Genomic DNA, 72,089 nt, shown 5'->3' on the forward strand with positions numbered 1-72,089 from the left:
GCCTCATGGCCGCCTTGTTTCTTTCTTGACGTCCACTCCAAGTCTCCTGGATTGCGTTTGTTCCAAAAATAACTCTCCCGAAGGTTTCATTCTGTTTGGACTCCGTTTGATATTCCTTTTCTGCGAAACACTGAAATAGGCAAAAAATAGCAATTTGGACTGGGCCTCCGGTTAATAGGTTAGTCCCAAAAATAATATAAAAGTGTATAGTAAAGCCCATTAAACATCCAAAACAAGTAATATAATAGCATGGAACAATCAAAAATTATAGATACGTTGGAGACGTATCAGGGAACACAGTAATTTAAAAACAATTCCTACGATCACGCAAGATCTATCTAGGTGATGCATACCGAGAAGGGAGAGTGTGTCCACGTACCCTAGTAGACCAAAAGCGGAAGCGTTTAAGTAACGCGGTTGATGTAGTCAAACTTTTTCACGATCCAACCGATCAAGTACCGAACGCACGGCACCTCCACGATCTGCACATGTTCAGCTCGGTGACATCACTCGAACTCTAGATCCAGCTGAGGCCAAGGGAGAGTTTCGTCAGCACGACAGCGTGGTGACGGTGATGATGAAGTTACCGGCGCAGGGCTTTGCCTAAGCATTACGACGATATGTCCGAGGTGGAAAACTGTGGAGGGGGCACCACACACGGCTAAAGATCAACTTGTGTGTCTATGGGGCGCCCCCTGTCCACGTATATAAAGGAGGGGAGGGAAGAGGTGGCCGGCCCAAGGGGGGCGCTCCAGGTGTGGGGAATCCTACTAGGACTCCCCAGTCCAAGTAGGATTCCCCTCCTCTTTCCTATTCCTAGTAGGAGAAGGAGGGAAGGAGGAAGAGGGGAGAAGGAAGGAGGGGGGCGCCGCCCCCTCCTAGTCCAATTCGGACCAGCCCTTGGGGGGGCGCGGCCACCCCTTGAGGCCCTTCTCTCCTTTCCCTTATGGCCCATTAAGGCCCATTACTTCCTCAGGCGAATTCCCGTCACTCTTCGGAACTCCGAAAAATACCCGAATCACTCGGAACCTTTCTGATGTCCGAATATAGCCTTGCAATATATCGATCGTTATGTCTCGACCATTTTGACGCGCATCGTCACCTCGTCCTTAGCCAGTCTTCGTTTATTCCGTAGCTCCGGTTTCGAGTTACAAATATTAGCAACCGAACCAGTATCAAATACCGAGGCGCTACTACGAGCACTAGTAAGGTACACATCAATAACATGTATATCAAATATAATTTTGTTGACGTTGCCAGCCTTCTTATTTGCCAAGTACTTGGGGCAGTTCCACTTCCCGTGTCCATTCACCTTGCAGTAGAAGCAAACAGTCTCAGGTTTGGGTCCAGCCTTGGGTTTCTTCATGGGAGCGACAAATATCTTGTTGTTCTTTTTGAAGTTCCCTTTCTTTCCCTTGCCTTTCTTTCCCTTTTTAACTGTCAACACTTGATGTTCCTTCTTGATTTCTACCTCTGCGGCCTTAAGCATCGCGAAGAGCTTGGGAATCATTTTCTCCATCCCTTGCATATTATAGTTCATCACGAAGCCCTTATAGCTTGGTGGCAGTGACTGGAGATCTTTGTAAATGACCGTGTCATCTGGAAGATTAACTCCCAACTGAGTTAAGCGGTTGTGAAAGCCAGACATTCTGAGTATATGCTCCCTAACAGAACTGCTTTCCTCCATCTTGCAGCTAAAGAACTTGTTGGAGGTGTCATACCTCTCAACCCGAGCATGAGCTTGAAATACCAATTTCAGCTCCTAGAACATCTCATATGCTCTGTGGTGCTCAAAACGTCTTTGGAGCCCCGGTTCTAAGCCGTAAAGCATGGCGCACTAAACTATAGGGTAGTTATCAGAAGGTGCCTGCCATACGTTCATAACATTTGCAGGCGAGCCTTGAGGGGGTGCATCACCAAGCGGTGCATTAAGGACATAAGCCTTATGTGCAGCAATGAGGATAATCCTTAAGTTACAGACCCAGTCCGCATAATTGCTTCCATCATCTTTCAGCTTAGCTTTCTCTAGGAACGCATTAAAATTCAGAGGAACTACAACGCAGGCCATTGATCTCAACATAAATTTTGCAAAGACTATTAAAAATAAGTTCATGATAGTTAGATCAGTTAATCAAATTACTAATGAACTCTCACTTGAATCAACATCCTCAAGTTGTTAAGTGATACATGATCCAAATGAACTAACCCATTTCCGATCATCACGTGAGATGGGGTAGTCATCAATGGTGAACATCTCCATGTTGATCATATCTACTATATGACTCATGTTCTAACTTTTGGTCTCCTATGTTCTGAGGCCATGTATGTACATGCTAGGCTCATCAAGTTTAACCCAAGTATTCTGCATGTGTAAAACTGGCTTACACCCGCTGTATGCGAATGTAGAGTCTATCACACCTGATCATCACGAGGTGCTTCGAAACGACGAACTTTTGCAACGGTGCATACTTAGGGAGAACACAATTTCTTGAAATGAAGTGAAGGGATCATATTATAATACCACCGTCGTTCTAAGCAAAATAAGATGCATAAAAAGATAAACATCACATGCAATCAATATGTGACATGATATGACCATTATCATCTCGTGCCTTTGATCTCAATCTCCAAAGCACCTGCATGATCTCCATCGTCACCGGCATAACACCATGATATCCATCATCATGATCTCCATCATCGTGTCATCACGTGGTCATGCCGCCAACTATTGCCTCTACAACTATTGCTAACGCATAGCGATAAAGTAAAGCAATTACATGACGAATAATAAATTAAAGACAACCCTATGGCTCCTGGCGGTTGCCGTACTCATCGACATGCAAGTTGTGAACCTATTACAAAACATGATCATCTCATACATCAACATATATCACATCACATTTTGGCCATACCACATCACAACATGCCTTGCAAAAACAAGTTAGATGTCCTCTACTTTGTTGTTGCAAATTTTACGTGGCTGCCATGGGCAACTAACAAGAACCGTTCTTACCTACGCAAAGCCACAACGGTGATAATCAAGTTGCCTTTTAACCTTCTACAAGGACTGCCTTCATCAAATTAGATTCAACTAAAGTAGGAGAGACAGAAACCCGCTGGCCACCTTATGCAAAACAAGTTGCATGTCCGTCGGTGGAACCGGTCTCTTGTGCGTGGACAAGTAAGGTTGGTCCGGGCCGCTTCATCCCATAATACCGACGAATCCGAATAAGATAAGAGTGGTAAGCAATTTGAGCATCAACGCCCACAACTCTTTGTGTTCTACTCGTGCATATACATCTACGCATAGACCTAGCTCATGATGCCACTGTTGGGGAACGAAGCATGAAAATCAAAAAAAATCCTACGAACACCCAAGATCTATCTAGGAGAAGCATAGCAATGAGAGGGGAGAGTGTGTCTGCGTACCCTCGTGGACCGGAAGTGTAAGCGTGTATAATGCGGTTGATGTAGTTGTACTATTCACGATCCAACCGATCTAGTGTCGAACGGACGACACCTCCGAGTTTAGCACATGTGCGGCTCGCTGACGTCTCCTCCTCCTTGATCCAGCAAGAGAATGCGGAGAAGTAGATGGGATCACAACCAACACGACAGGTTGGTGGTGATGGTGGTGCTGGAGTCGGAATACCGGCAGGACTTCGCTAAGCAAAAAACCGTGGACGAGAACTATGCCGGGAGGGAGAGACGGGGCACCAGCCAAGGCCAATGTATTGGGGTGCCTTGCTGCGCCCCGCCTCTATATTTATATGCGTGGGAGGGCTGTGAGTCCAGCCCTACTCCTAATAGGAGTTGGCGCCAAGGGGGAGAGGACTTGGACTCCAAGTCCAATCCTATTCCTACCAGGACTCCCCTTTTTTCCCTTCCCTAACCACATGGGCTTTTGAGGACTTGGTGCGCCTGGCCCAATAAGGCCAGGGAGCCTCCCCTCAGTCCATGCCAACCCTTGGGGCATGGTGGACCCACTTGTGGACTTCCAGACCCCTCCAAAATCCTCCAGAACCTTCTGGAAGCTTCTCGTGTTAATACTGAAAAAACTACACCTTTTTCCGGAACCCAAGACTTCTCATATATAAATCTTTACCTCTCGGGCATTTTGAGACTCCTCGTGATGTCCAAGATCTCATCCGGGACTCCGAAAAACATTCTGTTACCAATCATCAAATATCCCAATACTACTCTAGCGTCAACGAATGTTAAGCATGCGACCCTGCGGGTTCGGGAATCATGTAGTCATGACTGAGACCTCACTCCGGTAAATAACCAATAGCGGGACCTGGATGCCCATATTGGTTCCTACATATTCCACGAAGATCTTTTTATCGGTTGAACCATGATGTCAAGGATTCTGTTAATGTCGTATGCAATTCCTTTTGTCTAACGATATGTTACTTGCCCAAGATTCGATCGTCGGTATCTCCATACCTAGTTCAATCTCGTTTCTGGCAAGTATCTTTACTCGTTCCGTAATACAAGATCTCATGACTAACTCATTAGCCACATTGCTTGCAAGCTCTTTACGATGTTGTATTACTGAGAGGGCCCAGAGAAATCTCTCTGTCATACAGAGTGACAAATCCCAGTCTCGATCCGTGCCAACTCAACAAACACCTTCGGAGATACCTGTAGAGCACCTTTATGATCACCCAGTTACGAAGTGACGTTTGGATACACTCTAAGTATTCCTTCGGTGCCAGGGAGTTGCACGATCTCACGGTCTTAGGAATAGATGCTTGACATGAAGAAAGCTATAACAATAAACTGATACGATCAAATGCTAAGCTTACAGTTGGGTCTTGTCCATCACATCATTCTCCTAATGATGTGATCCCGTTATCAAATGACAACTCATGTCTATGGTTAGGAAACCTTAATCATCTTTGATCAACGAGCTAGTCTAGTAGAGGCTCACTAGGGACACAGTACTTGTTTATGTATCCGCACATGTATTTAAGTTTCCGGTCAATACAATTCTAGCATGAATAATAAACCTTTATCATGAATAAGGAAATATGATAATAACCAATTTATTATTGCCTCTAGGGCATATTTCCAATAGTTATTGCCTTTGAATAAATGTGATCACCGCCTGTGATTATTTTACTCTCTATGTTTCACTTAAATCGCTAGAGTAACACAAGTGGCGTTGAGCTGTTATAACTTTCTGTGCATAACTTATATCTTGTTGGAAAGTTTTGGGACTTGGTTTGGCACATGTTCTAATGTTATATCTTGGGCTTATTATCACTGGTTTACTTCCTAACTTTAAAGTCTTGCATGCTTAGGATAGTTATTTACTTGATAAGAACATTGAGTTAGAGTCTATTTCAATAGTTGTGGATATTTGACTTTGATTTTGGAACTTTTTTAGCACTATCAATTTGTATGCAAAGTAGCTACTGCTATTTGAAGATGAGATAGTGTATTCAATGTTCCACTAAACCTTTTCCTGTCTTTCAGCTAATAAAAATAGTTGAGGACTGTAGTGAGAAGCTAAAATTGCATAATTTTGTTTGCATGCAACCATTGTAGACTAGCATAACTGATATAGCCAAAGCAAAACGATGGTTTTTAACCATCAATATTCTCCCATGGTCAGGCTGGGAGTTTGGGTTACCCAAAAAAATGGGCCAGTAATTCGGGTTCTGAAAAATGACACTCCAAATATAGCCAAAAATATAAGAACCCGACAATTCAGGTACGGGTTCGGATTTACCCGATTTACCCGAATAGGAGCAGCACTTCACATCACAGGAGGATGACGCTAGGCGGATGGATCCGCGCGATGTTGCACTATTGCACGTCATCGAGGCTCAAGGGAGGTCATCCGGCGCGGCGCAACGCTGCACCACAGCAGGGAGGCGGGGGCGATGTGAGGGGTCGGACATGTAGTGGTTTGAGGCTCCCCCGAAGCAAGAGGTTGTTAGGCAAGGTGGGGCGACACCTGCAGAGGAGGTGAGCCGTGTTGTCCGAAGCTCGCAGAGGAGGTGACCGAGAGATAGAGCCGGTGCATGCGCGGCGTTGCGGCTGGTGTTGCATCCGGGACAGTGGTCGCGCGCGGACAGAAAGGGGAGATTGGAGCAGTGACATGTGAGGAAAGCGATGGCGGCCATGTGCGATGGCTTGCGGCTTGTGGCTCTCAGGCAGCCAGGTACCCTTCACCCCTACCAATGTCGTCCATGGAAGACACCATGCCCGGCAGGTGTTCGGTCAAATGACATTGAGTTTTTTTACCTTCTTGTTGTTTTCTAAAGTAAAAAGATGGTGGGGTACTTGGTGACGAAGAATGAGTTGCTATGCGATGCGTGGAAGACCGTATCTGCAGACTTTGTAGGCATGAGTTGAGGGGATCAGTCTTTTGGCAAAACATGCACGCTTCGTTTCATCAGCAAAAGAACTTTGTGACATACGCCTTGCATGTGATTCATCACCGCAATGCAAAGTCGCTAGCGCATCAGCGGTACATCGTATCCAGCGCGGTCATGAAGTTTTGCGGTGCGATTGCACGAGTGGAGACAATGTGGCCATTGGGCTAGTCAACAATGGAGATCGTAAGTTTTGCTTCTTGTTCTTCACATGTTGGTCAATTCATTGATTGACTGAATGTTTGAACTTGATACTCATCATGTTGTATAGTCCGAACGCGTTGTCGTGTTGTACCACATGACCGAGGGCATGCCAGTTACGCTCATACATGGTTTGACGAAACTTAAGGGACATAGTCGTGGGGCGACATATGCCTATTCTGACGGGAGTATTGTTGAATCTGGAATCGTTGAATTCGAAAAACTCGTTGAACGTCCTATTATTTCGGATGTAATATTTGATATTTGAACTATTTTTTAGTAGGTATATTTGCATGTTACTTACGATTGAATTGTACTATTTTCTATAATTATTTTGATTGTTGTGAATCTAAGGAAAAAAACTGAGACAAACATTTTGGAGACATGGTTCGACCGCCGGCTTATATATCCATGTCCGTGGACGGGTCTAAACCGGTCTGCACACAAATACCGTGTCCGTTTTGGGGTCAGATGGCCTTACATAATTTCCGTGTTGGTGACGCCATCACATGCTGTAGTGCTTACCCAAGAAAGCATGACAAGATGCATGTATCCACCTCACGTCCGTCCTACCGCCGGACCAGCATCTATCATCCAACCGCACATCAAGCATAGTCAGCATTTTGAACGTGCTTCAACAGTGGTAGTAGTGGCGCAGTGTCTAACGGACGGATAATGCATGGATCCAACATGTTCGCACGCTCGAATCCAATTATATGAGGAGCCGCGACCGATGGAAGAAGAATCAAAGATGGCGGCGGCGGGCGGATGACAGTAAATATGACACGGTCGACAGAGCGAGGCCGGCCCCATCTGCGCGCGTTTTGCAATCAATGTACGTGCATGTCTAAAGGCAGCAGATCAGTGCATGGCAGCAGCTAGCGAAAGCAAAATCTTCTACTATGTGGCTCACATCCGTGTATATGGGAACCCACCAGGAGGTGGGTTCTGTATGCACGGACCTCTCGTCAATCTGGGCGCGGCGACCAGGTGAGGCAAAATTTCGTGTTTTGACCCTTTTGTCAAACAAAATCGAGATCTGACCCCAGTTTGAAACTTTTTTGAGATCTGACCCTTTTGCTACCGCCAGACCTTCAGGCGGTAGGGTTGCACAGTCTACCGCCGCAGGTTCTGGCGGTAGGTGTGGCTGACGACCGTTAAGCCGTTAACGGCTGCTTACGGACCTACCGCCATAGACCACGGCGGTAGTCAGCACAAACCTACCGCCGAGATCCCTGGCGGTAGGTTATCATAGTGGCATAAAGTTAACTGCTTTGATTTTGTCTTCAATTTTTTTTCCATAGACATAAGAAACAATAAGCACAATTTCATAGACATAAGAAGTTTGATCACATCCAAATAGTTTGATCACATAACGTAGTTTGATCACATCCAATTAGTTTTGCCATTACGGACTAAGAAACAAGTACCAAATAACATAGTTTGATCACATAACATAGTTTGATCACATCCAAATAGTTTCACGAAGCCAACATAAGAAGTTTAACAAGTTCAACGGTCATCGACCACATAAATGGTTTCATCCATAGGTAGGTCTATACATCCTACCACCATCAGACCCGGCGGTAGGATGCCTCCCCCCCCCCCCACGCCCCCTTCTGTGACCAAAAAATCGAGCAGCGCAGCGGTAGGGTTGCACACCCTACCGCCGAGATCCTGGGCGGTAGGATCCGAGCGCCCTGGCGGTAGGGTGTGCAACCCTACCGCTGCGCTGCTCGATTTTTTGGTCACAGAAGGGGGGCGTGGGGGGCATCCTACCGCCGGGTCTAAGGGCGGTAGGGTGTGCAGACCTACCGCCTTTGTGTGTGGCGGTAGGGTGGCCCAATGTGCATTTTTTGCACCTTCTAACTTCTTTTGTCTTCAATTTTTGGCAGACAACATTTAAACAGCATATGTATGACATATGAAGCACACAATGTATGATATATGATGCACACACCACAAATCTATAAATAAGGTAGGTTCGATACATAGCAAATAAGTTATACATAGCAAATTAACGAAACAATTTCATGAGAAAATTCATATGGTTCACGAAGCAAATATGCAAGTTTTTAGTTCAACGACACGGCAGCAACTTCAGTCCTTCCTTCCCCTCTTCGACTTTCGGTCCTCGTTATCCTTGGATCGCTTCTCGGCCGCCGTCTTCTTGCGGGCCGTAGGACGTGCTTTCCGAAACGGGGATGGACTCTTCCAATCCTTCTTCGGCACATTCCTCTTCTCACGCTGGGTTGGCTGAGTTGCTGGAGGTCCATCGTCATCATCGTACTCCTCCTCCTCATCATCATCCTCTTCCTCTTCCTCGCCATGTTCTTCTTCTGCGCCCTCTTCTTCATCTTCCTCTGCATCATCATCATCGTCGCTCTCCTCCTTGTCATCTTGAACCGCCCTACACGACGAGGCTGCATGGCTTGATGAAGCAAGGCTACGCATCGGTGCAGGAGGAAAAACATCCTCGGTGTTTGTAGCGCACCCAAGCAGGCCCACAAGCCGGCATGCTTTGTTGACGTATTTCTGCAATGATAATGAAACAATATGAACTTCTTGAATGTCCAATGATAACAAAAATGAACTCCGTATTACCTTCACAGTTTCCCTCAACTTGTTCTCACTAGCTCGAGTCCCAGGGACATCACTAAGCGCATCAGAGGCATGAAATATGCTTTTGTTCAGCTTCGAAGACTGCAAAGTAATAAAATGAGTCAATAGCACGAAAAGCTGATTTCATCCAACCGTCGGTTCAAAAGAGGTAAAAACAACATACCACTCTGTTCATGAGGGGTCCGTACTCCCTAAACCCGCCTTGAAGCTGTCTGATGCTCTCGTTGTAGGCTTCATTCTCTAAGGCGTCATCGAACAGGTCTTCGGCATCTGCTGTCGTCCACTGGGGCCTCAGACGCAGACGATGCTTGATGCCATCATCGTACCACAGCATGTGATCCTCGTACGCGTCCCAGTCAATCACTTTCCTCTCTGTGTCTTTGCGTCCTTTCCACTCGTTCCATTCCTTCACGTATCTCGCATGTTCGGCTTCCCAATCCGTGATTCTTCTGCCTGGTCATCCTGCAATGCATAAGAAAGAATGTAAAACACCCTTCTTTTATGAATGTAAAGCATCAAAACAAGAACTTAGAATCGGTGAGGACGGCTTGTGGTACTCACAGGTGTAGGTCGTAGCCACCGGTATCGCGGACGATGCCGGCTGGTGGTGTGTGTTGCGCCTTACCAAATTATGCGGCAACGCGCTGTGGCAAGTGGTACTCCACGGCATAGACACAAATCATGGGCACGATGCACCGGAAGAGAAGCCGGTCCTGCTTGCACATGCTGTTCAGCTCGAACCCCCACTCTCGATCATCAGTATACGGCCGCCAAGTAACCTATAACCAAACAATGTTAGGATCAAGTGAAAGTGTTATCGAAACAATGGTAAGCTCAAGTGAAAATGTAGTTCTTATACCTGGAAAGGAGTGAGAGCATCAAGCTCGTTGCTGAAGACCTTGTACAAGGCCTTCGATTCGCCCGTGTAGACACGCACCACGTCCCAAGCGTATGCGACGGTCGGGTTCCGATCATCTTCGTCATCTTGGCCATAGTCCGTCCATGCACGCGAGCGCAGCTTCTCTGGACGGCCCACCGGGATTCGCTCCCACATCCAAATGGAGAGGCCCCATACACATCCACATATACCGGACGTGACTTCTGCTCTCTGGGTCGCGTCGTCAAGCTACAAACCATGTTCAGATGATAAGATGTCAAAATGTAAAGCAGCACACGTCTGATATTTGAAAGAAAGTGATATTCACTTACCGAACGGTATAGGTAGGAGAGTCCGGCGGCCCCCCAGCTGTACCCCGCATCCCAGTCCTTTAGGAAGTCGAGATACATCCATAGGGCAGAGTTCCCGGAGTAGTCCGGAAACACTACCTCCGTGAGAATGTACCACAGGTAGGCCCTGGCGTACTGCTCCACCACCCGGGGCTCGGCATCTTCCGGGCACTTGCTCCGGTGCTCGAGGAGCCATGACAGCGGTATGCCGGAAGTCCGGTTGCTCTTAGCGCGGGGGGGGGGGGCAGTCGCCGATGAGGCTGACAACCCTCTCGTGCCAGTTCGCCCTCTCCACTCTTCCTGTGAGAGCACGACCCTCGAGCGGTAGTGCCGTAGTCATCGCCCAATCCTCGAGGGTCACGGTCATCTCCCCACATGGAAGATGAAAGCTATGCGTCTCTGGCCGCCACCGGTCGATCAAAGCCGTGAGAGCTGAGTGAACGAGCGTCGGCGGCTTACGCTTGAACTGCAGGACGAAACCCAATAGTCGGGCTCTCCTGAAGAACGATGCGTACCGATCGTCGTACTCCATCTTAACCGTCGTCTTGTGAGCACTCATCCGCAGTGGCGGCAGCATCTGTGAAAATCAATAACCAAAGCATAATTAGCATGGACATAATAGTTAGCAACTTGTTTTCATCAATTCGAAAGATTTGGTTTAAAATGGTAATTACCACTCCATTCTCAATGAAACGGGCACGGTGACGCTTGTCGAACCTAGGGTCAAGCATTGTGTACTTCGTACCGATGTCGTCCGCAAGAGGTGGCCTCCTAAAAGAATTGCATAAGCATATCAAAAGATTTTTCAACATGAACTAGGGTTCAACATTAACTACGAAACATATCGATGCATAACAAAAATTAATCACATCCAACAGAACCTATGAGTTCAATCTTTGAATAATCATATATCAAGATTATTATGAACATGAACTAAATACAATACATATATCAAGAACTAAATAAAATACTTTTATGAAGATGCAATCACCATGGTTCAAATGCATCATAACACATATTTCTCCAACAACATCCAACATGCATAATCTCATTTTTTGTTTAAAAAACAAAAAAAATGAACTAGGGTTCATCTTGAGGATTCATACACTACATATAACAAATATATCAAATATTCATCTCCAATATTCATCATACACTACATCCAATACTTGCATCATAGCATAGGAACATGCATCATCCATCATATAAAAAAAACCATTCAAATCAATTATGAACTAGGGTTCATCTTAACACAACCATACCAACTATTCAATATAGTTCATATCTAACACGGTATAACATCTAGAATCAACCTAAATCAATCCTAGGGTTAAAAAAATTCAAATAGGAGAGATTTGAATCGAATAATGCGACGAATCGAAAGGTGTTTGATTAAAACTTATTGGAGGGATTGAAAGAGCTTAATTTTCTTTCTTCGGGGCCATCTCGATCCGCAAAATCCGTCAAGAAACGAAGAAGATCAGAGGGGGGGAGTGGAGGGGATGAGAGAGGGCGAGTTGGAGCAACTGCTCTGTTCTTCGTGGTGGGGGCGGCTGGGTGGGGGAGAAGGGGGTGGGGGCGGCCGGCCCGCGGTTTATATATGCCCACACCCTACCGCCAAAGGCTCCGGCGGTAGGTTCATACATCCTACCGCCGGGTGGAGCGGCGGTAGGGTGTGACGGAGGGGGCACGGAGGCCGTTATCGTTACTGACGTGGACAAGTTTGCTACCGCCGCAGGTCTCGGCGGTAGGCTGTATGATCCTACCGCCGTGCCTCGTGGCGGTAGGGGAAAGGGTCAGATCTCGAAATAGTTTCAAACTGGGGTCAGATCTCGATTTTGTTTGACAAAAGGGTCAAAACACGAAATTTTGCCACCAGGTGATGAGAAAGCTACATGCTCGCTACAGATGTTTGCACAGTTTTTCACTGTTTTTAGACTGACAAAATGAAGAAAGAATGATCAAGGCATCTGGTTCACTGGTTTAGTGATGTGATAGGCATCTCTGAAATCTTTCGAGAACTGCATGCATACATTCTAGAACGCGCCGTGTTGTCTTGTGCACTGTAGTTTGTTCAGGGCAACCACATGAAGTCATCCCCCGGCCAATCTTCCCTCTCGCCACCCTCGCGTTGCTTCCCCTGGCGGCGGCGGGGGAACCCTAGCCGCGCCGCCGCGGCCCCATCCCCACCTCGCCCCACCTCCTCGTCGCCGCCTGAGGCAGCCGTCGGGCAAGCCCTGGGCGCTAAGGATGGTGGCGGCGGGGTCTCTGCTGCCCTGCCCCTGCGTGGGGAGTCCCGGATCTGGAGCGGCGGCTCCTTTGGCGAGGCACGGCAGGCTCCAGCGAGCAGCCGTGCGGGTGGTCGATCTGGCGTCCTGGCCGCGCGGGCGGCGGGACCGATGGTTGTTGGCGGCTGGCGGCAGCTTCCGTGGCGGTCGGTGCGCGCGATCTGGCGCCTCCCCTCCTCCCTTGTTCGGCGTGCGGGCCAGCCTGGTCGGGCCGCGCTTTTTTTGGTCGCCGTTTCTGTATAGGAGGCGCTGCTGGTGGCGGGGATCTAGTTCGGGCGAAATCCCTGGCCGGCCATGGCCGACCGTGCCGACGGCGACGCCTAGGGCGCCGTTCCCCTCCTTGGAGGCGTCGGTATGGACTGATCTCCTCACTTCCCCTTCCCCTAGGTCTTCCGGGCGAAAGCCCTAACTTTGTTGGGCGGCGGTGGCGCTCATGGCGCCGTTCCCTTCTTGAAGGTGCCGCTTTGGGAACCTTGGGGTTGGGTGGCGCTTGTGGGTGGTGGGCGACGGCGGTGGTGCAGACCTATCCTAGCATGGATCTACGTCCGTTGCTTGGAGATGGACTCACGTAGGTGAAGGTCGTCATTTGGCGTCATGGTGGTGTCCATAGCGGAGGACCTTCCAAGGCTCGTGTAGGTGGATGTCGTCGTTTGGCGTCATGGTGGCGTCGACGGCGGAGGACCTGCCAAGGTTGACACCTCAATCTGCTCTAAAGATGGGCCAGTGGAAGATGGCGGCGATGGCAAATATGAGTGCGGACCGGTTTATGCCCCGGACCCGGTAGATGGCTCGGTCGGGGCCTGCTTTAGATGTTAGGCTTAGGTAAGAGGACTGAGTATGTTTCCCGGCTTGCACCCTTTCATCATCTGGATAGAAGTAGCGGCAGATGTTGCCAAAATGGCGGATTCAGGATATTGCTGTTCTACTTTGTAAGGTCCTCGAGAATAATCAATAAAATTGCCGCATGCATCTTTCTGATGCAGAGGCCGGGGGTCATCCTCATTTTCTAAAAAAAACACACGAAGTCATCAAATTGTCTGCAAATGTGACTAGTGTGCTCCATCACTTGTTGCCATCCAACGGGGCAAATTTACGTGAACTAGTTCGGGCGTTCAAGTTCCCACAAATGGAACACATTAAGCTACGCATGAAGGGCGGCCAACCAGCTATGCCACGTGGCGCAAGCTGGTTGGCCGCATTGAGAAATATTTTGAAATTTTTTTAGATGAAGGTGTGGATTATTTTATAAATGTATTTTTTTCTTTTTAGATGGAGGTGAGGACCTTTGTTATTTTTTAAATGGAGGGTTATGCAAAGTGGCACTCGCTAGTAGGCTGCGGTGGTATTTTTTTACTTCTTTTTTAGATGAAAGTGAGATCTTTTCTTTTGAGATGTTTTTGTAGCGGAGGCGAGGACCCTATGTATTCTTTTCAAATTAAAATGTACGCACAACTTCATCTCAAGCGGCGCCACAGGGTGGCGCCCCAACCACTAGTCATCCTCAAACTTGGGAAGGTTCGAGCAGCCACCGGACACGCCAATTCAGCCCATGGATTTCGAGTCACTCGAGTACTCGACGAGTCGCAGTTCCAGGGCCGACTCAGCCTCTCGACTCTACTCCTGGGATGAGTCGAGCGACTCACGACTAGTCGCGGTTTTTGGGTCAAACGACTCGAGGCAGCGTTGGATCTGGAGCACTCTCCCGTCGCCGTGCTGCTGCTGTGCTGCCTCGCTGCTGCTACGCCCTCACCGCCGCGTTGCTGCTGCTGCTGAAGCTGAAGCGGCAAGAGGAGCGGGCTGGGAGGAGGAGCGGTGGCAAGAGAGCTGCTGCGGGGGAGTTGAGAGATCCATCGCTGGGAGGAGGAGTGGTGGACTGGTGGCAAGAGAGTGGCAACAGAATGTGTGGCGACTGTGGTGAGGGAGGAGGGAGTGTGGATGGTGGATTAGGTCACGGGAGGAGTATATAGCTACTAGATGGGCTTTTGGGCCACATGGAAGTGCATAACCAGTGGCCCATCTCTCAGTTGGCCCTGGTTACTGCTGCTGGTGGTGTGCTCCTCCCCTCCTCCCCTGGTTGCTGCTGCTGTTGTGCACTTGTGCTCCTCCCCTGACTGCCTGCTGCTTAACTCACGTCCACTCGTCGCCATGTCGACTCGTCGACCGTGAGTCTAGACTAGTCACGACTAGTCTAGAGTTCCCCCCCCCCCCCCCCGAGCGACCCGTCGACTCATTGACTCGAAAACATTGATTCAGCCTCGGACTCCACCACAAACCTGTTTTTTCTGTGAGCAATGCTCAACCTACGCAAATAGTTATATGTAACGTAATGAGTCAGGTGGCTAAATATGATTGGGGATAAGGGGAGGATGAACCCACCCCTTGAAATTCTTTTGTGTGTGTGGGAGGGGGGGTCATAAGGGACGAACATTTGATGGATATGGTTGGACGGCGGCCTCCTGCTCCGCTGTCTGTAGACACTTTTCGACGTGTCTGTGAACATTTGAGGACATTCGTTTTGGTGAATCCCATTAGAGTTTCCCTTAGCAGTATTGCCATATTTTCTCTACCCCTTTCATCATTCGGCCTACATATTGTTGCCAATTTTCCGTGTTTCCATTTCTTAAAACTAGAAATAATAGGCTAAGATCTCCTTCCGTTCATATGAAATGAGTATCATAGAAAATGAAACTTATAGAAAGTGATATGGTATGCATCTCAAATTCTATGAATATAAATAGAAAAGGAGATATCAATCGGTTTACATATTAGAATTTTATTTTAGAGTGAGCTAATGTTTCTTTTCCCCTTAAAAGGATAGAATTTAATCTTGTATAGATTGCAAATTAAAGGGTTAAAAAAATCTATAAAATACTATCACATAGAATTCCTATAAAACTGATGTAAATCAAAAGAGATCGACTACGATGAGCTTAGATTGGCCGGCGTAATGTTAGATGACTTAAGGCCCCACATGTCAGTAACTCTAGGTCATCCAATCCGCGACGGACTATGTCACATTCCAAACCCGGTATATTGACCGTGGTTTGCGACGGTTGTGGCGTCCGGACTTCTGTGGCAACGATGATGGTGGGAACGGTGTCGGTGACGCGGCAAAGGTTGTGGTAGTCGAATTTTCTCTGGCGTGTCCACGGTACTGCCTCGTTTGTTTGTTGCTATGGGGTCGAAGTTGCGGCAACGGGCCCTATGGTGTACGATGACTAATTGCAGGTGGCCCGTACGGTAATCTTCCTTGGCACCTGCTATGCCTGGATTTGTCCTCAGAGTTCTCAGCCAGAGTCAGAGATGTGTTGTCTGGCCGCAGGTGGCTGGGCTTTTGTGCAGATCTTCATGCAGCCTCACGCGTCTGCTATAGTGTGGGTTGAGTCGACGATTGCCGATGGCGAAGTCGGTGTCGTTTTCTCAGAGTTTAGGGATGACAATGCCGCCTTCAGGGGAGAAGTGATGACGACGATGCCCTCATTGGAGTGGTGTGCGTGTGGTTTCTTATGTGTACCGCTCAGCGTTGTGATGGTTTTCGCCTGGTTCTTCATAAAAAGAATTACGAAGAAAACTTCCGATGTATTCAGTAGTTGTTAAGATAGTACAAAGAAAACCAGAAGTAAAGAACGCATTCAGATCCGTAGACCACCTAGCGATGACTACAAGCACTGGAGTGAGCAGAAGGCGCGCCACCGTCAATGCCCCACCCTCATTGGAGCCGGACAAACTTTGTTGTAGTAGACAGTCGGGAAGACGTTGTGCTAAGGCCTCATATGACTAGCGCGCCAGAACAACAACCGTCACGAAGAGACCCGTAGATCGAAAGGATCCAACCTATAGACAATGAAACAAAGACGAACAAAGACTGGACCGTCTCTTCATAATTAACTGGACAATTTGATTTTCGGTTGGTTATTAACTGAGCAATTCTTTTCTTTTTAATAAATGCAGGTCGAGATAAAAAAATCAGTATATTTTGACGATTCCGGCTAGGGATGGTACCTGCAGGATTTGGGTACGGGTGGAGCCACCCCATACCCTTACCCATCCCCTCTGAGCTTACCCATCACCCTTACCCATACCCATCAATGGTTATAATTTTTTCCCATACCCGTTACCCGACAGGGTATATGGGTACCCATGGGTAAAATTACCCATGTTTGCAAAGCATCAGTTTGAACTACTCATAGTCATAAAAACAACATATAATTATAATTTATAAACAACAATAGATTATAACAGCAACAACAACACACTTTTAAACAACATCATATTTAATAAACAACATCACTTTCTCGTAAACAACAACACATCAAAACATCATTACACAGTCGTATATTTTGAGTTCACAAATTCATGATAAAGTGTAGAGATAATTTTGAGTTCATATAGATTTTATATGGGTACATGGGTATGTGGGTATGGGTTACATGATCCCATACCCGTACCCACTCTACCCGATGGGTTTAACATTTCCCTATTCATATACCCATGGATAATTTTTTATCCCATACCCTTACCTTAATAGGGTTTTTACCCGCAGGTACGTGGATACCCATTGCCATCCCTAATTCCGGCAAGGGCAGGACGATGAAAATAACCATCCTAGTCACCGTCCGAACCAAAACAAAGGTGTGTCACTGGACCAAAGTCCAGGTTCATTCACTGTTCCCGGCCAATTCGAGGCTCCCAGGCCCCTACAATTTTAATCACCCCTGTCCTTTTCTTCACGTGATATTGGTAGCACACAGTCTAACCGGATGGTTCATCCTATTGATGACTGCCATAGCATAGATACGTTAAGCACCTTAATTTGGCAGCTATTCAAGAGTCGTCCCCGTCGGCAAACACATTGGCGCTTAGATGGTACTACATCAATTAATCAGCCGTCGTTATTTTGCAGAAACTGGGTGCTTGCCTAAACTTCCATGCCACAAATCTAGCACCTCACGAGAACTAGAACAAAGGCAGTCAGTAAGGTTATCTCCAACACGGACCCTCGAAACACCCATATTTGTCCTACACTCATACTTCCTCCGGTCTTTTTTACTTCGCGTATTAGATTTGTAAGTCAGTTTTTTTTTACAAACTTTGACAATATATAAAAAAATATGAACATCTACAATACTAAATATATATACTATGAAACTATATTTCATAAGGAATCTAACAAAATTGATTTGGCATAGTGAATGTTGATACTTTTTTATATAAATTTGGTCAAAGTATAGATACTTTGACTTCAGGCATAACTTATATGCAGACTAAAACTGACCGGAGGGAGTACATTATTGGATGAAGCCCATGGGCAACAGTGTGTGGGATGACTTGTGTCGATTCTGACTCGATCGTTGAATTCGAAAAACTTGTTGAACATCCATTTTTTTACTATCTACTATAGAGCAACCACCTACAATCCTTTATTCCATAATTTTTTTCCGAGACCTATTTAAACCCGCTTCTACTAGGAGTCGAACTCATGACCTAGGGTGCTACTAAGGTTTCTACAACCACTAAGGTTGAACATTCGATTATCTCGGATGTAATATTTACATTTAAATTACTGATCTAATAGTGATACTTGCATGTTATTTATGGTTAAATTTGTTGGGTTTTACGGTACGGTGCGTCGACTGCAAATTAAAATTTTTCTACCCGAAGAACATCTAGGAACATGCTACAGAGATGGATCATGGATCGTTACCACTAGACGCGCAGTACCGTGCAGTGGAAGTAGAGTTGGGGCAGCGCGTCTCCGGAGTCGTCTCCTCCTCGTCGATCTCCCACGTAGCCGATCGAATCTCGCGAACAGGATCGCCAGAGCTGCGCAAGTGCACCACCTCTAACGGTATCCGCGCGTGCAGGAGGAACATCGTGCGGCGGACTGCTAGATCCGATCACACAACCGATGACGAGTGGAGGTGTCTAGTTGCAACACATGCAAAAGCCCTAACGACGGCACCGAAGCGATCAACTCAATAAGTGTGCCGCACCTCCACTACATATAGGCATCCGCCGCGGGCTCAACACCTGGGCCTCGCACGGATCCTAAAAGCCCAAAAGCTATTCGGCCGGGGTCCGAGTCCGAGTAGGATCACATCTAACTGGTGGAGTCAGATCAGGCCTCACAGGTTCCTCCCCTTAAGCGCGCGACCCCTTAGGTTCAAGTTGGCTTGGTCGCAGGTCGGATCACCTCCACCTGCTTGGTTGGTAGTGGCCTCTAGCAAGGCGTGCCGACCACCAAGCAGACTATGAAGCCGGTTGGCGAACCTGTACATCACACTTTCATTCCCTTTGTCACACGATATATATTGTCAGGCTCAAGGCAAGTCTGTAATCCTTGTGCTAGCCCGACCTCTTTCTCGTTCCAATGATGCCGACCCAAACCGGATTATCTCATAATCCCTGTCGCATGGCCATGCTTATCCTGGTCGGATCACACGAGGGGCCCAGAGTATATCTCTCCTGATCGGTGGGGCAAATCCCATCTTGCTCGACCATGTCTCGCAGCAAGGGTCTGGACAAGCCCGAAAATCTACCTTTGTAACTACCCAGTCACGGAGTAGTGTTTGGTCGGCCCAAAGCAAATCTTTCACCATCCCAAGTACATGCGTCAGCTCATGTCTTAGGACATAGAACGTATGTTGCAATAGAGACTCACAGATAACATATCGCTGCGTCTCACAGTTGGGTCTGTCCGACTAAAAAGGACCTTATCTCGACTCGGATCCGACTATGTCGGATCCGACCAGACCTTTCCAAGTCAATATTATCCGGTTAACATCTAGTGCTTAACGGCTAGTGAGACCGAGCCATCTACCGTGTCATATGCTAGTCTAGTCAGCTGCGCGTCCACACAGCCCTTGCGACTAGGGACCTTTTAGGACAGTCATCATACAATGCATAGTCCCACAAACAAGTCATGTACTTGTTGATATACATCATTGATAATGTTCAAGGACTATCTTTATTCATAAACACATAGGAAATATCATCATACATAATTGCCTTTAGGGCACATCTCCAACAAAATTGTGCTATTTTCTATATTTATTTTGGGTGTTGCAGGCATAAAGTAAAAAAAAACTGAGGCGGACATTTAGGAGATAGGCTTGGATGGCGTGTCTGCGGACTAGTCAATTACGGTGTCCATTTTGAGGATCAACGTTGGAGATGCCTTAAGTTCTCTTTTGCTAACCCTCTCCAAAGCCCTAATTCTGAGCTGTGTATTTTGTTGACATATGTTACCGTTTAATCCCAACTATCAACATTTTCAAATATTGCAAGATCTAGAAAGTTGTTCAAAATTTCAGATTTCAGAAAGGCACTTTGATACCTTGTATTGCAAAGCATGTCGACTATTATTTGTTTACAACACACTAGTAGAAAATACAAAGTTCTCAATGATTCTAGCTTCAAGCCAACAATATCATTTTCACTGGTTAATTTGGCCACCTATTGATATTGTTGAAAAGTAACTTGGGCTAGAGTCATTATTTGGACAGACTCGCTAGGACGGTGGCGAAACATATGAAAAGCATCAAATGCATGTGATATATGTGTTATCGCCTTCTCATATTGGTACCAGACCAAGTAACAACGGAACAAGAAGAGATCAAGATCAGAACGAACATGGACAGTGATAAAAGGCAAATAATTACTGTTGTGACAATTAAGCTTTGTGATCTGTCTAGATCATCATAGTCTAGACATGCCTTGTACCAGTAATAGTGGTATTTAGGCCCAAAGTGCCCTTCTACTCCCGATCTCAAATGCACCCTTATAAGCAGTAAAATTAAAAATTAAAAAAGAATCAAAATATTCTGATTTTTTAAACAACAAACGTTGCTTACTTTCCTGCCTACGTGTATTTTGGCGATGAAATCACACCAGTGGAGGTCTGAGCAAAAATAACAAAATCACCTCTCCAAAATGCTTTAAAAAATATTCTTTTTGGATCATCAGTATTTTCTCCCCAACATTAAGAATGTTTTTTCTCCATGAAATCTTCCAGGTATGTACAACATTCAACAATGTTCGTCGCCAAGAAAATTCAGCATTTATTTATTTATTTACTATTTGTGTCGATTTTACTGTTCACAATGGTACATTTGAGCTCGGGAGCTGAAACGCCATGTCCTAGGCAAGGATGTGATTCGCAACGCTAACTAAGGACAACTTGTTAAGTTGTACTTCAACACCTAAACCCTGAAGTAACTGGCAAAGGAGCAATTCTCATAGTTCGAATGGCAAGAGAAATCATTCAACACTTGCATTTTGAGTGTGATGTGGCATGCTCTGTTTAGGGATTGTGCATATCACTTTGAACATTAAGACCCCCACTAATATTACTCATATTCTGGAACCTTTGGTTAGAAGACAATAATTGAGGCATGCACTTAGAAATTTCAGTTAAAATGTCTGTATTGCATGCGCCAGCTAGTTCTCCGAAAAGCTTAAACTGATGATGAAATATGGGCTATGCATTTATACTTCAATACTCCCTCTCATGTGTGGCTCTCCCGAGGCTAAGCATGAACTAGAAGTGGACTGTAATTATATTTAAATTGCATTAGTCAAGTCTTGAAGTCAAGACCTTTAGTCTCTGGTACCATGTAAAATTGGATGCATCAATCAATTCTTTCGAAAAGCTCAAACTGATGGGAAACAGTAAGCTTGCATTTATATTTCAAAAGTGTCATTACATGTAGGTAATTTAGTTATGCCCTAACGATGCTACTTTTCATAATAAAAAATTACATATCTCATTCGAAGACGTGCAACTTATTCAATCTCGGGCACCACTTTGAGAGGTCGGAGTTCCAAAAGAATATAGTGCTAGGGAGCAAACATCTAGAGGCAATAATTTAAAATTTGGTTGCTATTGGTACAGGACACATTGTAATGAATTGGACACCCTTGAGTTGGCCATACTTGACTTATTAATATCTTTGCTTAGGCCTTGCAATGTGCCAGTTCTGGTTGGCTGGATGCACTCATTAGGCAAAGGCCAGCCATAGTAAGATATTTGCTTCCAAACAACAGAAGACACACGCCCGTAATTTTATGTTAGATGGAACAACATAGTTTTATAAAACGAGGTTTCAAAGCTAGACAAGACAATTCAATTTAAGCATCCAATTAATGATTTGAGCACCGTTAACTCACTGCTTCACTAACAAGGAATTGGACTGTATTTTTCACCTAAAATATGAAGCAACTTTTTTTTTGCCTCATATCATTAATTTAGAAGAGTTTTGCTTGATTAATAATTACATAAAAATATGTTAAAACCAATATTACATCAAATAGGCACCAAAGCCAACCTCCACACTTGTTGTAGAATCCCTCCCACATATCAACGCACTCTGCAAATGTTATTGGAAAAAGTCCAAAACAAACCTTGAATTTGTAGGTGAAAGCTAAATTAAACCCTGAACTCTCAATCCCTGAAATCAGCACACCAAACTGTCTTATCCCGGTCTATTTCAAACCTTGAGAGAACTTAGCCGGTATTTGCTCAATTGGGCCGGCCCATTAGCGCAGTCGCTCGCGCGCGCACAATGCTCTGGTTTTTCTTTGTTTTTTTCTTTTTCATTTCTTTTCTTTATCTTTTTTACAAACCTTGAGAGGACTTAGTGTCTAATTTTTTCTTCGTACCCAATGTACATTTTTAACGCACACATAAAATATTATTTGATATTTTCAAATACATTATGTAATTTTTTAATTACATGTTTCAATTTTTTTAAATACATGGTAATATTTTTCCAAATACATGTTTACATTTTCTTAATGGCAATAAATATTTCATAAAACTACACGAACACTCTTTTGCATGGTTCAGATTTTTAAATTTGTATACACTTTTTTCAAACACATGCCACGTATATATTCTGTTAAGTGTAAGGCACATTTTTTTACAACACGCAAACATATTTTTTTACATTGTACACACCTTTTGTTTGAAAATGTCACAAACACATTTTTTGAAACTCGTGAACATTTTTCAAATGTTACATTTTTTCGAATATACGAAACATTTTTTGAATCACACAAATATTATACATTGTATAAACATTTGTTTGAATTGGTCCATACATTTTTTTAAAACTAGTGATATTTTTTAGATGTCACAAAATATTTTATTTTAATTTGTTCAGATTTCGAAATTTGTTCCTGTTTTTTTTCATGTCTGGTGGGCCGGCCCAGTCGAGTCCTTAGCCAATAATCCGAAACATTTTCTGAAAACATTATTTACAAAATTCCAAAAACATTATTTATAAAATGTGATACAATTTTTGAAATCCGAAACATTTTCATAGCATGTGAAAAACTGTTGAAATTCTGAACATTTTTTGAGAACTCTTTTTTGGAATCACAAACAGTTTTTAAAAACACAAATAGAATTTTGAAATTCCAGAAAAATAGAAAAACACAAAATGAATTGTATTTGTGCGAAAATTAGAAACAGGAATATTTTTTAACTTCTGAGAAGTTCATGATTTCTTGTTGTGTTATAGTGGGCCGGCCCAGATTCTTGTCTCTTAGTGTAAAGGTTATCCCGGACGGGATTATCTTATTTCTAGTGTGGCAAACAGGTCTAGGGTCCAAAATAGACCGGGATTACAAGTTCAGAGTGCCAATTTCTGGGATTCAAAGTTCAGGGTTTGATTTAGCTTTCACCTACAATTTTAAGGTTTATTTTGGACTTACGGCAATGTTATCACCCTCGAACTTCGTCAGAACTCCTATTATGCACCTGTTGCGGCGGAATGTCGCTAGATTATGCGTTGGGCCGAGTCCAATTGTGTTCTCTTGCCTCTTTTTTTGTCTTATTGTTTGTCTATAAAAAATAGTCGTCGTTAATGACCAAAAAAAATCAGCTAGTAGTTTTTTTGATAGATTTGAAAAGGTTCATGAATGCAAATTTTAGAAATATTCACAATTTTGAGTTTGCGTTTCTCTCTGAATTTTAAAAAATGTGTATAAATTTTAAAACTTCATGAATTTCTAAACAATATGTTCACATTTTAATAAATGATCTTGAAATTCAAATAATTCATAAAATTGTAAAACAAGTTGTGAATATTTTTTAGAAATAATTTTTGTAGAAAGTTTTCAATCAAAAATTCAAGATATTTATAAAAAAATCATTTTGTTGGAAAAACCTGTGTTAAAATAAAGTAAAATTTAAAAGGCAAAAGGAAAGAAACTCACGAATTAAATGTTTTTAATTGTAAAATATTGGTGTATCCCAAAAAGGTTCACAAATTTTAAAAAAGAGTTTCCTTTGAAAATTGGTTTATTTTTATTTTTTTTGTCAAAGTACCTAACAACAATGCATGCACCACACTTTATTTATATGATAGTTGCAACTAACCTCAGATTACAAAATAAAAAATGGCGACATATTTTACACACGTTTAGGCTCTTGTTTTGCAAGTAACAAGCCTACTCCTATTTTGTTTGAAATTATATCACCAAAGAGTTACAATGATCAAGTAATGGGGCAACTGCCGAGTTTGGGGCGAATTCGAATAGTTGGGGTGGACAATAATTTTTTTCAAAAAAAAATCATGAACTTTGAAATTTTTTCATCTTGTACGAGGAATTTTTTAAAATTAAATAAAAATGCTTCAATGACTGAACACGTTTTAGAAAATGTATGAAACTTTCAAAAAAAAGTGTGTGATATGAGCCCAGTTTCTGACGCTCTGTGCGTTTCCCCAGCGTTTTAACGCTTGGAGCGTTGGGGGCTCTCCTCCAATGGTCTGTCGCTGGGCCCTTAGGGTTTATTTGGGCTATCCTGGAAGCCCATATATTGGTGCCATCCCTCAAAAAAAGAAAAGCAGCGCTTGCTCGTGCCCAAACGGCTCGATAACTGGATGAGGTAAGAAACAGCCTCGCGAACATCCCGGTCCAAAAAATGGCCATGGCAATGGCCGCTTCCTTCGCCGCCCGCCACCACCACGGGCACCTCGCCGCCGGCCTCCCCTCCACCCCTCAATCGGGCGGAAGGACTAGCCGCAGCGCTGCCACCATCTCCATGAAGGCTCAGGTGGAAGCCCGACCCAGGCAACCTACTTCCCTTCCCCTTTTCTTCTCCTCCTCGCCCAACTGACGCAATCCTTATCATGCTGTTTCCATTATCTCGTAGAAAAAGCAGAGCAGTGAGCCTGGAAGTGGGAAGGGGGGCGGGGACGGGCGAGTAAGCGGTGGGCGGCGAGTGTGGCGTCGCCGGAAACTGGTATGCGCAACAGCCGAACAAGGCGGTCTCCTCATCTCTGCGTGGTTGTTTCTGTTGGAACTAGGACGGTGAATAATCGAAGGACGAGCTTGCTGCCGGATAAAATACGATTGGGCCTAGAACTTTTGCGTCGTAGGTTGGGCATAGTGGTGTTCAGGAGGCCCGAGAACCATCATTCGGCGTCCATTACCATGTGGTATTTGATAAAATCTAAACCACAGGATAAATGATTGGCTTGTGTTCGTCGAAGTTCAGTACAGGGGTACATATTTATAGCTCTGCTTTTAGCAGTCACTGAGCCAGACGCTCACTGAATCGCGCATCGTGGGCTAGTTACAGGCTAAGACAAGTCACAGAATAACTGAACGTGTGACAAGCTAATGTAACAGCACAACACTGAATCAAGGTGTACACTTAACAGGTTTAATCGCTTGCACACATTTACGATTTGGAGAGTTGTGTGATTGCTTATTCCGTTATGATAAGTTACGCGATGTATTATCGGTTTTGTGCAGGCCCTTTGGTCATGCTGGCTCATGACCTTGCATTGAATTGCAGGTTGTTTCAAACTGTCAAATAAGAAGTCAGCGGCTGTTATACTGCAGACTTCTTTCCCAACCAATTTACGCCGCTGACTTACACTATGCTTCTTCTAGACAGTTCGTTCATTGTTATAGGAAGTAGGAACGAGCTGCCTTCTTTTCCTTTTAGGTAAACTGTGTCACATGTTCAGCACTGCTTGGCCATTTCCGAGCAGTTATGCAGGTATGCAAGCAGCTGTATATCACACATTTGTTGTTTACATAGACAATAAAATTTCCATGGGATAAAATCAGATGAAATGGAATAGTGAGCATTGTTGACATGCTTTAGAAATTTCACATTCTTTTTCCTTATTTCCATGTTATTTGCTAGCGTCATAGTGGTATCATGCTTAAAAATCCCCTTTCGTTTTTGGCAGACCAAAGAGGATGACATGTTGCGTTACAAGTTGGATCGTATCCCTTTCTTAGAAGAGAAAGTGAGAAAAGTAAGGGAAAATGGGAAGCTTGTGTGCTTGGATATCAACCAGCTCATGTTATCTCAAGAGAACAGATTCGCATTCACAATGGAGGTGGCAGAAGAAGCTAACGCCTATCTTGAGAAGCACAGGCATGAGTATGGATTGAAAAAACCTATACTGCATGTGCTCAGTGACCGTATGAATGAAGCTGGATTTTCTCGGCCAGAGGGTTACCTTTATCCTTATCCTATCAAGCCTGGGCCTTATTTCATAAAAGAAGAAGGGAATTGAATAGAATCACATGCTCTATAGTAAGTACATCTCACAACTCACTCTCCAATTACTCTTTACTGCCTTCTCTATGCTTGAATTATTATCCTCGGTTGTATATGTGATGAGTGCGATGAGTGTGCTTGTACACAAGGATGCCCTAGTGTGGGAGATTCTGGTTCTAGTCAGAATTGAGAACAAAACAGAAGAGAACAGAACAGCTTGAGCTCACAAGAAATTATTATAACTGCACCAAATGGCATCATAGATAACCCTCTGCATCATGTATGCATTTGCAGCACTTAGTGCCCTTTAAAATGAACAAGTCTCGACTTCACGCGGCTAGACTATTTAGGGGATAAGAGTAATATCTATCCCGCTCTCTGATCTATTTGGATATATAAACCATACTGCAGGGAATTTGAAAATCATATAGGCTTGCTACCGCGATTGACTGGTCCCTCATATGACCCACTTTCATGTAGTAATACCTCCACATGGTCATATGCAGGGATATGTACGAAGGGTCTTAGCTCTCTAGCCATTCCTCCCGGGCCTTCTGCGTGGATCATGCCTAGAGTTTGCACCTCCATAGTCATAGTCCTGAATCTCTGTGAGAATCTTCCTGCTGTGCGCCTGCATTTAGAACACAAAGAACACGAATACATGGAATTAAGCATAGAATGAAAATAGAAGTGCTATTCTGTTTGTCTGGCATTTGTCGATTTGAAGCATAAACTGTAGATTCGTTTCTTCTAGTGAAGCATAAGTTATCTAGAAAAAGTGACCAATTGTTAGAGGAAAACATAAAGAGCTAGAAAGTATTAGCTAGCACTCACATATATGTATATGGAATGGAAATAACGAAATACAATAAGCATTGCCTTAGATGGCTATGTCAAAAACTTTGAGAACAACATAGGCAGACCTTTATGAACTTCGGAGGAACAGCATTATCAATTTCTACCACTATGGTTTGGCCTGCATGAAAAAACAACTTGTTGTATTTATATTTATGATGGGGTAAAATACTGGGGAAGAACAAATAGCAAACACCATACTTGCAGATGCATTGAAGAGAGCAATTAGAAGGATGATGGCGAGTATGAAAGTGGGCTTAGGCATGTTGTTCTCCGCTAGCTGCTAAAGGAGTTTTATTCCCTGGAGGATTGTTGGCGAGAAACTATTGTCTCTGCCCCTTTTATAGATGGATGATGGGTCAAGCTGTAGGAAAGAGAAAAAAGGTTTTAACTTTGGATATGGTCTACCAGTAATGATTGTTCAACAGTATTATGCTGAAACTTGATATCCCACAACACAAGGTCAACTGCATTTGGCTCAAGCTACTTTAAAACCTAAGCTGTGGGTTCTTCTTTTAAAATATATTTGTGTTAACTGCACCATATCCGTAATGAAATGTCACATATAGCTTCGAATGGTAGATAGCACTAACTAGACTTCAAATTGTTCGTAGTCTTCCTCTTGGTCAGCTATGCATGGAATGATGGCTTTACTCTGCAAAAAGCTTGTCATAATTAGATTATGTCCTAGCCATTTCATGAGCTGAGTATTCCACAAAATGCCAATGGCATAGTGATGACAAGGTTCTATCTCTGTATGTTATAATGGTGCCTGTTTGGTGAAATATAAAACCTTTAATGTTGAAGGAGTGAAAATCATTTAGCTAAAAATTGATACAGTGCACCACCCACTATCAACTGGGAACTGCTGAGCGAATGGGGAAGGCAACAGTAAGTGGGGTGAGTGCATACTGACAGCTGTCACAGTGTGCTAGAGGAGAGTGGAGTGAGAAAAATACAATGGAAATGCAGGGAACTGCAAGTGCAAGCGCAACAGTGCTCCCACTAACGGATCCATCGGTCAAAAGGAAAAAAAGAACTTGCCCACTGTCTTGTGGGGATCACATTTGAGACCTTCACTAGCTGGCAATGTTCATAAGATTGGCGTATGCGCATACATTTTTTGTTGATTTGCCTTGCTATGCATCGACCATGTCCTTCTGCTACATATGCCCATTTACCCGCTCCTTTTATGGTTGGTTCTGTGACCTAACCACTCACATATCCACTGTACGACTAGCTTTGCAAATTGACAGGATCACGGCCAACATGCAGGTGTGTTGTTGGCCGCTCATTATGTCATCCTAGGCAGCGAGCACCTCTGTGAAGTTGACCATGTGTTTGTTGGTTTGCATTGTTGTGACCTGTGAGGGCCAAATGCATGCAACATGAGAGCAATTGCAGAGTCACTGCTTTTTTATCCTACCATAGACCAGCCACTACTTCGTTACTGTCCCAAGTGCAGTAGGATTTTAGAAATTGACAACCCCACTGCTTTGCTACTATCATGTATGACAGCACATACTAAAGTCTTTCTTGAAACAACATAACTACACATGTAAAGAAGCTACGGCATGACCTGCCTGAAATGTCGACATCCCACCAGAGTGCACGTGTGGCCGTGCAAGGGTCACATTGTGATTGCACGGACACGGAGATGATTTAGTAGTCAGCACAAGGTCCGATTTGAACTAGAAGCCTTAGCCAAAATTCTTGTACCTTAGCACAGCCTTTTAGTCAGGAAACAAGAAACTCTGAAACATAGGAGGGAATACGGTGCTAGAGCAAATTTATTCACGTTATTTTTAACTCCAGGAAAAAGCATGGCGATATTTCATATGCTTACTGTTGCACAATCGTTTCATAAACATGAGGCAGCGAAATCTATTCTAAAATATGCCGAAGGTCCTAAATAGTGAGGAGCATTATCAGTGATTCGTTGGCACTTCCAGAAGCATCCTTTCTACATGATATTTTGGAGCTATGAAAGCAGCTTTATTTTTCTTGTCACTTTTGTTTCATAACATTTATTTTATAGAGATGTATTTCTGATCAACGAAGCAACCTTTTCCTGATTAGTTGTTCATTGGTTTGTCTTGTGTAATCTCTGTTAATCAAGAATCACAGGTTATATATGCAAGGATTGGTTTCAAAGCAAAGATTTATCCGTGGTTGTTATATAACACCTTTTGATGCAAACATTTTTATTCTATCATCCATTTCGGATACAACCTTGTAGTTTAGCGCAGGCTGCAAAAAGTCGGTCCATGGCTTCTACTGGTCGGTGCTACTTTCTCTGTGTCCGTAATTCTGATAGCGAAATACCAGGCGTTCCGTATGGCCCACTTAATGCTTTCTTTGTGTTTTTCTTATTTGAGGCAATCTTTTCGTTATCAAGAAATCACTGGGTGAAGTTTAGCAAGCAACATCATTAAGGCACAATGCATGCTTAAGTTCTAACCTTTCATCATTACATTTTGCAGGACCAAGGAACACAAGTTTGGGGGGTTCCTAACAGAATGGAGCGGTCTGGGCTGCAGGGCTCCTAGTTTTTCTTGTATACACTACGCAGTTGAGGAGGAATTTGAAAGCTCAGGAACAACTTACAAAATCAAAATGCTCAGATAAATCAAAATCAAGATACGTTTTGTCCCGGGAGCTCTGAAGATTTGCACCCAGACCTCCATGTTAGTATATAACGTGAAGCGAAGGTAGCCTGTTGTTTCTTGACGTCGTCTGTGTTGCTTTAGTGCTGTCACGGGATCGGAATGCTGAGGTTTGCTGAACAAGATCTCCTGGCCCATTTTATTGTTGTCTTGAAATATTGTACAGATATTGGGATATTTACGATAAATTTACATCGTCTTTCGATTAACATGGGCGTCAGCCTCGGGCTCCATTTCATTGAAACCGAACGAGACACAACCAAAGAGAAAAGCCCCCAGCCACCGGACAGAGATGCAATTTTCAGGAGTAAACAACGTAGCATGGGATTCTTCGGAAGGAATCTAGTACGCTTTTCCGGCATGTAAGAGGAATAGATACAAGATTGGTGGAATTGTTGATGTATTGCTTGAGCCTCGTAGGTGTATGTATAGGAGTACAAGACAAGCTAGAACAAATCCTAGTCTATCTTATGTTTCCTAAACAATCACAATACTCAACTTCTCCCGCAGTTACAACGGTAGCGACATAGACAGTGAGATTGGAGAAGAATCCAAAGGTTGTAAGCCGGTCGATGCATCGCGGATGTTGTGGCTGGAGTGGAAGCCAACACGGTTGCTCAAGCAAGGTGGTGGCCTTTTGTGTCGATGTCGATATGGCCGAGAGCGTAGGGTGGTGTAGCCGTGGACGAAGACGTGGGCGTTCGGTATTAACTGAAAATTCGGTTTCTACCGTTAAGTTATTTGTTAGTTTCAGTTTTCAAAAGTCTAAACAAAAATGGAAATAGGCGAGGAAGAACCCGGCAACGTGACGAAGACCGTGCGCAGATGGTGGCGTTCCCGCACCTAGGGAGGCGGCACGGTGCATCCCACGTAGAAGTCGACGCATGGGGAAGGCGGAGTGGACTGCGTGCCGCGGCTCTATGGCCCGAAGGGGCGACGCAATGACGGTGCGCGTGTCGGGGCAACAGCGGGGGAAGACCTTGGTGCGGCGGCGCGGACCGCATGCTGCGGCGCTATGGCCCAAAGGGGCGATGCAGCGGAGCGCGCTGGTCGGTGTAGTTGCGAGGAGAACCGCGGGGTGGCGGCACGGGCCGACGGGGCGACAACCTATTGCTCGATCAGTGGAGGGGACGCTATACTCGGGGACGATCTTCACGGGACCCGCGGAGGCGCACCAGCGAATGATCAGGTCATTCGTACGGCGTGGACGGTGTGGATCGCGGGCAGGCGGGTGATCAATCTGATCGCTCGCGAGGTCGGGAACGCTGCTCGCTGTGAGGATGAAGTCGCAGACAGTGAAGGCGGGGTTGTCGAGGAGTCCGAGTAGACCAAGGCGACGACGACCGACGGGGAACAACGTGCGGACCAGCGTGTCCAGCGCCGGCGCCTGAGCGGCCAACGCGCAGCCAGCGCCATGCGTGAGGTGGCCGTACGTGGCGGTCTCGGAAGGTGATGGACAAATCCCGATCGAAGTAGAGCGATGACGGCCGGTGCAGAGCGATGGGTGGGCAGATGTGCGAACGTCAGCCGGTAGGCCGTCGTGTCGGAGAAGAGGCCGGGTGAACGCGCTAGTGTCGGGCTCTGATATGATCTTGGCGTGGGTAATTGGGTACCCCGCCGTTAGTGATATCCTGGCGGCATGTCATTTAGTGAAGCGGAATGTCGCCACTCTCAAGGAGATCTGGCGTAGCCCCCAGCCTATGCGACGGAGAAGTCCGCCTTGACGGAGACGCTGCGGGAGGCGTCCCCTCGAAGGTGACCTCGAAGGCGAACGAAGTCTTCTCCGCCTCCTTGCGAGGGGACGCCACGGTTGGTCCTGCCGGGGAGGCCGGTGTGGCCACTGGGGCGACCTGAGCAGAAGCGCTCGAGGCAGCGGGTCCCTCCCTTGAAGCCGATTGGGCCTGCTCAATCCCGTTCACAGGAACAACTGCTCCCGGGAGAACTGGCTCGGTGCGGCGGAAGCGGTGGGACCCAGGAAGGATGCTGACCTCAAGGGACCGAACACACTAGCGTGCGACGCGATAGAGGCTCGCCACAGTCGTCACCGCCTGCGTCGCGAGCTCCGCGCGCACTCAAAGGCTGGGGACGTTCTCAAAGAAAGCCGCAACGACGACAGCCTCAGGAATGCCACGGGTCTGCATGTGGAGCCGGCGGAAGCAGGCGACATAGCTCCTGAGCTGTTCTCCAACCTTCTGCCGGAGGTGCAAGAGAGACGTTTGCGTGGGCCTCAAGGGCCCGTGGTTCCTCGGGCGCGGGACTCCCCCCACAGCGCCTCTACGACCGCGCGCGGCACCTGGGCGCGCGCCACCGGAGGAGGGATCCTGCCTCGCACCATCTTCAAAGAAACGCCTGACGATCCACACACTCAGAGAAACGAGGGAAGTGGACCTAGCCTGCTGGAAACATCTCAGTCTCCTACCTGGCACGTCAAATATCGGTTTTTGAGAACTTACATGTGAGTTGTGAGCAACAACTCTTTGAGAGTTCGGCCAGGGACTGAACACGTCCAACAAACCTAAGTCGTGAGCAAATATGGTGGATGAACCACAAATGAACACATAGAACTACCCAGGTTCGGACCACCTTCTTGGTATAATACCCTACTTTTGCTTTGTTTTGTATTGCAATGATATTGAACTACAATGTGTCTCTTACAAGGTGAAATAGGTAGGTCTCTACTGCTTCTGCTGTCCAAAAGATCGACTCCTTGTGAGGCTTTGGCCTCGCCTATTTATAGTGTCCAGGGAGGCCTTGCCGTAGGCATCGATTGGCCGAATATACATTTAGAGTAGACTTGTGTAGCCTGTACCGCAGAGGCATGGCCTCCTATGCCATGCTTGCACGAATGATGATGGCGTCCTTCCGGGGCAGGGAGTTACCCCTGGGCACTTACCTGCCCTCTTCAGCATTCGTCGGGCGGTGGCGAAGTACTACCACTGCAGCGGTCGTAGGTAGTAGGTGAATCTTACTGTAGTCGTCGTGGATTGCTTGAGCCGCAAGGGTCCTTGCGGAGACCTCACACACGAGGACTTGTCATTCTACCCCAGTAGACTTCCTTATGCTTGCAGTAGTGTTTTTCGAGTACAAGTCCATGTGTAGTCTTTGAGTCACGAACCATCCCTTCCAGCGGGTTGACGACTTGTCAAAGCACCTTCCCGGGAAGGCCCAGTGAGGAGCCTCCCGGTGGCGATCTGTGATTGACCCTTGTGGCGTCTCCTGATAACCCTTGTTATAGCCCAGCGGGTCCATCAAGGTCTCCTGGTACATCTTCCAGACGAAGAATATATCTTTGCCTTCGTGGTCAAGGCTCTTCTTACCGGGCTAGTAATACCCCAGTTTTACATATGCCGACATTTCCCCAGCTATCCCTACACACAGCTACAACCGATCCCCTCCCGTCTGAACGGACGCCAACATCAACATGTATTTTGCTATATCCCGCAGTGGAGCCTTCGTGGGTGGGGATTCCCTGGTGGTGCGGCCGTAGCCCCAACTGGCACCGGCTTGACTTCTTTGATCATATCAAGTTCTTCAATGAATCGTTTGACAAAACAGTGTATCGATTGGGGGCTTTGAAATATAACTTCATGGATAGCCTTCCTTCTCGCGGCCCAGACCGCCCATAGCATCACCGATAACTTCAAGAAGAGCTCATGTGATAATGATTCCATGTGTGTGAATAGCCACTACTTGGCATTTGGTTCTGTAGCTGAAACTAAGGTTTGCGCCATCTCCTCATCAACCAATGCCCAAGTGCACTTCGACAAGGTGCAGTCAATTAACGAATGCCTCCATGAGTCCGGTGACCAGCATATTCCACATGCATCGGAGCCGCTCATGTGCATGTGAGCCCTTACATCGTTGGTTGGAATTGAATGTTTCGATAGGCGCCATAAGAACATCTGGACCTTACCTGTTACTTGCATTCTCCAAAGGGTTTTCCATGCTTGCTCTTCCCGGGCGGTGCTAGAGGAGCTGGCGTTTCCTTCCAGCCACGCCTCCCTCCTTTGATGTGTTGCTACAAGCATGTTATATGCTGATTGCACTGTGAATGTTCCATTCTTTACAAAAAAACAGCTCTAGAAATCCGGTGTGTTTCTGGTGCATAAAGGTACCCCCATGATTACCTGGACGTCCATTGGCACGAATACCTCGTTAACAAGCGCTTGTTTTATATAGATGTCGTTACATCTATGAGCTCGGAAACCACAGGTGTGGTGGGTTAGGCGCCACACACCCATATGGTCTTAACATCTCCTGGGGTAGCTAGTTGTCATCCTAGATACTAGTAGACTGACCGTTGCATATTCTTTTAATCAAGCCTAATTTTAGTGTGTTTCTGCCTTCGATCACAACCCTCCAAACTTGACTTGGGTGGCCTCCCAAGGCTGCAGTCAGGATTGTTGCATTCGGATAGTAGATGCTCTTGAGAATTCGGGCACTTAGCGATTCTAGATTTTGAAGCAACCTTCATGCCTGCCATGCCGACATGGCCAAGTTAAATAGCTGGAAGTCTTTGAAGCCTAGGCTGCCCATGCTCTTTGGTTGCGTCATTAATTTCCAAGAGACCTAATATGGTTTGTGATGTCCCTTCTTACTTCCCCAGCAAATTTTCCTTATGAGCATATTGAGGGTTCACACAGACCCCTGGGTAGCTTGAAACAAGACATGGAGTAAACTGGAACTGCCTAAGCACGCGCTTTAACCAACACCTCTTTCCTCACCGGTGAAATGGTGTCTGCAATTCACCCCTGGATCTTACTCCATAGGCGGTCCTTTAGGTATTTAAAAGCACCATTTTTTGAACACCCAATATCTGATGGCATTCCCAAGTATTTCTCACTGAGAGTTTCATTAGGAACATTAAGTAAGCCATTGATCTCTTGCCTTATGCTCTCTGGAACTCCTTTGCTGAAATAAATGGAAGATTTTGCATAGTTGATTCGTTGCCCAGTGGCTTGACAATAAAGATCCAAGACTAGGTTCACCTCGGACGCACACATACCGTTTGAGAGAAGCCCATCTCATGACAATATTCACCCACCTTTCAGACAAGCCCAGCTTGATCATGATTGCCTGAAGATATCACCACTCTACTTTGTCATAGGCCTTCATCATGTCAAGTTTTAAAGCACACGATTGATGTTTCTTAGACTTGTTCCTCTTCATGAAGTGCAAGCATTCATACATAGTTATTATATTATCCGTCATCAATCTGTCTAGGATGAAAGTTGTGAAGGAAATATGCCCTAGAGGCAATAATAAAGTTGTTATTTTATACTCCCTCCGTTCCTAAATATAGGGTGTATAGTTTTTGGCACGGAAATTAAAGAACGCACATGGAGGGAGAATTTCACAAGTTTTGGGCAAGATTTCACCTGACTAATTGACATGAGAAAATAGAGGAGGTTGCTTGATATAAGGAAATACAATCAAATCCCTAAAAAAATTATCCAAACGAGTGGTGCAACACGATACACCTTATATTTTGGTTTTTTCTCAAAAAACTATACACCTTATATCAAGGAACGGAGGGAGTATTTCCTTATATCATGATAAATGTTTATTATTCATGCTAGAATTGTATTAACCGGAAACTTGATACATGTGTGGATACATAGACAAAACACTGTGTCCCTAGTAAGCCTCTACTAGACTAGCTCGTTAATCAAAGATGGTTAAGTTTCCTAACCATAGACATGTGTTGTCATTTGATGAATGGGATCACATCATTAGGATAATGATGTGATGGAAAAGACCCATCCGTTAGCTTAGCATAATGATCGTTCAGTTTTATTGCTATAGCTTTCTTCATGTCATATACATATTCCTTTGACTATGAGATTATGCAACTCCCGGGTACCAGAGGAATGCCTTGTGTGCTATCAAACGTCACAACGTAACTGGGTGATTATAAAGATGCTCTACATGTATCTCTGAAGGTGTTTATTGGGTTGGCATAGATCGAGATTAGGATTTATCACTCCGAGTATCGGAGAGGTATCTCTGGGCCCTCTCGGCAATGCACATCATAATAAGCCTTGCAAGCAATGTGACTAATGAGTTAGTTGTGGGATGATGCATTACGGAACGAGTAAAGAGACTTTCCGGTAACGAGATTGAACTAGGTATGAAGATACCGACGATCGAATCTCGAGCAAGTAACATACTGATGACAAAGGGAATAACGTATGTTGTCATTACGGTACGACCGATAAAGATCTTCGTATAATATGTGGGAACCAATATGAGCATCCAGGTTCCGCTGTTGGTTATTGACCGGAGAGGTGTCTCGTTCATGTCTACATAGTTCTTGAACCCGTAGGGTCCGCACGCTTAACGTTCAATGACGATTTTGTATTATATGAGTTATGTGATTTGGTGACCGAATGTTGCTCGGAGTCCCGGATGAGATCACGGAGATGACGAGGAGTCTCAAAATGGTCGAGAGGTAAAGATTCATATATTGGAAGGTTATATAGGGACACCGGAATGGTTCCGAGGTTCGGGGATTTTTCGGAGTACCGGGAGGTTATCGGAACCCCCCGGGAAAGTTAATGGACCTCATGGGCCATAGAGGAGAAGAGGAGGCAGGCAACGGGAGGTGGTGCGCCCCCCCCCCCCCTTGCCCAATCCGAATTGGACAACGGGTGGGGGGTGCGGCCCCCCCTTTCCTTCTCCCTCTCCCCTCTTTCCCCTTTCCCCCTCCGTTGGGAGGAAGGGGGGCGAATCCTACTAGGAGTGGAGTCCTAGTAGGACTCCCCCCTTGGCGCGCCTCCCCCTCTCCTTTATATACGGGGGCGGGGCGCACACCAAGAATTCTCTTAGCCGTGTGCGGTGCCCCCCTCCACAGTTTACTCCTCCAGTCATAGCGTCGTAGTGCTTAGGCAAAGCCCTGCGCGGATCACATCACTATCACCGTCACCACGTCGTCGTGCTGACGGAACTCTCCCTCGACCCTCTAGTGGATCAAGAGTTCGAGGGATGTCATCGAGCTGAACGTGTGCTGAACACGGAGGTGCCGTACGTTCGGTACTTGGATCGGTTGGATCGCGAAGACGTTCGACTACATCAACCGCGTTAACCTAACGCTTCCGCTTTCGGTCTACGAGGGTACGTGAACACACTCTCCCCTCTCGTTGCTATGCATCTCCTAGATAGATCTTGCATGATCGTAGGAAATGTTTTGAAATTGCATGCTACGTTCCCCAACAGTGGCATCCGAGCCAGGTCTATGTGTAGATGATATGCACGAGTAGAACACAAAGAGTTGTGGGCGGTGATAGTCATACTGCTTACCACCAACATCTTATTTTGATCCGGCGGTATTGTTGGATGAAGCGGCCCTGACCAACCTTACACGACCACGTTCATGAGATTGGTTCCACCGATGGACATGCAACTAGTTTTGCATAAAGGTGGCTGGCGGGTGTCTGTTTCTCCAACTTTAGTTGAATCGAATTTGACTACGGTCAGTCCTTGTTGAAGGTTAAAACAACATACTTGACGAAACACCGTTGTGGTTTTGATGCGTAGGTAAGAACGGTTCTTACTAGAAGCCCATAGCAGCCACGTAAAACTTGCAACAACAAAGTAGAGGACGTCTAACTTGTTTTTGCAGGGCATGTTTGTTGGGGAACGCAGTATTTCAAAAAATTCCTACGATCACGCAAGATCTATCTAGGAGATGCATAGCAACGAGATGGGAGAGTGTGTCCACGTACCCTCGTAGACCGAAAGCGGAAGCATTTAGTAACGCGGTTGATGTGGTCGAACGTCTTCATGATTCAACCGATCCAAGTACCGAATGTACGGCACCTCCGTGTTCAGCACACGTTCAGCACGATGACGTCCCTTGAGCTCTTGATCCAGTTGAGGACGAGGGAGAGTTCTGTCAGCACGACGGCGTGGCAACAGTGATGATGAAGTTACCGGCGCAGGGCTTCGCCTAAGCACTACGATGATATGACCGAGGTGTGTAACTGTGGAGGGGGCCACCGCACACGGCTAAGACAAATCTTGGTGTGTCTTTGGGGTGCCCCCTTCCCACGTATATAAAGGAGGGACAGAGAGAGGCCGACCCCCTAGGGGCGCGCCAAGAGTATGGAGTCCTACTAGGACTTCCAAGTCCTAGTAGGAATCCCTTTCCTTTTCGGAGTAGGAGAGAAGGAAAGAGGGAAAGAGAGAGGGAGTAGGAAAAGGCAAGGGGGGCGCCGCCCCCTTCCCCTAGTCCAATTCGGACCCATGGGGGGGCGCACCACCCCCCTTGGCCTGCCTCCTCTTTTCCCGTTTGGCCCAATAAGGCCCATTACTTCTCCCGGTGAATTCCCGTAACTCCCCGGTACTCCGAAAAACACTCGAATCACTCGGAACCTTTCGGATGTCCGAATATAGCCTTCCAATATATTAATCTTTACCTCTCAACTATTTCGAGACTCCTCGTCATATCCGTGATCTCATTCGGGACTCCGAACAAACTTCGGTCATCAAATCACATAACTCATAATACAAATCGTCATCGAAAGTTAAGCGTGCGGACCCTACGGGTTCGAGAACTATGTAGACCGAGACACATCTCCGGTTAATAACCAATAGCGGAACCTGGATTCTCATACTGGCTCCTACATATTCTACAAAGATCTTTATCGGTCAAACCGCATAACAACATACGTCATTCCCTTTGTCATCGGTATGTTACTTGCCCGAGATTTGATCGTCGGTATCATCATACCTAGTTCAATCTCATTACCGGCAAGTCTCTTTACTCGTTCCGTAATGCATCATCCCACAACTAACTCATTAGTCACATTGCTTGCAAGGCTTATAGTGATGTGCATTACCGAGAGGGCCCAGAGATACCTCTCTGATACACCGAGTGACAAATCCTAATCTTGATCTATGCCAACCCAACAAACACCTTCGGAGACACCTGTAGAGCATCTTTACACCCAGTTACCTTGTGACGTTTGATAGCACACAAGGTGTTCCTCCGGTATTCGGGAGTTGCATAATCTCATAGTCAGAGGAATATGTATAAGTCATGAAGGAAGCAATAGCAATAAAACTAAACGATCATAATGCTAAGCTAACGGATGGGTCTTGTCCATCACATGATTCTCAAATGATGTGATCCCGTTGATCAAATGACAGCACATGTCTATGGTTAGGAAACATAACCATCTTTGATTAACGAGCTACTCAAGTAGAGGCATACTAGGGACACTCTGTTTTGTCTATGTATTCACACATGTACTAAGTTTCCGGTTAATACAATTCTAGCATGACTAATAAACATTTATCATGATATAAGGAAATATAAATAACAACTTTATTATTGCCTCTAGGGCATATTTCCTTTGGTCTCCCACTTGCACTAGAGTCAATAATCTAGTTCACATCGCCATGTGATTCAAACACCAATAGTTCACATCACCATGTAATTAACACCCATAGTTCACATCGCCATGTGACCAACACCCAAAGGGTTTACTAGAGTCAATAATCTAGTTCACATCGCCATGTGATTAACACCCAAAGAGTACTAAGGTGTGATCATGTTTTGCTTGTGAGAGAAGTTTAGTCAACGGGTCTGTCACATTCAGAGCCGTATGTATTTTGCAAATTTTCTATGTCTACAATGCTCTACATGGAGCTACTCTAGCTAATTGCTCCCACTTTCAATATGTATCCAGATTGAGACTCAGAGTTATCTGGATCGGTGTAAAAGCTTGCATCGACGTAACTCTTTACGACGAACTCTTTATTACCTCCATAATCGAGAAATATTTCCTTAGTCCTCTTAGGTAACTAAGGATAACTTTGACCGCTGTCCAGTGATCCACTCCTAGATCACTATCGTACCCCCTTGCCAAACTCATGGCAAGGTACACAACAGGTTTGTTACACAGCATGGCATACTTTATAGAACCTATGGCTGAGGCACAGGGAATGACTTTCATTCTCTCTCTATCTTCTGCCGTGGTCGGGTTTTGAGTCTTACTCAACTTCATACCTTACAACTCAGGCAAGAACTCCTTCTTTGACTGATCCATTTGGAACTCTTTCAAAATCTTTTCAAGGTATGTACTCGTCGAAAGTCTTATCAAGCGTCTTGAGCTATCTTTATAGATCTTGATGCCCAATATGTAAGTAGCTTTACCAAGGTCTTTCTTTGAAAAACTCCTTTCAAATACTCCTTTATGCTTTCCAGAAAATTCTACATCATTTCCGATCAACAATATGTCATTCACATATACTTATCAGAAAGGTTGTAGTGCTCCCACTCACTTTCTTGTAAATATAGGCTTCACCGCAAGTCTGTATAAAACTATATGCTTTCATTAACTCATCAAAGCGTATATTCCAACTCTGAGATGCTTGCACCTGTCCATAGATGGATCGCTGGAGCTTGCACACTTAGTTAGCACCTTTAGGATTGAGAAAACCTTCTGGTTGCATCATATACAACTCTTCTTTAATAAATCCATTACGGAATGCAGTTTTGACATCCATTTGCCAATTTCATAAAATGCGGCAATTGCTAACATGATTCGGACAGACTTTAAGCATCGATACAAGTGAGAAAATCTCATCGTAGTCAACGCCTTGAACTTGTCGAAAAAACTTTTTGCTACAATTCGAGCTTTGTAGATAGTAACACTACTGTCAGCGTCCATCTTCCTCTTGAAGATCCATTTATTCTCAATGGCTCGCCGATCATCGGGCAAGTCAATCAAAGTCCATACTTTGTTCTCATACATGGATCCTATCTCAGATTTCATGGCCTCAAGCCATTTATCGGAATCTGGGCTCATCATCGCTTCCTCATAGTTTGTAGGTTCGTCATGGTCTAGTAACATGACTTCTAGAACAGGATTACCGTACCACTCTGGTGCGGACCGTACTCTGGTTGACCTACGAGGTTCGGTAGTAACTTGATCTGAAGTTTCATGATCATCATCAATAACTTCCTCACTAATTGGTGTAGGCATCACTGGAACTGATTTCTGTGATGAACCATTTTCCAATTCGAGAGAAGGTACAATTACCTCATCAAGTTCTACTTTCCTCCCACTCACTTCTTTCGAGAGAAACTCCTTCTCTAGAAAGGATCCATTCTTAGCAAGAAATGTCTTGCCTTCGGATCTGTGATAGAAGGTGTACCCAACAGTTTCTTTTGGGTATCCTATGAAGACGCACTTCTCCGATTTGGGTTCGAGCTTATCAGGTTGAGGCTTTTTCACATAAGCATCGCAGCCCCAAACTTTAAGAAACGACAACTGAGGTTTCTTGCTAAACCATAGTTCATACGGTGTCGTCTTAACAAATTTAGACGGTGCCCTATTTAACGTGAATGCAGCTATCTCTAATGCATAACCCCAAAACGATAGTGGTAAATCGGTAAGAGACATCATAAATCGCACCATATCTAATAAAGAACGGTTACGATTTTCGAACACAGCATTATGCTATGGTGTTCCAGGTGGCATGAGTTTGTGAAACTATTCCACATTATTTTAATTGAAGGCCAAACTCGTAACCCAAATATTCGCCTCAGCGATCAGATTGTAGAAACTTTATTTTCTTGTTACGATGATTCTCCACTTCACTCTAAAATTCTTTGAACTTTTCAAATGTTTCAGACTTGTGTTTCATCAAGTAGATATACCCATATCTACTCAAATCATCCGTGAAGGTTAGAAAATAACGATACCCGCCGCGAGCCTCAACACTCATCGGACTGCATACATCAGTATGTATTATTTCCAATAAGTCAGTGGCTCGCTCCATTGTTCCGGAGAACGTAGTCTTAGTCATCTTGCCCATAAGGCATGGTTCGCAAGCATCAAGTGATTCATAATCAAGTGAATCCAAAAGCCCATCAGCATGGAGTTTCTTCATGCGCTTTACACCAATATGACCTAAACGGCAGTGCCACAAATATGTTGCACTATCATTATTAATTTTGCATCTTTTTGGCATCAATATTATGAATATGTGTATAACCACGATCGAGATTCAACAAACCATTCATATTGGGTGTATGACCATTGCAGATTTTATTCATGTAAAGAGAACAACAATTATTCTCTGACTTAAATGAATAACCGTATTGCAACAAACATGATCCAATCATATTCATGCTCAACGCAAACACCAAATAACATTTATTTAGGTTCAACACTAATCACGAATGAAGAGGGAGTATGCGATGGTGATCTTATCAACCTTGGAATTGCTTCCAACATACATTGTTACCTCGCCCTCAACTAGTCTCTGTTCATTTTGTAACTCCTGTTTCGAGTTACTAATCTTAGCGACTGAACCGGTATCAAATACTCAGGGGTTACTATGAACACTAGTAAAGTACACATTAATAACATGTATATCAAATATACCTTTGTTTACTTTGCCATCCTTCTTATCCGCCAAATATTCGGGGCAGTTCCGCTTCAAGTGACCATTTCCTTTGCAGTAGAAGCACTCGGTTTCAGGCTTGGGTCTAGCTTTGGGCTTCTTCATGGGAGTGGCAACTTGCTTGCCATTCTTCTTGAAGTTCCCTTTCTTTCCCTTGCCGTTTTACTTGAAACTAGTGGTATTGTTAACCATCAACACTTGATGCTCTTTCTTGATTTCTACCTTCGCGATTTTAGCTTCGCGAAGAGCTCGGGAATCGTTTTTGTCATCCCTTGCCTATTATAGTTCATCACAAAGTTCCAGTAACTTGGAGATAGAGACTAGAGAACTCTGTCAATCACTATCTTATCTGGAAGATTAACTCCCACCTGATTCAAGCGATTGTAGTAGTCTGACATTCTGAGCACATGCTCACTGGTTGAGCTATTCTCCTCCATCCTGTAGGCAAAGTACTTGTCAGAGGTCTCATACCACTCGACTCGGGCATGAGTCTGAAATACCAATTTCAGCTTTTGGAACATCTTAGATGCTCTGTGGCGTTCAAAATGTTTTTGAAGTCCCCGTTCTAAGCCGTAAAGCATGGCGCACTAAACTATCAAATAGTCATCATACCGAGCTTGCCAAACGTTCATAACGTCTGAATCTGCTCCTGCAATAGGTCCGTCACCTAGCGGTGCATCAAGGACATAATTCTTCTGTGCAATAATGAGGATAATCCTCAGATCACGGACCTAGTCCGCATCATTGCTACTATCATCTTTCAACTTATTTTTCTCTAGGAACATATCAAAAATAAACGGGGAGCTGCATCACAAGCTATTGATCTACAACATAGATATGCAAATACTATCAGGACTAAGTTCATGATAAGTTAAAGTTCAATTAATCATATTACTTAAGAACTCCCACTTAGATAGACATCCCTCTAGTAATCTAAATGATCACGTGATCCATATCAACTAAACCATGTCCGATCATCACGTGAGATGGAGTAGTTTTCAATGGTGAACATCTCTATGTTGATCATATCTACTATATGATTCACGTTCGACCCTTCGGTCTTAGTGTTCCGAGGCCATATCTGCATATGCTAGGCTCGTCAAGTTTAACCTGAGTATTCTGCACGTGCAAAACTGGCTTGCACCCGTTGTATGTGAACGTAGAGCTTATCACACCCGATCATCACGTGGTGTCTGATGGTAGCTGGAACTACGTCGGTATTTCCCTGGAGAGGGAGGGATGATGTAGCACAGCGACAGTAGGTATTTCCATCAGTTATGAAACCAAGGTTATCGAACCAGTAGGAGAACCAAGCAACACAACGTAAACAACCCCTACACACAAATAACAACACCTCGCGACCCGACATGTTAAAGGGGTTGTCAATCCCTTTCGGGTAACGGCAACAGAAATTGCGTGTTGATGGGAGAAAGTTGTAATAGATTGAAATAATAGATCGCAAATAAAATAAAACGTAGCAAAGTATTTTTGTAATTTTGGTTTAATAGATCTGAATAAAAATGCAAAGGAAAAGTAGATCGCAAGCAAATATATGAGAAAGAAGACCCAAGGGCCCTAGGTTTCACTAGTGGCTTCTCTCGAGGAAAATAGCAAACGGTGGGTAAAGAAATTACTGTTGGGCAATTGATAGAACTTCAAATAATTATGACGATATCCAGGCAATGATCATTACATAGGCATCACGTCCAAGATTAGTAGACCGACTCCTACCTGCATCTACTACTATCACTCCACACATCGACCGCTATCCAGCATGCATCTAGTGTATTAAGTTCATGGAAAAACAGAGTAATGCAATAAGAACGATGACATGATGTAGACAAGATCCATTTATCTATATGGCGGTAGATATAGATCTCGTCTTTTTATCCTTAGTAGCAACGATACATACGTGTCAGTTCCCTTTCTGTCACTGGGATCAAGCACCGTAAGATCGAACCCACTACCGGGCACCTCTTCCCATTGCAAGATAAATAGATCAAGTTGGCCAAACAAAACCAAATATCGGAGAAGAAATACGAGGCTATAAGAGATCAAAGAAACTCAAATAACTTTCATGGATATAAAAATATGACTGATCATAAACTCGAAGTTCATCATATCCCAACAAACACACCGCAAAAGAGTTACATCATATGGATCTCCAAGAGACCATTGTATTGAGAATTCATCGAGAGAGAGAAAGCCATCTAGCTACTAACTACACACCCGAAGGTCTACAAAGAACTACTCACACATCATCGGAGAGGCACTAATGGAAGTGGTGAACCCCTCCGTGATGGTGTCTAGATTGGATCTGGTGGTTCTGGACTCTGCGGCGGCTGGATGAATATTTTGTCCACGCTTCTAGGGTTTCTAGAATATTGTGGTATTTATAGAGCAAAGAGGTGGTTCGGGGGGTACCCGAGGTGGGCACAACCCACCAGGGCGCGCCCGGGTGGGTTGTCCCCTCCTCGGGACTCCCTGAGGGAGTCCTGGACTAAGGGGTCCTTGGGCGTCCGGCCTGATAGCCATGGGCCGGACTGATGGGCCGTGAAGATACAAAGACCAAAGACTCTACCCGTGTCCGGATGGGACTCTCCTTGGCGTGGAAGGCAAGCTTGGCGACCAAATATGAAGATTCCTTTCTCTATAACCGACTTTATCTAACCCTAGTTCCCTCCGGTGTCTATATAAACCGGAGGGCTAGGTCTGTAGAGGCGAACAATCATAATCGTAGTCATACAGGCTAGACTCCTAGGGTTTTAGCCATTACGATCTCGTGGTAGATCAACTCTTGTAATACTCGTATTCATCAATATCAATCAAGTAGGAAGTAGGGTATTACCTCCATAGAGAGGGCCCGAACCTGGGTAAACATTGTGTCCCCCGTCTCCTGTTACCATCGACCTTAGACGCACAGTTCGGGACCCCCTACCCGAGATCCGCCTGTTTTGACATCGACATTGGTGCTTTCATTGAGAGTTCCGCTGTGACATCGAAAGATAGGATCAATGGCTCGCCTTGTTCTCAAGGACAATGTCACCTCCGGACGAGCACTGGCCCCAGGCCAAACCCTCCGGCTGGGCGGCTTTACCATGACCGTCCGTTCGGCCGTTAAGCCGACGATGACTTCTCGGGTCATCGAAAATCCCCTCCATGTTGACTCCAAATACTCCAAGCAGATGGATCCGGCGGAGTTGTCGTCTTTAAACGAGCTCCTAGATCGCATCGCCGCCCTCACTATGATCAGATTGTGCTTAAACCCGACCAGAGAGAAATTAAAACTCCACCGATCACCCATCAGATAGCGGTATTAGAGGAGCAAGACGACAACTCTTCCCTCTATACTGAGGATGAACTATGTTCGGATCTCCGAGCTTGAAGAGCCGGACACCTGCCTGCAGAAAGACACGTCCTGTCCTCCGAACATAGAATCGGACGACAAGCCTAAAAAATCAGTTGACATCCCAGAGCCCGAACTATTAAGTTCAGAAGTTCTTTAGACTCCGGATCTCAAATTGGGTCAGGATTCTGATTTAAAACCACCCACCCACCCAGATATTAGCGCTCTCATGGGCATACAACAGCAGTCTCAGGAAACGGTCCATCACTTCTGGGCCAGATTCCTCCTTGTCAAAGACAAGATTAAAGATTGTCGCGACGGAGACGCGATCTCAGCATTCCGCAACTATTGCACGGATGAAGGAATCCTCAACGCCATCAACCGCCGTCGCATATCACACTTCGCAGACTTGGCAACCATAGTACACAAGTACTGCGCAATGGAAAGCGCCTGGAAAACTCAGGCAGCCCGCTGGGAACCGCCGGTCAGGAGGCGCGATGCGCGGGAAAAATCACGCTTGACGTGGTATTCGGCACACCGGAGAACTATCGGTCCGAAGAAATAACCTTACAAGTGGCCGCTTTCAACAGTGGATATCACGCCCTATTGGGGCGAGATGCATTTACACGCTTCCAAGCTATACCTCACTACGGGTATATGAAGCTCAAGATGCCCAGGCCCAACGGCATAATCACTCTCGCAAGTGATCCGGACATAGCACTCCGCGCCGAAAATAAAACCGCATCCCTGGCCCTTGAGGCATTATTTGAAGCCCTCACGGCCGAAGAATTAACCGCATTGCGCTCCACGGTGGATAGGGACGATGTAATCCTGGACAAACGACCCAAATGGACCTCCTTCAAACTAGCAGAAGAAATAGTCAAATTCCAAGTCCACCCAATGGACCCTAAGAAGACAGCATCTATCGAAGCACAACTAGACCCAACGGTTGATGCCGCGCTACGAGAGTTTCTGCGCGAGAACTGGGATATATTCGCCTGGCACCCTTCCGATATGCCAGGAATCCCACGCAGGTTGGCTAAACACAACCTCAATATATTGAAGGGATATAAACCGGTCAAGCAAACATTGCGGCGCTTTTCCTAACCCAAACGTCAAGCTATGGGAGAAAAGCTAGCCAAGCTAATCGAGGCCGGATTCATAAGAGAAATAAAGCACCCGGACTGGCTAGCAAACCCGGTGATGGTACCAAAGAAGGATAAATCTTGGCGCCTGTGCGTCGATTTCAAAGACCTCAATAAAGCCTGCCCTAAGGATCCCTTCCCCCTCCCCCGCATCGACCAGATCATTGATGCTACCGTAGGACACGACTCACTGTGTTTCCTGATACGTCTCCAACGTATCTATAATTTATGAAGTATTCATGCTATTATATTATCTGTTTTGGATGTTTATGGGCTTTACTAAACACTTTTATATTATTTTTGGGACTAACCTATTAACCGGAGGCCCAGCCCAAATTGTTGTTTTCTTGCCTATCTCAGTGTTTCGAAGAAAAGGAATATCAAATGGAGTCCAAACGGAATGAAACCTTCGGGAGAGTTATTTTTGGAACGGAAGCAATCCAGGAGACTTGGAGTAGACGCTAGGGAAGCTTCGAGGAAGCCACGAGGCAGGGAGGCGTGCCCTACCCCCTGGGCGCGCCCCCCACCCTCGTGGGCTCCTCGTGGCTCCCTTGACCGACTTCTTTCGCCTATATATATCCATATACCCTAAAAACATCGGGGAACAGAATAGATCGGGTGTTCCGCCGCCGCAAGCCTCTGTAGCCACCAAAAACCAATCGGGACCCTGTTCCGGCACCCTGCCGGAGGGGGGATCCCTCACCGGTGGCCATCTTCATCCCGGCGCTCTCCATGACGAGGAGGGGGCAGCACCCTCGGGGCTGAGGGTATGTACCAGTAGCTATGTGTTTGATCTCTCTCTCTCTCGTGTTCTTGATTTGGCACGATCTTGATGTATCGCGAGCTTTGCTATTATAGTTGGATCTTATGATGTTTCTCCCCCTCTACTATCTTGTAATGGATTGAGTTTTCCCTTTGAAGTTATCTTATCGGATTGAGTCTTTAAGGATTTGAGAACACTTTATGTATGTCTTGCATGTGCCTATCTGTGGTAAAAATGGGATATTCACGTGATCTACTTGATGTATGTTTTGGTGATCAACTTGCGGGTTCAGTGACCTTGTGAACTTAGCATAGGGGTTGGCACACGTTTTCGTCTTGACTCTCCGGTAGAAACTTTGGGGCACTCTTTGAAGTACTTTGTGTTGGTTGAATAGATGAATCTGAGATTGTGTGATGTATATCGTATAATCATACCCATGGATACTTGAGGTGACATTGGAGTATCTAGGTGACATTAGGGTTTTCGTAGATTTGTGTCTTAAGGTGTTATTCTAGTACGAACTCTATGATAGATCAAACGGAAAGAATAGCTTCGTGTTATTTTACTACGGACTCTTGAATAGATTGATCAGAAATAATAACTTAGAGGTGGTTTCGTACCCTACCATAATCTCTTCGTTTGTTCTCTGCTATTAGCAACTTTGGAGTGACTCTTTGTTGCATGTTGAGGGATAGTTATATGATCCAATTATGTTATTATTGTTGAGAGAACTTGCACTAGTGAAAGTATGAACCCTAGGCCTTGTTTCAACGCATTGCAATACCGTTTACGCTCACTTTTATCGCTTGTTACCTTGCTGTTTTTATATTTTCAGATTACAAAAACCTATATCTACCATCCATATTGCACTTGTATCACCATCTCTTCGCCGAACTAGTGCACCTATACAATTTACCATTGTATTGGGTGTGTTGGGGACACAAGAGACTCTTTGCTATTTGGTTGCAGGGTTGTTTGAGAGAGACCATCTTCAACCTACGCCTCCTACGGATTGATAAACCTTAGGTCATCCACTTGAGGGAAATTTGCTACTGTCCTACAAACCTCTGCACTTGGAGGCCCAACAACGTATACAAGAAGAAGGTTGAGTAGTAGACATCAAGCTCTTTTCTGGCGCCGTTGTCGGGGAGGTGAGTGCTTGAAGGTATATCTTTAGATCTTGCAATCGAATCTTTTAGTTTCTTGTTTTATCACTAGTTTAGTCTATAAAAGTAAACTACAAAAAAATGGAATTGAGGATGCCTCATATGCTTCATCTTTTTAATGTCTTTCGTGAAAATAAGGATTCCGATAATTGTGCTCAACTACTAGAAGAAGAATGAATTAGAATGTTTGGTACTAAATATTTGAATGATGATCATGATTGCAATGTTGTTAGTATGAATTCTTTGAATACCCATGATGCTAATTATATGCAAAGCCACAAGCTTGGGGATGCTATGTTTTATGAAGATGATATTTTTAGTCCCCCAAGTTTTGATGAGAAAAATATATTATGATGATAGCATGCCTCCTATTTATGTTGATTATTGTGATGACACATATGCTACAAAGAATAAAGATAACCATGAAACTTGTCATCATGATTTTAATTTTCAATTGGATTATGCTTCACATGATAGTTATTTTGTTGAGTTTGCTCCCACTACTATTGATGAGAATAAATTTTCTTATGTGGAGAGTAGTAAAATTTCTATGCAAGTAGATCATGAAAAGAATGCTTTATGTGCTGGTTATATGGTTGAATTAATTCATGATGCTACTGAAAATTATTATGAGAGAGGATCATATGCTTCTACATATTGCAATAATATCAAGTTTCCTCTCTATGTCCTTAAAGTTTTAAAGTTATGCTTGTTTTGCCTTCCTATGCTAGTTGATTATTGTTCCCATAAATTGTTTGCTCACAAAATCCCAATGCATAGGAAGTGGGTTAGACTTAAATGTGCTAGTCATATTCTTCATGATGCTCTCTTTATGTTTCAATTCTTATCTTTTATGTGAGCATCATTGAAATCATCATGCCTAGCTAGAGGCGTTAAACGTTAGCGCTTGTTGGGAGGCAACCCAACTTTATTTTTGTTCCTTGCTTTTTGTTCCTGTTTAGTAATAAATAATTCATATAGCCCCTTGTTAGATTTGGTTTTATGTTTTAATTAGTGTTTGTGCCAAGTAAAACCTATAGGATCTTCTTGGATGATAGTTATTTGATCTTGCTGAAAAAGTCAGAAACTTTCTGCTCACGAAAACAATTGTTACAAATCACCAGAAAGTGATAAAATACTGATTCCAATTGCAGTAGATCAATAAACAAATTATCTAGGTCTTCCTATTTTGGTAGATTTTTATGATTTCCAGAAGTTTACGTTTGATACATATTACTACAGACTGCTCTGTTTTTGACAGATTCTGTTTTCATTGTGTTGTTTGCTTATTTTGATGAATCTATGAGTAGTATTGGAGGGTATGAATCATAGAGAAGTTAGAATACAGTAAATATTACACAAATATAAATAAATAATGAGTTCATTACAGTACCTTTAAGTGGTGGTTTGTTTTCTTTCACTAACGGAGCTCATGAGATTTTCTGTTGAGTTTTGTGTCGTGAAGTTTTCAAGTTTTGGGTAAAGATTCGATGGACTATGGAAAAAGGAGTGGCAAGAGCCTAAGCTTGGGGATGCCCAAGGCACCCCAAGGTAATATTCAAGGACAACCAAGAGCCTAAGCTTGGGGATGCCCCGATGGCATCCCCTCTTTCGTCTTCGTTCATCGATAACTTTACTTGGAGCTATATTTTTATTCACCACATGATATGTGTTTTGCTTGGAGCGTCATTTTATTTTGTTAGTATTTACTTGCTGTTATTTATAATAATTTTTTGCATCTCTATTTTCAATAAAAATGTCAAGGATAGCCTTTACCATGCTTATTTTGCAAGTATACATGTTGCTGTTTCAAAACAGAAAGTTTACCGCTGTTGCAAAAATTCCCTAGAAAAGGCAAAATATGATAAAATGTTGAAACTTTTTTATTACTGAGCTCTGATAAAATGTCTACAGTGTGGTAGAATTTCATAATGTTTGGAGTTGGGGAAGTATGATGAATCTTGCATTCTTTACAGACTGTACTGTTTTCGTAAATTGTTGTTATGTTTGCATTGTTTGCATATGTTTGCTTGTTTAATGATTCTATTTGAGGATAGGAGTATTAAATATGCAGAGGCATTTAGTATGCAATATTGAATAATAATTTTAGTGATTTGTTACAGTAGAAAATGATAAGGTTTTTGCATTGGTTTATACTAACTTATCTCACGAGTTCTTGTTGAGTTTGGTGTGGATGAAGCTTTCAAGATTTAGGAAACCGTGATATGAGAGGAATTAAGGAGACACAAAATCTCAAGCTTGGGGATGCCCAAGGCACCCCAATATAATATTCCAAGAAGTCTCAAGCATCTAAGCTTGGGGATGCCCCGGTAGGCATCCCACCTTTCTTCTTCAACAATTATCGGTTAGTATCGGTTGAGCCTAAGTTTTTGCTTCTTCACATGATGAGTGCTACCCTTGAAATGTCGTTTTACTTTGTTTTGCTTGCTGTTTGAATAATATCCCAAGATCTGAAATTCTTAAATGAGAGAGTCTTCACATAGCTACATAATTATTTAACTACTCATTGATCTTCACTTATATCTTTTTGGAGTAGTTTGTCATTTACTCGTGTGCTTCACTTATATCCTATGAGTAAATAGTTGAATGAGCGAATATCATAAATCTGAAATTATATATGTTTCATATGCTTATCCCATGGGGAGTAATGATTTCACATATAAGAAGTAGAGGTGGTAAATTTATTGAAGGTTAGCAAACATTGTATTGGTCACTTGAACAATTCATGAAAGAATATTGAGGGAAGAGAGATTTCACATATAAATATACTATCTTGGACATATTTTATGATTGTGAGCACTCATTAAAATATGACATGCTAAAAGTTTGATGTTGGACAAGGAAGACAACGTAATGGGTTATGTTTTCTTATATCCGAAATAAAGTATATTGTCATGGATGATTCAACATGCTGAGCTTGCCTTTCCCCCTCATGCTAGCCAAATTCTTTGCACCAAGTAGAGATACTACTTGTGCTTCCAAACATCCCTTAAACTAGTATTGCCATGAGAGTCCACCATATCTACCTATGGATTGAGTAAGATCCTTCAAGTAAGTTGTCATCGGTGCATGCAATAAAAATTGCTCTCTAAATATGTATGATCTATTAGTGTGGAGAAAATAAGCTTTATACGATCTTGTGATGTGGAAGCAATAAAAGAGACGGACTGCATAATAAAGGTCCCTATCACAAGTGGCAATATAAAGTGACGTTCTTTCGCATTAAGATTTTGTGCATCCAACTATAAAAGCGCATGACAACCTCTGCTTCCCTCTGCGAAGGGCCTATCTTTTATTCTTGTCTTATACCTTATGCAAGAGTCATGGTGATCTTCACCGTTCCTTTTTACATTTTATCCTTTGGCAAGCACATTGTGTTGGAAAGATCCTGATATATATATATATCCATTTGGATGTAAGGCATCATGAACTATTATTGTTGACATTACCCTTGAGGTAAAAGGTTGGGAGGCGAATCTATAAGCCCCTATCTTTCTATGTGTCTGATTAAAACTTTGAACCCATAAATATCGCGTGAGTGTTAGCAATTGTGAAAGACTAAATGATAGTTGAGTATGTGAAGTTTGCTGAATCAAAGCTCTGACATAGACTCTTCCTGAAAATAAGATGAATTGTAAATGTCTGATGACTAATAACACGGTTTGTTAGTTTTCAAGAAAGATTATGATCTATACTTTAACATGTGAATAGTTTGTTACTTTCTCATGAAAAGTTTTATGAGATGAGCTACTGTTATGACATATAAGGATGCTAGAAAAGGTGATTGAAATTATCATTGATCAAACTTGTGCACCTGCTAGCATTCACACTTCATAAATTATCTCTTTTATCATTTACCTACTCGAGGACGAGCAGGAGTTAAGCTTGGGGATGCTGATACGTCTCCAATGTATCTATAATTTATGAAGTATTCATGCTATTATATTATCTGTTTTGGATGTTTATGGCCTTTACTAAACACTTTTATATTATTTTTGGGACTAACCTATTAACCGGAGGCCCAGACCAAATTGCTGTTTTCTTGCCTATTTCAGTGTTTCGAAGAAAAGGAATATCAAATGAAGTCCAAACGGAATTCGGGAGAGTTATTTTTGGAACGGAAGCAATCCAGGAGACTTGGAGTAGACGCCAGGGAAGCTTCAAGGAAGCCATGAGGCAGGGAGGCCCGCCTTACCCCCTGGGCGCGCCCCCACCCTCGTGGGCTCCTCGTGGCTCCCTTGACCGACATCTTTCGCCTATATATATCCATATACCCTAAAAACATCGGGGAACATAATAGATCGGGAGTTCCGCCGCCGCAAGCCTCTGTAGCCACCAAAAACCAATCGGGACCCTGTTCCGGCACCCTGCCGGAGGGGGGATCCCTCACCGGTGGCCATCTTCATCCCGGCGCTCTCCATGACGAGGAGGGAGTAGTTCACCCTCGGGGCTGAGGGTATGTACCAGTAGCTATGTGTTTGATCTCTCTCTCTCTCGTGTTCTTGATTTGGCACGATCTTGATGTATCGCGAGCTTTGCTATTATAGTTGGATCTTATGATGTTTCTCCCCCTCTACTCTCTTGTAATGGATTGAGTTTTCCCTTTGAAGTTATCTTATCGGATTGAGTCTTTAAGGATTTGAGAACACTTTATGTATGTCTTGCATGTGCTTATATGTGGTAACAATGGGATATTCACGTGATCTACTTGATGTATGTTTTGGTGATCAACTTGCGGGTTCAGTGACCTTGTGAACTTATGCATAGGGGTTGGCACACGTTTTCGTCTTGACTCTCCGGTAGAAACTTTGGGGCACTCTTTGAAGTACTTTGTGTTGGTTGAATAGATGAATCTGAGATTGTGTGATGTATATCGTATAATCATACCCACGGATACTTGAGGTGACATTGGAGTATCTAGGTGACATTAGGGTTTTGGTTGATTTGTGTCTTAAGGTGTTATTCTAGTACGAACTCTATGATAGATCGAACGGAAAGAATAGCTTCGTGTTATTTTACTACGGACTCTTGAATAGATTGATCAGAAATAATAACTTTGAGGTGGGTTCGTACCCTTCCATAATCTCTTCGTTTGTTCTCTGCTATTAGCGACTTTGGAGTGACTCTTTGTTGCATGTTAAGGGATAGTTATATGATCCAATTATGTTATTATTGTTGAGAGAACTTGCACTAGTGAAAGTATGAACCCTAGGCCTTGTTTCAACGCATTGCAATACCGTTTACGCTCACTTTTATCGCTTGTTACCTTGCTGTTTTTATATTTTCAGATTACAAAAACCTATATCTACCATCCATATTGCACTTGTATCACCATCTCTTCGCCGAACTAGTGCACCTATACACTTTACCATTGTATTGGGTGTGTTGGGGACACAAGAGACTCTTTGTTATTTGGTTGCACGGTTGTTTGAGAGAGACCATGTTCAACCTACGCCTCCCATGGATTGATAAACCTTAGGTCATCCACTTGAGGGAAATTTGCTACTGTCCTACAAACCTCTGCACTTGGAGGCCCAACAACGTCTACAAGAAGAAGGTTGTGTAGTAGACATCATTTCCTCGACGCGTATTCCGGATACCATCAAATCAAAATGAAGGAGTCCGATCAAACCGCAACAACATTCATTACCCCATATGGGCCATTCTACTTCAACACCATGCCCTTCGGGCTCAAAAACGCCGGGGCAACCTACCAACGCATGATTCAAACATGCCTGGAGAAACAGATCGGCAAGACAGTTGAAGCATACGTGGACGACGTCATCATCAAAACTAGGCACGTCGAGTCACGAATAGACGATTTATGTCTCACATTCGATAACCTCCGTGCATATGACATCAAGCTCAATCCGGAAAAGTGTGTTTTCGGCGTCCCCGCTGGAAAACTGCTGGGCTTCATCGTTTCCAATAGAGGAATTGAAGCAAATCCAGCCAAAATCCGAGCTTTGTCACAATTGGCTATGCCAACGGACCTTAAACAGGTCCAAAAACTCGCCGGATGCGTGGCTGCTTTAAGCCGCTTTATCTCCAGATTGGGAGAAAAGGCATTGCCACTCTATCCCCTTCTCCGGTGCACCGATCACTTCGAGTGGACGGATGCAGCAACGGCCGGACTGGAAAAAATAAAAGCCCTTCTTGCAAGTAACCCAATCCTAGTCGCGCCGAACGTCTGCGAACCCATGTTATTATACATATCGGCAACACACCAGGTGGTGAGCGCCGTGCTCGTCGTTGAGCGAGAGCAGGACGGACACAAATTCCCGCTTCAGAAGCCAGTATAATACGTATCCACTGTCTTCACACCATGCAAATCCCGGTACCCTCATTATCAAAAGATAGCATACGCGGTCTGCATGGCATCCCGGAAGCTACGACACTACTTCCAGGAGTGTTCGATCACGGTGGCTTCCGAAGTACCACTCAATGACATAATAAACAACCGCGATACTACGGGCCGGATTGCCAAATGGGCCATTGAGCTCATTCCATTTGACATAACATACAAACCGCATCGAGCCATTAAATCCCAAGTACTGGCTGACTTCGTCGCCGAATGGACAAAGGCCGAACTCCCTAAAGAGTACGGCACATATTCCCACTGGTTTATGTATTTCGATGGTTCCAAAATGCTGGCAGGGTTAGGAGCGGGCGTTGTTTTAACGTCCCCCACTGGAGACATAGTACCCCAAATATTATACACAGACTCCAATAACACAGCCGAATACGAGGCCTTATTGCATGGTCTTTGGATGGCTGTCTCCATGGGCATACAACGCCTGGAAGTGCGCGGGGACTCAAACCTCGCAATATCTCAAATAAATGGAGATTTTGATGCCAAAGATCCAAAGATGGCAGCTTACTGTAATGCCGTTCTCAAAATGTCAGCTCGATTCGAGGGGCTCGAGTTCCATCATGTGGCTCGAGAAAGCAATCAAGCGACGGATGTCCTTGCTCGCATTGGCGCCAAGCGGGACCCTGTCCCACCTAATATCTTTCTGGAAAGGCTTTTTAAGCCTTCCGTGGTGTGGCAAGGGGAGAGCGGCAACACCAGTCCGGATCCAACCACATCCCCAGATTCCGAACACACTAACACCATCGGGGGCTCAGCCACCGAAATAACACCGTCGGCCCATCTCATCATGGCAGTCATTGCCCCATGGACCGAACCCTTCTTGGCCTACCTTAATAGGCGAGAACTCCTTGAGGATCAGAATGAGGCTTGCCGCATTGTCCGGCATTCGAAAGCCTATAAGGTTCACGACGGAGAACTCTACAAGAAAAGCGCTACCAGAGTACTTCAAAGATGTATCTCTGAGGAAGAAGGGCAGCAGCTCTTGGCTGGAATTCATGCCGGTCTCGGTGGTCACCACGTCGCGGCCTGGGCCCTCGTAAGCAAGGCCTTCCGTACAGGTTTCTATTGGCTAACAGCCTGAGAAGATGCACAGGACCTTGTCCAACATTGTGTCGGATGTCAGCTTTTCGCCAACCAAAGCCATATGCCACCCACTGACCTACAAACGATCCCCATCACTTGGCCTTTCGTGGTCTGGGGGCTCGATATGGTCGGACCCCTAAAAGGAGGAAGCCATAAGAAAAGGTATCTGCTGGTCATGGTGGATAAATTCACTAAGTGGATAGAGGCCAAACCAATTAAAACGGCTGAGGCCGGGCCAGTGATAGAATTCATATCCGGTGTTGTGCACCGTTATGGTGTTCCACACAGCATCATCACCGATAACGGCTCCAATTTCACAGCCTATGAGGTGAAAACCTGGTGTGCTAATCTGGGCATTAAGCTCGATTACGCCTATGTCTATCACCCGCAAACAAACGGTCAGGTCGAACGGGCCAATGGTCTTATTATGAGCGGCATTAAACCTAGACTAGTGCGGTCTTTGAGAGAATCAGACAAGCACTAGGTTGAGGAGCTCGACTCCGTACTCTGGGGGCTGCGGACCACGCCCAACCGCACTACTGGATATACACCTTTCTTCATGGTGTACGGTGCGGAGGCTGTGTTGCCCTGCGATATTATTCATGACTCACCTCGAGTGCGCATGTACGAAGAAAGAGAGGCCGAGCTTGATCGGAAGGACAGCCTAGATGCCCTGGAGGAGGAGCGCGATGTTGCAAAAGCCCGTTCCGCATTTTACCAACAACAGGCCCGCAGATATCAAAGCAGAGAAGTACGGGCCAAGACTTATAATGTTGGCGAGCTCGTTCTACGCTTGCCGGAGAAGAAAAAGGACAAACTCAAGCCCAAATGGGAGGGTCCCTTCATCATTGACGAAGTTCTCACTGGAGGAGCGTACCGCCTACGTGATGCATCAGACAATCGCCTAGAGCCAAACCCCTGGAACGTGGCCCGACTCCGAAGATTCTATGCCTAGCGCCGAACTATTTGTTTGTCTCCTTCTCCCTGTTGTTTCCATTATTTTTTCCTCTCTTTTCGTTTTTTTAGCCTTAAAAGCTTTTGCGTGGCTAAACCGTGCACCTATGATGTACACATCCTCGAACATGTACGTCCACTATACCTGGGGGCTTCCCGGACAGAAGCTTATTATTATTTCCCGAGCATCAAGCTCATCACATATGCATTTTTTCCATATGTACCTTTTCTTCGCCATTATATGCATCTATATGACTTAAGTTTTGGCCAAGCTGGGTTGCCTGGCTCCTGTGCTTATGCCCTATGTTCCCGTTAGTTCGGCTAGGGCATAAAGGGAGCACCTCTGCGATTGTTACTGCTGGGTCATCCGGATGTGTACCTCAGACTGGATGAAGCCGAAAGCTAGCATTCTTAAGGGAATATTCGGTCGGTGGATTAAAGATGTTTTTGCATTCACCCCATTGTGAACCCCCAGATGTCACGTATACTGCGATTTTTTCAATCACAGTTCGGACATGCATTTTAACGCATGCACACTCAGGGAAAGGAACCCTTAACGGAACTATTCTCTCTGAAAGATGTTTCTTACAATCATAATGTAATATAACATAACTAGCCAGATACAACTTGTCTATTCAAGCAACTATTACCCCTACGCCTGGTTTCCACGCATACCCCGGTCGATTTTACCGCTCGGGTATTTGGAAACACTCCGCACCTTCGGGTCCAGAGGTCGAAGCGAAAAGGTCTGCCATGACAATTGTTTTACAATTCACCTAGAGTTACATATGTCAAGGAAAGTACATAGTCACTTGGACTCAAAAATTTCCTCCTCTATACCGTCCAACAGGCTATCTAACTTACAATCCTGCTGGAATACTTGGCGGCTACTTCTACTTGGTCATATACCAAATTAATGGGAACTTCTTTTCCATCTGACCCTAGAGGTCCGACCCGGGCCATACGATTCGGATCAAGCTTGGTATACCGTGTTTTCACCATGGCCCAGGCCTCTCGTGCACCTTCCCGGCAGGCCGATATTTTCCATAATCGGAAATGCCGCCGCGCTCCCTTGAATAGCTGTAAAAGCTCCTCCATACTTCCTGGAGGGGAGGCGGATGGCCATAAGGCCTTGGCAACACTTCGCATCGCCTGCCGAGCTTGCTCATGCATTTGCGATAGCTCTTGCAGCAAATCACCCAACGATCCGGACGTCTCCTCTTTAGGACGGCCCGTCAGCATACCTACAAACATAACTCTATCAGTTCCTTTCATCTCCGAATTACTCGAAGTTCTTCGCCCAGCTAGGTGTTGGAATCCTGGAGCTTGTTTTTCTCCTCCCTGACTCGGGTCAGCACACGTTCGCGCACGGCGAGTAGTCTTTTGGATTGTTTCTCTCCTGCTTGAGCGGCTTTCAGTTGCTCCTCCAGTTGATCTGATGATCCTGTCATGAGATAAGCAACAGTATTAGCATAGCTGGCATATAATTATCATTCCTCGATGGAGGGGAATATTACCAAGTGACGCCTTCTTGAATTTCTCCAGTTCGGTGGTAACGACAGTTAGCTGTGTCCGACACCTTTCTAGCTCTTGAGACAACAGGTTCTTCTTCTCCGTAAGCAGCTGGTTATACAATGATCCTTAAATCAGCTGTGTCAACTGCTTCAAGTCTCGGGGGCTACTGGTATATAATTATCATATTGGGACAATGTAAACTTACCTGCACATCTTTCAAATGTTGATTCGTGCCTCTGTTAAGCCCATCTCGAGCAGCTCAGATGTATGCATCAGCCGAGTTGAAGGCATTGAACGCCTCTTCTGTAAAGCTGGGGTCTCGTAAAACGGCCCTCTGGCGCCAATGATTCATGGCGCTCTCCATTTCCGAGTTCGTGACGGATACATCATCTGAATCCTCTGCCGAAGGACAATCCGGCCTCGCTCCCGTATCAGCCCCTGCCTTTGCGGCAAGATCTAGATCCCGACTGTTGGGAGTATGACCGGCCGGACCCCCGGACATAGTCCGGCGAACTCTTTTCCTGATACAGGACAAACAAAAAGTCACAGTTGGATGCGACTGCCAAGGGGCATATTTGCAAATCCATACCTCTTCGATGAAGGCTCGGCCGTGTCTCCGTTTGCCTTCCTCTTCGAAGGCTTGCCTGGCGTGGGGGCCGCTCTCTTTGGAGTTGCCTGTGGGGTAGCATGGCGCGCCAAATGCCTCCCCTTTTGAGCACGAGACAGTGCAGTGGGTGAGGCAAATGAGGGAACTCTTTCGGAGGAGATGTCTCCTGATTACTTACGTGCGAAGCAGGGAGAAGACCGGGATAGTCGGCGGTGATGGCCACTTCCATGCCGTCATAGCTCGCCTGGTAAAACACCGCGTCCTCGAGCACCACGAATATATCCGGATCCTCTTCGAATCTGTGGTCAAGGTCCCGGTTTTGGCCCTCTGGCTGCGGGGCGGGGCTGTGAAGCTCCTCAGAGATCTTTCGCCATTGCTGTTATAAATGGACAGATTAATATTCATTGAAAGTAGCTCAGGGAGTGGAGTGAGTAGAGCAGAGGGGTTGGGACTTACCCAGCTAGGAGGATTGTACATGGAAAATCCATCTCTGCGCTTGATACGAAGAAATTCTTCTTCCTCCCCTTTGAACAGTTCGGCCAATATTTTGGCCAGAGCGGCGGGGGTGTCCGGACCCTTCCGGACGCAGCGGGAGGCGTCATCCTCCCCATTGTAGCGCCACATGGGAAGCCCTCTGTATTGGAGTGGCTGAACCCCCCGTACTATGGAAGTCACCATTACCTCGACTATTGATAATCCGGACTAGGCGAGCGTCCTTATCTTGCTCATGAGTTGGCGAACTTCCGCACTATCTTCCTCCTCGAGGCTCCGAGGGTGCCAGCTGTGGCGTTTCTTCAAATAAACGCTTGTGAACTCGGGAAGACCCCTCAGAATGGGTCAGGAAGTGCGACGTCCTCGATATAGAACCATTCAGAAGGCCATTCTTCGGATGGTTTCTTTGGTGTGCCGGACAGGTATCCGGTCTCGGCGATGCGCCATATTTCGGCTCCGCCCACTTCAAATATTGACCCCTCGTGGTTGCGCGGGACGAGACAGAATAGCTTTCTCCACAATTCAAAATGGGCCTCACAACCCAGGAATAGTTCGCAAAGAGTGACGTAACCCGCAATATGTAGGATGGAGGCAGGAGTGAAGTTGCGCAGTTGGAGGCCATAATACTCCAGAAGCCCTCGGAGGAACGGATGAATTGGAAATCCGACGCCTCTTAGCAAGTTGGGAACAAAGCACACTCGTCCCCCCCAGATGGGTTGGGGAAATTCTCCGCCTGGGCCCCACCATTGAAGGAGGTCAATCCTGCCCGAACAGGGACCAGATCCGCGGGGGGAAGAAATCCCTGTGTTTGCAGCTTCACTAGCTGACCGTGGGATACGGAACATTTCTCCCAATTACCTTTTTCTGGGACGCAGGGATGGGAGGAAGAGCTGGGAGCGCTAGCCATGTTGGAGTGGTGTTTCCTAGCAAGCTCTGAGGATTTTTCCGTGTCGTGCTGAATGGATCTGAGATCCAATCTCTTTAAATAGACACTCCTCCTTACATGGCTGGGGTCTTATGTGTAAAAACACCCTGACCTCTCGCATTCGCTCGACACGTGGAAGCTGAAGTTTTAGATACGCAGAAGCCGAGGGGTACGACATTAAATGGAAAGCCGAATACATCACTTTGAAGTCATCAGAGGAGGAACCCGCCTTGCAATGCCGAAGACAATCTGCGCGCCGGACACCTCGTCATTGAAGTCTGGTTTGGGGGCTACTGAGGGAGTCCTAGACTAAGGGGTCCTCGGGCGTCCGGCCTGATAGCCATGGGCCGGACTGATGGCCGTGAAGATACAAAGACCGAAGACTCTACCCGTGTCCGGATGGGACTCTCCTTGGCGTGGAAGGCAAGCTTGGCGACCAAATATGAAGATTCCTTTCTCCGTAACCGACTGTAACCCTAGTTCCCTCCGATGTCTATATAAACCAGAGGGCTAGGTCTGTAGAGGCGAACAATCATAATCGTAGTCATACAGGCTAGACTCCTAGGGTTTTAGCCATTACGATCTCGTGGTAGATCAACTCTTGTAATACTCGCAGTCATCAAGATCAGTCAAGCAGGAAGTAGGGTATTACCTCCATAGAGAGGGCCCGAACCTGGGTAAACATTGTGTCCCCCGTCTCCTGTTACCATCGACCTTAGACGCACAGTTCGGGACCCCCTACCCGAGATCCGCCGGTTTTGACACCGACACTCCCCCAGGTGCAACCAGGGCCCATTTGCTTCCTTTTGGCCCATAAAAAATCATCGTGGAGTTTCATGGCATTTGGACTCCGTTTGATATTGATTTCCTGCGATGTAAAAAACATGGAAAAACAGCAACTGGCACTTGGCACTATGTCAATAGGTTAGTACCAAAACATGATATAAAATGATTATAAAACATCCAGATTGATAATAAAACATCATGGAACAATAAAAAATTATAGATACGTTGGAGACATATCAGCATCCCCAAGCTTAACTCCAACTCGTCCTCGAGTAGGTAAGTGATAAAAAACAAATTTTTTGATGTGGAGTGATGTTCATGAAGTCATATCATATTCTTTTCTTTATAGCATGGACATTTGGACTTTTATGTGATTCAAACCAATAGTCTAGTTTTGACATAATAATTTAGATACTCAAGCATATCAACAAGCAACCATGTCTTTCAAAATATCAATGCTAAAACAAGTTATCCCTAGCTCATCATGCTCAAACATTGATCCATTCATGAAACACACTCGAATATTAACTACACCCACTACTTGAGCACGATCATATTGCCTCCTAGTTGGTGCTTTTATAGAGAAGATGGAGACTCAAATTTCAAAATAAAAATTGCATAAAGTAAAAGAAAGGCTCTTCGCAGAGGGAAGTAGGGATTTGTAGAGGTGCCCGCGCTCAAAGCAAAAAAAATTAGAGATAAAAACATTTTGGGAGGTGTATCCATCCCACCAACGAAAACGACTCATAGCTACGAACACTTTCCATGCTAGATATGCCATAGGCGGTTCCCAGACAGAAAATAAAGGTTATTCCTTTTTCCACCATTCTTTCACTTTCCATGGCTAACCGTATCCACGGGTGCCCTCCATACCAATACTTTCCAAGGAATTTATTATTTGACAACATAAAGTAAATATTTTTTTGCATTTCGGGATTGGGCATCCCTAAAACCTTTGCCTTACTCTCGTGCAATAACAAGTGAATAAACACTCATCTTGAGAATAACACATCTAGCATGGAAAATATTAGCCACCTGTTACCATTCCGCGAGCAAAACAAACACACAAAAGAGAAGTTTATTTTGAAAATTAGAGATGGCACATGCAAATTTGCTTAGAACGGCAATATAATACCACATATAGGTAGATATAGTGGACTCATGTGGCAAAACTGGTTTAAAGGATTTTGGATGCACAAGTAGAGGTCATACTTGGTGCAAAATGAAGGCTAGCAAAAATATTGAGAAGCAACCAACCAGGAAACGAATAATCTCATAAGCAAGCATTAAGCATAATTAACACCGAATAATGAACCACAAGTAGGATATAATTTTCATTGCATGATTATTGACTTTCGTGCATGCATAGGGAATCACAAACCTTAACACCAATATTCTTACTAGAGCACAATTACACATCAACATAACTCACATATCACATCATCATATGTCAAAACTATTACTAAGAATCAAGTTTATTTTGTCCAATGATCTTCATGACATTTTTTCCTTTTCTTTATCCTTCTTGGATATCTATCACTTTGGAACTAATTTTCATGTGTTGCTTTTCAAAAGCTCAAACAAATATAAGTGAAGATCATGAGCATAATAGATTTTCTTTCTCTCAAAATAATTTAAGTGAAGCAAGAGATAATTTCTTCAAAAATAACAAAGCACACCATGCTCAAAAAGATATAAGTGAAGCACTAGAGCAAGTCCTAGCTCATAAAAGATTTAAGTGAAGCACAGAGAGCAATTCTAACAAGTCATGATATAATTTTAGCTCTCTCAAATAGGTGTGTCCAACAAGGATTGATGACTTAAAACAAAAAATAAAACAAGAAAATACACATATCATACAAGACGCTCCAAGCAAAACACATATCATGTGACGAATAAAAATATAGCCTCGAGTAAAATACCGATAGTTGTTGGAAGAAAGCGAGGATGCCACTCGGGGACATCCCCAAGCTTAGTTGGTTGCTCATTCTTGGATAATAACGTGGGATGCCGGGGCATCCCCAAGCTTAGGCTCTTACATCCTTCCTTCATCCATCGTAAGATAACCCAAAACTTGAAAACTTCAATCACACAAAACTCAACAAAACCTTTGTGAGATCCGTTAGTATAAGAAAGCAAACTACTACTATAAGTGTTGTATCAAACCAATTCATATTATTTTTTTGTATTATATCTACTGTATTCCAACTTTTCTATGGCAAAAATTCATCAAAGAAAACCATAGAGCCATAAAAAATAAGCACACAACACAAAGAAAACAGAATCTGTCAAAACAGAATAGTCTGTAGCAATCTGACTTCTGCGAATACTTTTGGAACTCCAAAAATTCTACCAAATTAGGAAAACCTGGGTAATTTGTATATTAATCTTTTGCAAAAATAATCAGAGAAAAATCTCTTTTCTGTGATTTATGAAAATTATTTTCGTGAGCGCAAAGTTTCTGTCTTTTTCAGCAAGATCAAACAACTATCACCCAAGAAGGTCCTAAAGGCTTTACTTGGCACAAACACTAATTAAAACATAAAAACACAATCATAACAGTAGCATAATTGTGCTAACACCCAAGAACAGAAAGCAAAAGGCAAAAATAAAATTTATTCATTGGGTTGCCTCCCAACAAGCGCTATAGTTTTACGCCCTTAGCTAGGCATAAAGTTTCAATGATGCTCACACGAAAGATAAGAATTGAAACACAAATAGAGAATCGTGAAACATATGACAAACACATTTAAGTCTAACATACTTCCTATGCATAGGAATTTTATAAGAAAACAAATTATCAAGACAAGAAACATTTAACATATGCAAAGAAGAGGAATAAAACATTGACGATCTCAACATAACGAGAGGTAATTTAGTAACATAAAAATTTCCACCACAATATTTTCCTCTCTCATAATAATTACATGTGGGATCATAATCAAGTTCAACAATATAGCTATCATATAAAATTTTCTCTTCATGATCCACATGCATAAAAGTTTTATAATCTTCCAAGATAGTGGGAATAACATCAATTAAAGTCATGACCTCTCTAAGCCCACTTTTATCAAGAATTTCATAAGACTGAACACTCTCCAAATATGTGGGATTCTTATTTCCTAAAGTTGACACTCTTCCATACCCACTTTCAATATTATTGCAAACATATTCAACATGAGGCTTAAATAAATTTTCAAGATCATAAGAAGAATCATCCCAATCATGATCATTGCAACAAGTAGTGGACATAGCAAAATTAGCATCCCCAAGCTTGGGGTTTTGCATATTATTAGCATAATTGAAATTAATAGAATTTATAGTAAAATCATTGCAATCATGATTTTCATTCAAGGAGCTACCATGAATAACTTCATAAATTTCTTCATCACAATTTTCAGATTCATGATTCTCAAGCAAAACTTCATAAAGATAATCTAGTGCACTCAAATCACTAGGAATTGGCTCATCATAATTGGATCTTTTGAAAAGATTAGCAAGTGGATGGGGATCCATATCAATAGATTTTTAGCAAGCAAAGATGCAAGCAAATATAAGGCACATGGCAACACAAGCAAACGTTGCAAACAGATCTGACGAGAAATCGGCGAACGAAAAGTGGGCGAATAAAACGGCAAATTTTTGTGAAGTGGGGGAGAGGAAAACGAGAGGCAAATGGAAAATAATGTAAATTGCAAGGAGATGAGATTTGTGATTAGGAACCTGGTTATGTTGAAAATCCTCCCCAGCAACGGCGCTAAAAATTCTCCTTGATGGTAGCTGGAACTACGTCGGTATTTCCCTGGAGAGGGAGGGATGATGTGGCACAGCGAAGGTAGGTATTTCCCTCAGTTATGAAACCAAGGTTATCGAACCAGTAGGAGAACCAAGCAACACAACGTAAACAGCCCCTGCACACAAATAACAACACCTCGCAACCCGACGTGTTAATGGGGCTGTCAATCCCTTTCGGGTAACGGCGACAGAAATTGCGTGTTGACGGGAGAAAGTTGTAGTAGATTGAAATAATAGATCACAAATAAAATAAAATGCAGCAAAGTATTTTTGTATTTTTGGTTTAATAGATCTGAATAAAAATGCAAAGGAAAAGTAGATCGCAAGCAAATATATGAGAAATAAGACCCGGGGCCGTAGGTTTCACTAGTGGCTTCTCTCATGGAAAAAAGCAAATGGTGGGTAAACAAATTACTGTTGGGCAATTGATAGAACTTCAAGTAATTATGACGATATCCAGGCAATGATCATTACATAGGCATCACGTCCAAGATTAGTAGACCGACTCCTGCGTGCATCTACTTCTATTACTCCACACATCGACCACTATCCAACATGCATCTAGTGTATTAAGTTCATGGAAAAACAGAGTAATGCAATAAGAACGATGACATGATGTAGACAAGATCCTTTTATGTATATGGCGGTATATATAGATCTCGTCTTTTTATCCTTAGTAGCAACGATACATACATGTCAGTTCCCTTTCTGTCACTGGGATCACGCACCGTAAGATCGAACCCACTACCGGGCACCTCTTCCGATTGCAAGATAAATAGATCAAGTTGGCCAAACAAAACCCAAATATCGGAGAAGAAATATGAGGCTATAAGAGATCATGCATATAAGAGATCAAAGAAACTCAAATAACTTTCATGGATATAAAAAGATATGACTGATCATAAACTCGAAGTTCATCAGATCCCAACAAACACACCGCAAAAGAGTTACATCATATGGATCTCCAAGAGACCACTGTAGTGAGAATTTAGCGAGAGAGAGAAAGCCATCTAGCTACTAACTACGGACCCGAAGGTCTACAAAGAACTACTCACGCATCATCGGAGAGGCACCAATGGAAGTGGTGAACCCCTCTGTGATGGTGTCTAGATTGGATCTGGTGGTTCTGGACTCTACAGCGGCTGGATGAATATTTTGTCGACACTTCTAGGGTTTCTGGAATATTATGGTATTTATAGAGCAAACAGGCGGTCCGGGGGGTACCCGAGGTGGGCACAACCCACCAGGGCGCGCCCTGGTTGGTTGTCCCCTCCTCGGGACTACCCCCAAGTGTAACCAGGGCCCATCTCCTTCCTTTTGGCCCATAAAAAATCATCATGGAGTTTCGTGGCATTTGGACTCCGTTTGGTATTGATTTCCTGCGATGTAAAAAACATGGAAAAACAACAACTGGCACTTGGCACTATGTCAATAGGTTAGTACCAAAAAATGATATAAAATGACTATAAAATGATAATAAAACATCCAAGATTGATAATAAAACAGCATGGAACAATAAAAAATTATAGATACGTTGGAGACGTATCGGTGTATCGGCACGACGGACTGTAGCAACGGTGCATACTCACGAAGAACACTTATAGCTTGAAATTTAGTGAGGGGTCATCTTATAATGCTACCGCCGTACTAAGCAAAATAAGATGTACAAAGGATAAACATCACATGCAATCAAAATATGTGACATGATATGGCCATCATCATCTTGTTCCTTTGATCTCCATCTCCAAAGCACCGTCATGATCTCCATTGTCACCGGCTTGACACCTTGATCTCCATCATAGCGTCGTTGCCGTCTCGCCAACTATTGCTTCCATGACTATAACTACCACTTAGTGATAAAGTAAAGCAATTACATGGCGATTGCATTTCATACAATAAAGCGACAACCATTAGGCTCCTTCTAGTTGCTGATAACTTTTACAAAACATGATCATCTCATACAACAATTTATATATCATCACGTATTGACCATATCACATCACAACATGCCCTGCAAAAACAAGTTAGACGTCCTCTACTTAGTTGTTGCAAGTTTTACGTGGCTGCTATGGGCTTCTAGCAAGAACCGTTCTTACCTACGCATCAAAACCACAACGATTTTTCGTCAAGTGTGTTATTTTAACCTTCAACAAGGACCGGCCGTAGTCAAACTCGATTCAACTAAAGTTGGAGAAACGTACACCCGCCAGCCACCTGTGTGCGAAGCACGTCGGTAGAACCAGTCTCATGAATGCGGTTATGTAATGTCGGTCCGGGCCGCTTCATCCAAAAATACCGCCAAATCAAAGTAAGACATTGCTGGTAAGCAGTATGACTGTTATCGCCCACAACTCTTTGTGTTCTACTCGTGCATATAACATCTACGCATAGACGTGGCTCGGAAGCCACTGTTGGAAACGCAATATTTCAAAAAAAAATCCTATGATCACGCAAGATCTATCTAGAAGATGCATAGCAACGAGACGGGAGAGTGTGTCCACGTACCCTCATAGACTGAAAGCGGAAGCGTTTAGTAACGCGGTTCATGTAGTCGAACGTCTTCACGATTCAACCGATCCAAGTACCAACGTACGGCACCTCCGTGTTCAGCACACGTTCAGCACGATGACGTCCCTCGAGCTCTTGATCCAGTTGAGGACGAGGGAGAGTTCTGTCAGCACGATGGCGTGGCCACAGTGATGATGAAGTTACCGACGCAGGGCTTTGCCTAACCACTACGATGATATGACCGAGGTGTGTAACTGTGGAGGGGGGCACCGCACATGGCTAAGACAAATCTTGGTGTGTCTTTGGGGTGCCCCTTCCGTATATAAAGGAGGGAGGGAGAGAGAACGACCCCCTAGGGGTGCGCCAAGAGTATGGAGTCCTACTAGGACTTCCAAGTCCTAGTAGGAATCCCTTTCCTTTTCGGAGTAGGAGAGAAGGAAAGAGAGAAAGAGAGAGGGAGTAGGAAAAGGCAAGGGGGGCGCTGCCCCCTTCCCTAGTCCAATTCGGACCTCACCACGTCGTCTCCCAATCAGTTGGATTGAGTACCCCCATGGCTATGGGCCAGTTCGGACAGCCGATGTATACACAAGGAAGATTCCACAAGACTTGGTGATCAAGACAAGGACTCCTCCCCACCGGCGTATTAGACTAGGACTCTTGTTATCCTAGGCCTCTGGTACATTATATAAGCCGAGGCTAGGCTAGTCGATAGGGACAATGCTAGATCATTATGACATTAATCATAATTAGATAGGCTAGACTTCTAGGGTTTAGCTATTACGATCTCGTGGTAGATCAACTCTTGTAATCCTCATATTCATCAAGATCAATCAAGCAGGAAGTAGGGTATTACCTCCATCAAGAGGGCCCGAACCTGGGTAAACATCGTGTCCCCCGTCTCCTGTTACCATCGACCCTAGACGCACAGTTCGGGACCACCTACCCGAGATCCACCGGTTTTGACACCGACATTGGTGCTTTCATTGAGAGTTCCGATGTGTGATCGGCAAAGGATCAATGGCTCGACTGCAGATCAACTGCGACGTCGACATCTTCGTTGGCGGCTCGACTGGTCACCTTGGCTTGACCGAGGACTGCGCCCTACCTTCGATCGTCATGTTCGGATGAGGGCCTTCATCAACATCAACTCTGATCTCTATCATGATCATGGAGGAATCATCCATGGAGCTCGGGGCTCAACGTCAATATTGCCCTTGAGCGACCGTGCTGTTTCTCTGGACAGCGAACTTGTATCCACCGCCACCACCTCCTCGAGTGTCTTTTTGACGATTGCTTCGGTGGAATTGTGCAGAATTAAGTCTACAACAACCATGCAAAATTTCGTCGAGTTCCGATGGAGGAATCTCCGGCAATCTACGACATACCGGAGCCCTGTCGAATCTGGACGGGAATATGGACGAGTTTAGGGCGTGGTCTCCAGAGCCCAGCTTGGAGGTCCTTTGGAAGATCCAACCGTTGATCGGCTGCGGAATTCCTATATCTACCACCCCTCAAAATTTCAGCCCGATCCGACCGTCCAAACTCCGGGAACCTTCTGATTAGTGCATCACTTTTTAGATATGTTTTCTGCGAGAGAACGAATCTGACCCAAGTTCATCTTTTTTATGAATGGGATTTCGGACATCCTTTTTGAAGGAAGTTTTGTATGGGCCCGACAACGTTGCTCCACGGCTGCCGACCTGCCCTAGACATGTCGTCGCTTTGTTGAGCCGAGCTCAACTTCTTCGGATCATCATCTCGGCAAGCCGAACAAGAGTTCGGCATCGCGAAGGATAAACCATCACCAACCTTGCCGCCCCATGGATTACACGGAGCGGGCACATCGGTATCGCCGCACGGTCACTTCATCAAGCCGACATTGACCACGTCACGAGTTATGACCTGCGTCGGCATGGCCGCACCGTTGCTTCTTCGAGCCAATGTCCATCACGCCGAACTACTTCAACACATCGGCTGACATGGCAGCTACAACGTCTCCTTACCGACCTGCTCCATCACCTCGTCTGGACCGGGGGCTTCGCCACCCCTTCATCAACCTACTCCGGAGACTTCGGCGTCGTCAGTCGACCAGCTTTGTCACGTTAGAGGGACTGAGGACTTTGCCTCGGCGAGCCAACCTTTACCAGCATCGCCATGCCGTTGCTTCACCGCCCCTCAAGCAATGGGTGTGCGGATCGAGTCCCAATTTTGGGAGTCACTTTTCTTTGAACTGCTACAACAAATAAGCCAGGTGCTATTAACCCTAGCAATTTTTTCTTGTTTGGGTTTATTTTTCCCAAGGAACTATTACTCTGGTTTGTTCCATCATCTGTACACAGGTCTGTCAAATGATGGCCGCATTAACAATGGTTGCGCGATGGTTCGGTCAGTTTCCCGTCCACAGTTCGGCGAACGCCGGATCTAAGCCCGGACCGCCCTGCAAATTCAGGCTTTGTCACGCCTTCACTGCATCACGCCGACGCCCTGCATCGACATTGACTTCGGCGCCAGGCCACATATCTTTAAATAAATTATTTTGCGCAAATTAATTACGCGAGGATTTTTATATATTTATATTATTATTGTTGGACTGCACTGTTTTACATGTGTAGGTAATCGACTTCGACTGCGTCACGCGGTCACTTCGGCAAGCCAACGTCGTCCTCCCAATCGGCGTAAATCGGCTCGCGTGATCACCTTGTTGGTCGAATTGCCATACCGACATGTTCGGTTGCCTCGGGACTTCGGCATCGCTGAGGGAGCTCTACCTCATCAGTGTTCGGCACACATGCCATATTTCTTTTATTACTCACTTTGCATAAATTATTAATTATGCAACAATTTTTTAATTTATTATTATTACTATTATCTCCGGTTTGCACTATTTTCTGTGCATAGATAAATGATCTGGGTCGGGCAGCGTTGTCACCTCGGCGCACTGACCCACGCCGGGGACTTCGACGTCACTCTGCCGGCCTGCATTGGCTATGCTATGTCACCACTTCGGAGTGCCGAGCTCTTCGCTCCGCCATCTCGGGACCGGCTCGGGGGATGGAACCTTGTCCCGCATAAAGCTCGGACCGTGTCATCAATGCCGAACACATTAATCAACTAAGTCGCCTTCATGCTCAAAGTCTTAAATTTTTAACTGGTGTTCGGTTCGACCTTGCTCACATACGTTGTTCGTTAAAAGAAACTCCCTTTACCCATGTTAACTCGGGGCTCTTAAAATTTACACGAGTCGTTCTATAATAATGTGTTTTCTTCTTGGTCGTTGCAAAGTCTTTTTCTACCGCTCCTTTTTTGACTCGAGTGTATGGTCAATAGCCGGATAGCCCAGCTTCTCTCTAAAGCCGCTCGAGTTTCGTTCGCTAAACTGGCCTCAGAGAAGCACTCCGCCTTCGGGATAAGGAGCTTGAATCCGTAGGCTGACCGGCTTGAAGTCTTGAGATCAGATGTGTCATGTTAAAGCACGACAGGAGCACAATTTTTTTTAAAAGACCAATTTTTGGATTGGCACCAAAATCTCGGTTTAGTCCAGACGTCAAGCTTTTACATAAGTTTTTGGCTTTTCGAGCCTCTGGCACTTTTAAACTATTGGTGTGTTTCCAGCATAAGTCTCGTACTGCAACGTTGGACACCTTTAGATATTCTGCAAAAACATTCTCGGATATTGCTATATATGCATCGGTTTCGAATTGTGTCTTTGGTCAATAGTTGGGTTGCCCGGCTCCTGTGCTTGCCTCCTACGTTCCTCTTTGTTCGGCTAGGTGTGCAAAGAGAGAATCACTGTGAGTGTGCTTCCAGCTCGCATGGTTAAGCACCTCAGTGGAGAAAGCCGAAAACTGACTGTCATAATAAGCGTAAACTGGTCAGCGATCCGATGACTGTGTTAAATGACGGGCCGTTCATTACATTGGCCGAAGTGTTTACGGCTTAACCCCGGCTGTCGCCGAACACTAACCAGGGGCTAGTAGCTGGCCTCCCAACTTTAAACTCCTATGACTAAGTAAAGTTATAAAGCCCGCATATCTGATTGTCTCGTTTCCGCTAACACAACCGCCTTCGGGCACCGAGACGTCGGCTAAGGGTTGTCTTGTTGTCGCGAAAACACCCTGCGTAGCATCTACAAGGGGGTGGAAGCCGACGATGGGCCACTTTCAACTGATAAACGGTCGCAACGGAGTCAAAATAAACATATCATCAGCGTTTGTATTTAATATATGAAGGTTGCCTTCCGCAATCATTGTTATAAAGCCATAAATATACATCAATTTGACTTAAGATTTTGGCCAAGCTGGGTTGCCTGGCTCCTGTGCTTACCCCTACGTTCCCGATTGTTCGGCTAGGCGGTAAAGGGAGCACCTCTGTGATTGTTACTACCAGGTCATCCGAGTTAGTACCTCAGACTGGGTGAAGC

At 44.7% G+C, this 72,089-nt stretch overlaps 1 protein-coding gene and 1 long non-coding RNA gene across 3 annotated transcripts; one reads left to right on the plus strand and one right to left on the minus strand.

Annotated features, from left to right (window-relative positions):
• Positions 1 to 24,557: 24,557 nt before the first annotated feature.
• Positions 24,558 to 29,982, plus strand: LOC109760565 (protein PLASTID TRANSCRIPTIONALLY ACTIVE 7). Of its 2 annotated transcripts, none has more exons than XM_020319376.3 (4): positions 24,558 to 24,785; positions 24,885 to 24,974; positions 25,936 to 26,288; positions 29,591 to 29,982. In XM_020319376.3, exons 1-3 carry the CDS (start codon positions 24,654 to 24,656, stop codon positions 26,266 to 26,268), a joined length of 555 nt encoding a protein of 184 aa, XP_020174965.1. In that variant the 5' UTR covers positions 24,558 to 24,653; the 3' UTR covers positions 26,269 to 26,288; positions 29,591 to 29,982. The 2 variants fall into 2 exon arrangements, with proteins under 2 accessions (XP_020174965.1, XP_045090800.1); XM_045234865.2 differs by having other exon boundaries at positions 24,566 to 24,785; positions 24,894 to 24,974.
• LOC141042411 (uncharacterized) lies at positions 26,303 to 29,576 on the minus strand. Its single transcript, XR_012205098.1, has 3 exons — positions 27,309 to 29,576; positions 27,176 to 27,228; positions 26,303 to 26,883 (listed from the first exon to the last, which is right to left on the minus strand). It is a non-coding gene; the product is annotated as an uncharacterized lncRNA (long non-coding RNA).
• Positions 29,983 to 72,089: the final 42,107 nt, after the last annotated feature.

Source organism: Aegilops tauschii, chromosome 3 (genome assembly GCF_002575655.3).
Source record: "Aegilops tauschii subsp. strangulata cultivar AL8/78 chromosome 3, Aet v6.0, whole genome shotgun sequence".
NCBI classification, from domain to species: domain Eukaryota; kingdom Viridiplantae; phylum Streptophyta; class Magnoliopsida; order Poales; family Poaceae; genus Aegilops; species Aegilops tauschii.

Bases quoted from the DNA above. Each gene is read 5' to 3' on its own strand.
- LOC109760565 (XM_020319376.3), top strand. From the start codon at position 24,654: ATGGCCATGGCAATGGCCGCTTCCTTCGCCGCCCGCCACCACCACGGG. The intron at 24,786-24,884 runs GTGGAAGCCCGA...ATTATCTCGTAG, and splicing joins CCATCTCCATGAAGGCTCAG to AAAAAGCAGAGCAGTGAGCC. The intron at 24,975-25,935 runs GTATGCGCAACA...CGTTTTTGGCAG, and splicing joins TGTGGCGTCGCCGGAAACTG to ACCAAAGAGGATGACATGTT.